Raw genomic sequence first — 72,089 nt, forward strand, 5'->3', positions numbered from 1 at the left:
ATTTGTCAGAATAAGCTGTTTGCATGAAACTATCATACTCTTGCTCAAATATTCTCCAGTTCTCTGCAATATTCTGATCAAACACAAGTGGATCTGGTGTGTGAAATGCCTCTGCTTATATTAACACATACAAGTGAACGCTTCTGCAAGTATGCACGAACACACACACACGCACACAGACACACACACACACACACACACACACACACACACACACACACACACACACGTCAGAAATTTATGCCGGTACTTATAACTATGCCCAATATCTCAATAAGCCTCTGAATAACTGAACGTTGTGAAATAAATCTCCTAGGCACAATAATACTCTTGAAATTACTGGACTCTGTGAAATCACATCTTATCGTTGTAAGAAATATTTCAAAATAACTGCACTGTACGAATAAACTGGGCAGAAGAAGCTCAGAGTAAGAAATATTTCAAAGTAACTGCACTTTGGGAATAAACAGTATGCAGCACACTGAAACTCTTACCAAAATGTCTATACTTTGCTAAATAACTCTTTACAGTGCAAGAACCACTCTGTAATGGTGGAAGTTTGTGAATAGACACACCCATCACAAGAAACTTTTTGAAATGGCTGTATGTTTGACTGCACTTCATGAAATAGTTGTGCTTTGCACATAGTAATCGCATCAGAATTAATGCACAATAATAAACATGCACTATAAGCACTTTTACACACTTTGAGATACTTTGAATAACTCTAGTTATGCCTTGAATAGGTTCAATGTGAGCTAGCAGCTTATACCAAGACACGGTAATCTGCCAAAAAACATGCAGTCACCTTGCTTTATTTATGCTTAATGTGTCCTGTTTTACCTTTATTATATCCGTTTTGCCCATTTAATCTCTTTTCTTGCCCATTATACCACTAGATTTATCTGTGAATGTGCACAGTTTTATTGGCACATGCATAACTCTTCTGGATAGCAGTAAAAAACAGTTAACAAGTATTTATCTTTTAAAAATAAATAAGAAGCTGGGCTAGGGGCGTGGCCAAGATGTGCTCTGGTTAGCAGCAGTTTTCTTTAGCTCTGCAGCTTTAAACATTTCTGACAGGAATTTTTATTTCTACACAATCTTAACCGAGTTACTTGTACATATTCTGATACTTCTAAGTGTCACTTTGGATTGTATCAAAATGATTTATTCATTTTATGATATTTTACTGTCAAACAATTACTTCATTATTTCTAGTCATCACTTTGACTGAAAGATGAGTTTCTCTAAGACTAATTGACAGGATTCCTTATTCAGAAATAGAGTTTCAGTCTTTCCTAGTGAATATACAGGAGTTGTCACTGAAGCTAGATAGAATGGACACTAAACTGGATAATTTTAAAGAGAAGTGTTCAAAACAGATGGAATAGATTCATGAGGATTTACAGCTGCAGAAAACCCAGATTTCGGGTATTGAACAATCACTCAATGGCATTGATGGAAGACAGTAACTGAGACCTGGTTCAAGGCTCCAGAGAGCACCACCACAAAACCAGGCAAAATCTTACCACACTTTTCAGCCACCAAACCAGGACCAAAACACTAAAGGTGGAGGAGTGTCCATATTCGCCACAGATATTCTCACCACCAGGCTCGTTGCCCAACACAATGCATCCGAAATTCTCCAGCTGCATCTAACACTAAGTAAGACTGCAATCCAAATTGTAGCTTGCTACAGATCCCCTACCATGCCCCATGATTCTCACAACACCTTTCTAAACATACTGGAAAATATTAAGATACAACCAAACACCCTAACACTGGGTGATTTCAACTACCCTGCCATTAACTGGGAAAACTACTCGTGTACCAACACCTTTGCCCAACAGTTCTTGGAATCTATAAATTTCAATGCCCTGGATAAACTAATCCATGGTCCCATCAGGGGCTCCAATATCCTGGACATGGCAATTACCAACATGGGAAATTGATATTCCACACCAGTGGTCACCCCCTCGTTGGTTAGGTCTGACCATAAGCTAATCACCTTTGACATCCACATCCCATCCCCACCCGCAGTAAGGAAACATCCGTAAAAAATTCTCCAAGGCCAACTACATGCTACTCATGTCAGAAGTGACAAACTTCATGACACCCATGCAGATGGGAACTGAAAGATCGACTGCCGAATCCTACACTAAAGCACTGCATGAGCACATCCACTCGTGCATGAATCATGCCATCCCAAATAGAACCAAGATGCTCTCCTTCAAAGAAAGGAAGCCAGTCTGGTGATCCCCTGTCATAAACAAACTATACAACAGAAGGAAGAAATTGTTGCCGAAAAGAGGAAAATCTCAGGATGCAAAAAACTCCCTTACCAGCCTCAGTAAGAAGATGAGATCCCTCATAAAATCCTCCAAAGCTAGTTACAAAAATTAAATTGCCAAAGATTCCAGACAATCACAAGGCATTATATAGCTAAGTCAAGAATCTAAATGGCAATGCTCAGATCTGCTCTGAGCTACAACAGAATGGCATTAAATATACTGATCCAAAGGACATTGTCAATTTCATGGCATTTTGATTCAGTGCCAACTTCACCCCCCCCCTCACCCCCTAAAGGGCGTATCTCAATACCAAACAATTGCCAAATTCTGGTAATCACAGCCACACAGGTAAAAAACGCACTCTCCAAAGCTATGAATATAGCATTCATGGGACCAGATAACATCCCAGGCTGTGTACTTCGTGGACTACAAAATGAACTGGCACTTCATCTAAGTGTCATGTTTAATCATAGCCTCACCTCAGGCTTCATGCCCACTGAGTGGCACACATCTACAGTTATCCCACTCCACAAGGGGGAATCCACCTTGCTTCCTGGGAACTGCCATTCAATCAGTCTGATGAGCCTGATCTGCAAGGAAATGGAACGTATTATCATGGAACTTATAAACAAAGACATTGGCAACCTTCAAACACTGGACCCCACCCAGTTTGGATTCGTGAAGGGACCATCATGTCTCCTGAATCTGATTGACTTCTTTGAATCAGTTTCCAGAGCTGTGGACTAGGGTAAGGTGGTCCGACCTTGCCAAGGCCTTCAACACCACCCCCTACTCCGGAATCATAGATAAACTTACTAAGCTGGGCATAAATCCCTACATCACTCGATGGGTTGCCAACTGGCTTACTGACAGACCCCACACTGTAAAAGCAGCAGACTTCAAATCCAGCTCCAGACAAGTGACAAGTGGAGTACCTCAGGGTTCAGTCCTGGGACCACTCTTGTTTGGCATCTACTTCTCTGAAGTACAGGCCAACACTAAGGGAATCTGGCTAACAAAGTTTGCAGATGACTGCAAACTGAGAGCTATTATTGGATCCCCAAAAAATATGTGGATATTCTACAAAAGGGCCTTATAAAATCAAATACTTGGTGCCAAAGCCATGGGCTCAAGCTCACTGCCAAGAAGTGTATAGTTATTTGTTTGGAAAAAAAACATGTACCCATGAATTACCACATAGGTGGCAGTACACTAAACACCAAAAGTGTGATAAGAGACTTAGGAACACAGGTGGACAGTGGTCTCCCCTTCGATAACCACATCGCCACAACAGTCAGGAAACTTTCCTTGTGCCACACCTCATCACTAAGTGCTTTTCATCCAGAAGAAAGGAGGTCATTGTCCCACTGTACTCATCCCTCATTAGACCCATCATAGAGTACAATGCCCCATTTGGTATGTACCTCACAAGACATCTGAAACAACTGGAAAATCCACAGAAACACCTAACTAAAAGAATCACAGGCCTAAAGCAGATGGCCTATGCTGACTGACTAAAAAATCTCCAGCTATACTCTGTCGCATATTGTCTACTCAGAGGTTAACTCTGCTTAACATACAAGGCCATGTCAAACCCAGAGCTGTTGGACATGCACACTTAAAGAAATCTCAATCCATCAGTACCATATGCTCCAGGGACCTAAACCTTATCACAATGAACAAAGCATGCTGTAGGGGTAGGTTCCTGACCCAGAGACTCCCCAGACTCTGGAATAAAACTGCCCATACATGTCAAGCAGAGTGCCTCCTTGGCCCTCTTCAAAAGGAAGCTTGACAACTGGATGGAAGATAGGAAATTTACCCCGGGGATCACATCAGTCACCCTGCTAGACAGGGGTCCAGGGAAGTAAATATTGTGGGAAGAAATATCCAGGGAATTGTTATGGCTAGGCTTGTATAGGCCCTATGGCTGATTGCCTAGTACCAACCTATGAACCCATGATTGAAGAAGAAAATTATGTTGAGTTTTTGTTGAAGCAGAATACTTTGTTGTTGAATAAACTCGATGACTTGCAAAACAGGTCCTGTAGAAATAACATCCACATCTTTGGACTAATGGACAACATAGAAGTTAATAATATGGTGAATTTCCTGACTTCTTGGCTACCTAAAGCCTTAAATCAACCAGAGGCACTGTCATATGGTATTGAAAGGGTGCATAGATCCCAACCTACATCTTCATCCAAAAATAATCTTTCCTATAAATCAACAATAGTAAGATTCTTTTCATTCCAAGATAAAGAACTGGTCCTTAAAACTGTGTGGTCTAAGTCACCACTCAAAATAAATGACAATATCATCCATGACTACTCAGCCACTGTTATTTCTAAAAGAAAACACTTTTTGTCCTTTATCAAAGAACTTAAAAAGAAAAAACAAAACTACATTTGTTACTTCCTGTCAGACTGAAAATATTTCTTGCTGATGGAATTAAAATAATTGAAGACCTGGATTCAGCTGTGACATACATAAGATGTAGTCAGATTCTAGAAAAAATAGAAGATATGGATTGGTCCATCATATCAATTAAAAGAGCATCAGAAAATAATAATTGGAAGTCAAATGACAAGTAAAAGAACTGAAGAATAAATGACTTTATAGCTGACTTTCATTTTTCTGTTTTTTTTCTTATTCATAGTAGTAAAATGTACCACTATTTTTTTTTCCAAAATATTTTTGATCCATACCTAATACTTGGTCCCTACATATTTCAGAAAATGATATAGGAACTGTTGATACCCTTTCTCAAAAGGTAACAAGTATGTTTTTAACTATTTCTCTCTGTTGACAATGTTGGTCTTTTAGTGCCTTTATTTCACATATATGTAAGTAGTGATTTCACTTGTATTTATTAAAATACTTTCTATATCCTTTTTGTCTTAATTGCTTTTCTAACTTTATTCACATATCTTCCATTGGATTACTTAACAGGATTTACAACTTATATTTTTTAGATCTGTGGTTTTCATATTAATGCTGCTTCTTTAATTACGTTAATATACACTGTGTGTTTATTATTTTATTTGAATTGTTTGGTTTGGCATGTGTATAGTCTGTGGTGTGTATCTTGTCCAGGGGCATGCACTCATTTATGTGTCCTGAATGAGATAAGCTTCAGCTGTTTGCTTGCGCGTGTGTTTGGAGTTGCAGTCATTTGTAATCTTTGGTGTATTTCCTGTGGGTTGGCTTGTTTGCCTTTTTTGTTGGATTGTGAATGTGGTTCTGCCTGAGAGTGTTTGGTGGGTCTAGGGTGAATGTACTGGATGAGAAGTGATAATTGCTGTTAAAGTATCTTGCAGTCAGAATTGCAAATATGGAGGGACTTCTTCCTTTCTACTTCTATTGTTGTTTTGTGTGCTTGGATGTCTCCTTTTTCTTTCTCGAGCCTTCTCTGCTTTTTGAAGCTTGATGTTTTCTCCTATGGCTCAAGTGGACTGGGTTTCCTGCTGAAAATTACATATTCGGATTTACTTCCAGCTAAGTGGCATAATTCATTGCTTCCTTGACCATTGTGTGTTATCATTAGTTGACTGTTTTTATATTTATTTAAAAGGGAAGTACATCTTTAATCACAGATCTCATTACTTAGGAAAAGTGTTTTTATTCTAGATCTTAAACACCTCCTATGGCTTTATTGTTTGTTTTATACTTGATGGTTGTCATACCTCTCAACTATGCAGATCTACATAGAGGGGCAGAGTTTATATTCTACATTTCAAATCTATTTTTACGTAGTTTACAGGTTAGTAACAAATCAGTAAAATCTGAAGTTTATACCTTTTAATGGGTTAGATTTCTGCAAAATAATCAGATTTTTTCCTATTAATTTTGAAATGTTATTAGTGAAACCACAGCTTTAGAGCAAGTAAGTAGTAAATTGTCTAGGACTGATGTCAAAGACTGACAGTAGGTATTTGATTTTCTGACTTTGCATCACTTTGAGAACTTGTGCTGATGCAAGTTTTGTTGTTTTATTTACCTATCTGAATTCAGAAATTATATTTGTGGATTGTCTTTATTTTTGGGCACTCTGGCTTGCTGTTATTTGTAATTTTGTCCTGATCTCTTGCTTCAGATGGTGAAAGGCATGCTATCAAAGTTGAGTGAAGATACTATTCTGATTTTGCATTTATGCTTTTTAGAGATTATAAGCTGCAGACTGCAGAAGTATTATTTGGAAATCATACTATTAGGGATTTTGGCATTGTTTGTGGTTTATTGAAATTATATGATCTGTCAGGTTGGGGGGCATGGTTGTCATTCTCCCATAACTAGTTGTATTTTTGAGGCTTGAGTATTTATTTTATTTTTGTTATTGCCACATTTATACTTTGTATTTAAAAAACAATACATTGTGTCTGCCATTTACCCTTATGTGGTATCTATGGGCTCTTGTCCATATTTTATAAGTAACTATTATCTAGATTTAAGATGAAACAGATTTAATAATGTAATCTAGTTGTAGTCATTGTCACATAGAACTTTAAAAAATGGGTACGGGTGTGTGGTTTAATATGTAATTACGCATTTTAAAGGATTTATACACGTGATTTATTAAGCATTGTTATTCATATGCCTACATTAATACGTATAAATATTATTATTACACTTTAAACTTTTGAAATGTTTAACCTTTATATTTTAATATAGTTAGTTTATAGGTGGTATTTATAAATCTGTTTTGCTTTGTGTATTCTTCATTCATTGACATATCATGACTCTCTTTTGTGTTAAGAATGTTATTATCCAAATCTTTCTGAAGATATTCTAACTAATCATTGATTGTTTTCATGTTCTAAATTTAGTAGCATTTACCTTGCATTTGGTCTTGCTTTTTATTTAACATTGTTATTTTCATCAAAGTAATATAAGATGTGCCTTAAAAGGGTCTATATCATAAGCATAAAATGGCTGAAAAGCAAACACGCAATGAGTGACGCATATTCATTGAAATACATTTAAGATATTTGATGAATATGTCACAGGGCAAGGAGGTAGTTGACCAACTACACCATATTGCCCTTTCCTTCACTGTACTATGATCTCAGAGTTGATATATTTAGTTAGTGGGGGTGTTAACAGCCCCCCGCATTGGGGTATGTGATGGTGAAGCCCCCTACCTGATTCAGGAGCATGAATTTTTTCACTAGGAAAAAATTAGAGGACGTGGCCGTTTGCTGTTTATATGTCGACGTATACATAGTCGCACATATGAAATTTCATGCTTATGATATAGCCCTGCCTTAAATAGGCATTTGTAAGAATGCATCTTACTTTACAAACTATATAGTAATGTAATCACAAAATCTTACATCTCTTTCAATTTCTGTTGAATATTCCTTCTCAAATATTAGATAAGTTTCCTTGAATGGTTCAATTTAGCTTTAAATGACTCTAAAATGTTCTATGAGAAGACTATATGAATGCTTTTCTAACAAATGGTGGGGGAAGTCAATTGTTGTTGTTTGTTACATGGTCTGCTTAGGCAGTGAATACTGTTCATACAAGGAGTATTTGACTCCATGGAGGGATTGTTGGGATATAGAACTTTAGGCTTATTTCACATATGAATTTTTTTGTTCTTTTTTGGTGTCTACTATTTATACCACTTTGATTCATATTAGTGTCTTAAATTATGATTGATCACATGTTTATTCATATTCATATCAGAGCTAATGGAGTGAAGACTTAAGTCTTTTTAAAAATCAAAATTAATGGTTATATTATATGTAAACATTTTAATATTCTCTATGTCATACCTAAAATGTATATCTGTTAATAGCAATGGTTTAAATAATGGTTGCAAGAGGAAAGGGGTACACAAATACTTTATTTTTTTAATTCACAAGTTATCTTCTTACAAGAAAAACATCTTTTGTTTGATGATATCGATAAACTCAATACTAAACTCTTTTGTGTGTTATTTAGTTCTCAAAATTCTCAAAAGAAAAGCAGAGTAGTTATATTTTGGTAAAGATTCTTCGCCTATACCTAAAGTTACTGATACATATAAAAACAACAAAGATATGGCTTGCTCAGTTACATTAGTGCTTAATATAAAATTATATACCTTAGTTAATATTTAATGGATTCCAGGAATTGGGATTAACATGGTGAAGCAACATCTAAAACAGATTGTTCAAATATCTAAAGGAAATATTATTCTTACAGGAGAATTTAATTGCATTTTGACAAATGTTCTAAAACTTCTGGTAAAAGGAAAAATGTACCTTCAGCTAAAGTCTTTAAAGATTTCACTGATACATTTCAAATTAGGGACATTAATGACTTTTCTGATACAGATTCTCTTTTTTCACTCATTTTTCACATAAGCATGGTACATATTCTAGGATTGATAGAGTATATATTTCAAATGAGTTCATTAACAAGTTGGGTAAGGTTAAAGTAATTTCATGTCCTCTGTTGGATCATAATGCTATTTCTTTTGAACTGATGCTTAGATAAAAATAGTTCTTCCTGATTACAAGAATTCCAGCTAATATAACCAACTTAAAAGCCAAACTTTAAAACTTTAAAAAACAACTTTAAAATCTTTAAAGATTTCCTTACATCAGAAATCCATCTTTTCATTAAGTCTAACTGTATCAGTGAAACTTCTGAAATATATATATATATATATATATATATATATATATATATATATATATGATGCATTAAACACATACTAATTGGTATATGAATAAAAAATGCAATGGGATAAAGCAATTAGTGAGATACAAAGAAAACTAGACAAATTAAAACTAGTTCACCAAAAAGTAAAGTCAGTAAAATAGAGGGAAATTAATGTTTTAAATAGCAAATATTTAGATATTTTAAATCATAAGAGTATGATTAACTTAGAGAGGCTCAAAGTTATAAACCTTTCTGTTTATCCAAAGTCCTTAAGTGGTTTAACAATTAGGACCAAACGTTTAACAAGCTTAGTCACATTAAAGAGATTTACTCACCTAAAAACAAAACAAAAAAAAAACTGCTACTGGAATAGGGGATATACTAATAGAATTTAGAGACCACTTTAATAAAATCCATCAGGAATCAAGACTATTGGATTCTAAAGTAGTAATTAGATAATTTATTAAAAACATACAAAAAATAAGTTATCAAATATTCAAATTGAAACACTGGGCAAGCCAATTTCATTGTTTGAAATTCAGTGTCAAATTAGTGCTTTAAAATGAAATGAGACCCCAGGAATTGATAGAATCATTGTTAAAATATATAAATTAATGACTAAATAAGCTTTAACCTTATTATAAATGTTTCTCCTTAAGTAAAGATTTGGCTAATGTCCCTCCTTCATGAAAAAAATACTCTTATCTCTCCCATACTAAAAGTTGATGAAGACCCTATTAAATGTTATTCTTGTAGGCTAATTTCTTTATTAAATGTTGATTATAAAATGTTCATGTCTAATCATGCTAATAGACTAAAGAAGTTTCTCCCATTTTTGACTGATGAAGACTGAGCAGGATTTATTTTAAATAGGAATACATAGTGCAATACTAAAATATTACTAACCTTAATTGACATTGCTAAAAATTCAAAGGAAAATCTGACTCTAATCAGTCTTGATATAAATCATGCTTTTGATTCTGTTAATTGGGATTATGTTTTCATTGTTCTGGAAGAACTGAACTTCTCTAGTAATTTCATACAACTTATTAATCAAGTTTATAAAGGACACCAGGCCTATGGTAAGATAGATACATACACCTCTCAATCCATTCAAATTCTTAAAGGAACTAAACAAGATTGTCCTCTATCTCCTTTGCTTTTCACTCTTGTCATTAAACTTCTAGTTAATATCATAAGGATGAAATCAGAAACTGAGGGTATTAAATTAAGCACTGATGTAACCTTAAAAATTCATCTGGTTGCAGACAACATCCTTCTTACTGTTAAAGGAAATAATGGTTCCCTTTCTGTTATCTTTGAGACTATGGAAAGCTTTCAAAGGAAATTTGGTCTTATATTTAAGGATGGTGAAAGAGAAATATTTCATATCAACTCTAATATTAATAATTTGAATATGAGATTTACCAACTATATTGTTCAAGAGAGTAAACTAACATATTTAGGAATAATATTAACTAACAAGTATTGCTCAGCCAAATAGAAAAAGTTTAAAAAATCATTTGCTTTAACACTAGTAAGACGTCTCATTCTGATAGAATGTTAGTATTAAATAATTCATTTATTTGGGTGTTAAAAGATTATTTCACAAGTAATAAGTTTCAAATAAACACTTCCCATTTTATGTCACTTCCACTAAAGACATTTAAAAATTTTATGTATAGAAATCCAGCTTATAAGGCTTGGATGTTTTGTATTTTTACTATTGCTTTTACACAAAGCAATATTCCTTCTCCAAACCCTTCTAAGATGATGTTATTTAAGGAAAACATCTCATTTACTGGTTTCACCTGTTAACTAATGATAATTTGAACCTGGTAGACTACTTAATTAGTAAATATGACTTAAGTAATGATGTGTGGATGGAAATACAATCTTGTAGACAGTTTGTAGATAGTAAAATTGGCTTAATGCCACCAAGAATAAGATTGTCCTTAAATTATTCATTTTTTGATAATATTCATACATCAGAATTTACCTAAAAAAACAATGTTTTCTAAGCTATATAAAGTGATTAGAAATGAAACAAAAAATGATATTGAAAGTGATTCGGATTAATGTGGGAGAAACCTACAGCCATTGCTCTCGTGCATGTAAGCACCAGCGAGATTCTTTATATGTATATACTTTACTCATTGCACAGTCTGTTACAGTGTATAACCCTTAATATCGGTACACCCCCCAAAAGCGTGCACACTCATTGGGACTACCCTTTCGTCCTTAACTGGTCTACTGCACCACCTGCACTTCCACAGTAGATGGCAGCAAAGCTCACTAATCCCCCCTGAATAGTACCCATCCCGTTAAGGTGCTTGCCTCCAAATAATCTTACTTAGCTTGTGTACTCTGATAAACATCCATTTCTATCTACCTATTTACATGCAACCCTGCTCCCCTAAACAAAGAATTTAACAACTTTATACCACCTACTACTATTGCCAGCTCCTAACTGCAGTCACTGATACTTTTTCGGCTCACCTCTGCTGGGGTGCAGTGAATTGTCTCCTCCTCTGTACTCTCCCTAGCCCTGCACCCAATCCCTCTAGATGTACAACTCCCAACCTGTTGCCTCTCCAGCCCTCCTCCCCCACCTTACCTAACAATTATTTAGATAGGCCATTTCTTGCGGCACCAGTCCTAAGGAACACACATTTCATGATAGTCCACTGTCCCTGTGTGTAGTGTTTTGTTTTTTCATCATACTTATTAAAGCATTTTTTTTATCATACTTATTAAGACGTTTTGTTTTTTCATCATACTTATTAAAGCATTTTTTTTATCATACTTATTAAGACGTTTTGTTTTTTCATCATACTTATTAAGACGTTTTGTTTTTTCATCATACTTATTAAGGTGTTTTGTTTTTCATCATACTTATTAAGGTGTTTTGTTTTTTCATCATATTTATTAAGGCGTTTTGTTTTTATCATACTTATTAAGGTGTTTTGTTTTTTCAACATGCTTATTAAGACATTTTTTCATCATACTTATTAAGGCATTTTGCTTTTTAATCATACTTTTATTAAGGCGTTTTGTTTTTTCATCATACTTATTAAGGCATTTTGATTTTTCATCATACTTATTAAGGCATTTTGTTTTTATCATACTTATTAAGGTGTTTTGTTTTTTCATCATACTTATTAAGGCGTTTTGTTTTTTCATCATACTTATTAAGGCATTTTGTTTTTTTATCGTACTTATTAAGGCGTTTTTTTTTATAATACTTATTAAGGCGTTTTGTTTTTTCATCATACTTATTACAACGTTTTGTTTTTTTCATCATACTTATTAAGGCGTTTTGTTTTTTCATCATACTTTTATTAAGGCATTTTGTTTTTTCATCATACTTTTACTAAGGTGTTTTGTTTTTTCATCATACTTATTAAGGCGTTTTGTTTTTTTCATCATACTTATTAAGGCGTCTTGCTTTTTCATCATACTTATTAAGGAGTTTTATTTTTTCATCATACTAAGGCGTTTTGTTTTTTCATCATACTTCTTAAGGCATTTTGTTTTTTTATCATACTTATTAAGGCATTTTGTTTTTTTCATCATACTTTTGCTTCTGATTGTACTCTCTACTGTTCAATATTGCATTTCTGAATGTTTATGTTGTTGAACTAGAATAGACAAACTGCAAAGTGCTTTAATTAGAGTCTAGTCATTTATGTTACTGAACTAGACTGGACATTCAAACTGCAAAGTGATTTAGTTGGTCTACACTCGATTGTGTGCTGTTTTTGTTTTCTTTCCTGCCACTGTACATGCTGGATGTGCTATAATTCTTTGGGTGCTGACCTAATCTGAGTATAACCTTGCCTCTGGCTTTTTATTCTTGATGCACTGCTTAATGATTGTTTTAGGTGTATGGAATACTGTAAATTATGTGATATACTTCTCATTTAATTAGCATAAATAGCTAAAAGCTATCTGATTCTGTGAAATGCTGTGCCCACTGTATTCAAAGCCTCTCTAAAGCATTGCTTACAGCAAGCTGCTTTAGCCCTTGTAGTTCGGTATCGCTGGCCGCATAATTACTGATCTTTTAACCATACAAGGAGCCACATTGTTATAGCACGTTTTACCTTGCACAAGCTGCATTCTATGTCAATATTTCGGCGCTAATAATAGTTCTAGTGAATCTGCTCCTGCTTGCTACCCAATTGGCTATATACAAAGTATTTTAACAAGAAAGCAGTTAACATGCCTAAACACATATAACAGAGTGGTTGAAGCAGCTAGGGGCCAGGTGTCCTCAGTACCTTGCAGTTGGGAACAGACCATGCTAGCTAATACCTGTATATTATGAATATTACATATCTATGCTGACACTAGGGCAGCCGTGGTGGTGCAGTGGTTAAAGTTGCCAGCTCACAGGAAGAGATTCTCCAGTTCTATCCTCGGCTGGAGTGCTTTCTGTGTGGAGTCTGCATGTCCTACTTGTAGTCATGTGGGTTTCCTCCAGGTGCTTCAGTTTCCTCACACATCCCAAGGACATGCTGTAGGTGGATTGGACACTCTAAATTGTCCCTAGGTGTGAGTGCGCGTGTTTGTGTGTGTGTGTGTGTGTGTGTGTGTGTGTGTGTGTGTGTGTGTGTGTGTGTGTGTGTGTGTGTGTGTGTGTGTGTGTGTGCGTGCCTTCTGTGGAAGGTTGGGCACGGGCTGGTAACTCAACACGATAAAAACTCTACTGCCACTCATGAGCAGACAGGTGATCTGCTGTGGCAACCCCTAACCAGGAAAAAGTTGAAAGAAGAAGAAGAAGACATATCTATGCATATACAGTTTTTTGTTCTGCTCTGCTCCCAAACCACATCACACACACATCATTCTCATCCTCAACCCTTGTTCCCTCGAAGTCCTTTCACTCCTCACCCTCATTCACACCCACACACTCCCTCTACAGTCTCCTCTCTCTCTTCCATAGTCAAACAAACTCAGGTACTAACTCAAACTCTCATTTCTGTTCTCTTCCTGCTCACATAGCCTCAGCTCCCTCCCATCCAAGAAACCCAAAAGGTCCACCAGCAGAAATGGACAGAATTCCATTTCCCAGGAGAAACTTATGGTCATTGCTCTAGTGCATGTAAGCACCATTGGGATCTTTATATGTACATACTTTACTCATTGCACAGTGTATAAGCCTTAATATCCGTACACTTCACCTGACAGCATGCACATTCACTGGGACTATCTCTCTGTCCTCAACTGGTTTGCTCCACCTCCTGCTCTTCCACAATAGGTGTCAGCAAAGCTCCACTAATCCTGTCTGAATAGTACCCATCCTCTGTTAAGGTGCTTGCTTCCAAATAATCATTCTTAGCTTGTGTACTCTGATAAAAATCCATTTTTATCCACCTATCTACATGCAACCCTGCTCCCCTAAACAGAGACTTTAACAACCATGTACCACCTACTACTATTACCAGCTCCTACCTGCAGTCACTGATACGTTTTCCACTCACCTCTGCTGGCAGTGCTCAGACTGCTCTGTTTGCCTTTTTGGCTCATTCCACTCCCCTACCCTGCCCCCTATTTCCCCCAACCCCACTACTCACAGATTTATCTATCCCCAACTCCTCCCACTGCTCTCATATCACAATTATCAAATACTCTTCCCTCCTCTCACATTACCATCCTATAGAAGCTACCACTCATCACCATGTTCCATCCCACAAACCAACTAGATCTAGCAATATTCTTGGCACTACTTACCACTCTAAGCTCCTTGTCACAACTCTTTAACCCCCCCCATCCCACCACCACACCACATATCCAACGTCCAATAGCCCATCCTGCAACTCTTCTCCTCTATACATCCTGAACTCTATCCTTCCAACACAACTCTATTCTATAAACCCAAAATACTACCCACACTTCCTACACCCAGCCTTCACCACCTCCTACACCCCCGCAAATGCACTAACTACCCATACCTAAAAGCTCCATCCACTCTAAATTACATAATCCACACACCTCACCAAATCTCTCTCTCTCTCTCTCTCATTCAGGTGAAGTACACCCCAACCCTGGCCTAGTCAATTCCCCCTCCATCAAACACTCAACTCCCTCACACCCTCATTACCCCAAATCCAGCTGCCTCATCACAATTAATGCTCAAAGCCTCTGTAATAAAATCCCTACCCTGCAGCCTGGTTCTCACATAATCACCCTGACACTGTTGCCATCACAGAAACTTGGCTAAAACCATTCATAAAAGACAATGAAATACTACCACCCAACTACCAAATTATCTGCAATGATAAACTCAGAAAGAAAGGTGGTAGCATAACGATAGTGTACTCCTCCTCATATACAGTTATCCCATTCACCAATCACATCCCTAATTTCAAAAACTCTGAACTAATTATTAACCACCTAAAAATCAACAATAACAAACTATTTGCATAGCCTCCCTATATATCCCCCCAGCAGCAACAACATTCCAATACTAGAAGGCATCCTTTCCTAGTTCTGCTCTAACATCAAAAATGAAGCAGTTATCCTAGGTGATGTAAACATAAACTGGGCCACTATCAACTCTCAAACCCCATTTCAAACTATAATACTCCCAACTAATTAACTCTCTTACCACAACAAAGATGGAACCTCTGGCTCCATCCTTGACTGGATTTTAGTATTTCACTCTAACTTAATCTCAAACTCTGGTATCCTTCCAGACCCCATTAGCGACCACCTTCCTGCCATTGCTGACCAACACAATTCCCCACTCCAAAAGCATCACCACTATATTCAGACCCGCAACCTTTCTAATTTCAATCTGCATATTTTATCAGACTGTCTAAAACTAATTGACTGGACCCCCTAAAAGATTCTATCCTTAGATGATGCTACCAGCCACTTTAACAATACTTTCTTGAACCTACTTAATCAACATGCAACCCCCTAGAACCAAATGGATCAGATCCAAAATCTCTACTTGGCTATCAAAAGAAACCAAGCTAACCATGCTCCTAAGACACAAAAAGTTGAAGCAATGCCAGAACAACAAATTACCCAGTACAAAATAAAAAATAAATTGCAGTATCTGTAGGATTACTGGCACCTTATTAACAAGACAATGACTTCATTTAGCGCTTTCATCTGCCTTCACTCTCAGAGACTTCTTCAGACTAAAATTCATTGTTCATTACATACATTAAATACCCATTCTTGAGATACATCACCCAACAACATCCAATCTAAGTTAAGAAGCCTAGTCACATGATAAAATAGGCTAAATTGAAGAAAAATAAAACTTCTACAAGAATTCTAAAAAGTCATTGTTTTAACTCTTTTATTTGTAAGTACATAACAAATTCCATTCTATTATTAAGAACAGGGAAAAACATGCATTTAATTTAACTTGCCAACAGTACTCTAGCCATCCCAGTTCTTCCTCTATGTTAATAATATTCTTGGTGTTACTCAATGCTTCTAATACTAAACATTTAAAATTAACTTTGCATTTACTTTCTTTATAGTGTTTACACATAGCATTCTTTTCATCTCCATTGGCAATAGCATACTTTTGCTCATAAATACTTCTATTAAGCTCCCTGGTAGTTCTTCACATAAAAAAGTATGACAATTCATGTACATTGTTAAATAAACTATATTTTTACTCTTACATGAAAGGATTCCTGGTATTCAGACTACATAGTTCAACCAACCTGATAACACCCCTATTCTATCTCAGCTCTTACTCCCTTAACAATATTACCTCTCCCTCCCCTCTCTTCTAAAACTTTTGAAACCCCAAAAAAGCTCACAAGCAGGTGGTGACTCTTTATATAAACTAATACTGTAATATGAATTGGAATTTGCTTACCTAGTTTAACTACATAGTTACCCGCTTCAATTTGACTAGAGTCAGTATACAAATAATTGCACATGTTACAATTGAAACACTTATTCATTCCTTTTTTACCTTCAACTTGCATTTTTCTGTTCAGTTTAGTTTGAAATAAATCTTTGTAATTTTTAGCTCTCTTTTGTGCAAACCTGGGCCCTGTACCTATCTTTTTAATAATTTCATTATTAGCTTTAAAAATACCCCAATTTCTACTAATAATATTTTTTATAGCTTTAGATCTAACACTACTTTGCACTTCTAGTGTTGTTTTATGCGTATATTGTATTCTTTTTATATTATCACATTTAGATACTTTTCTTTCATCTATTTCTTTTTCTAACAACTTGTTCATATCCTTGTTAGGATACCCTTTAAATTCCATTCTTTTGCAGAAATGTTCAGCTTCTTATACGAAAACATTATCATCTTTAGTAAGCTTGCTTATCCTTTTTAACTGGCCCTTAACAATGTTAGATTTTGTTTTCTTGGGATGGAGACTAGAATAATGTAAATACATGTTGTTCTGAAAATGTTTCTTATAAATCTTAGATATTAACCTATTGTCTTCCTTATAAATAGTGAAGTCTAGATAGTTAATTCTGTGCATGTCATAATTATGAGTAAATTTAAGATATGAGCATACATTATTAATATATTTCAGGAAATCATTCAAGATATCAATAGGCCCTCTCCAAATTAAAAAGACATCATCAATAAAGAGAACTATCTTTAATATATATTCATTATATTCACTATTGATGATATTAGCTTTCTCCCAACTTGCATAAATACATTGGCATAACTGGGAGCTAAAGCTGCTCCCATATTTAAGGCTGATAAAGGAGGATCTTTGGTAATACTGGATAGGGGAGAATAGCATAAAATGAGACAGTTGTTAAAAGATAAAACATTCTATAAAAAGTAACATTTTCAGATGTAAAAAAGGGATATGCTGTTATAGATTCTTGCATAGAAGAATTATTCTGTACTGGCAGAATAGATGAAAAAACAAGAAACAATCTAACTAGTACTAACCCAAAAGTAAGTAGGATCTTTGGTATACCAAGAATCCACAAAAACTTAGAAGACCACACATTAAGGCCTATTGTTGCAAGTGCTAAAAGTATGACTGAAGAGCTATCTGTTTTTGTGGACAAATTGTTACAAGAAGTGGTACCTAAAAACATTACATATATGAGACAGATTTTGATTTTCTGAGTAAAATAGAGACTGTAGTTGTGCATGAAACTGATGTGTTAGTTACACTGGATATTAATTCCCTCTATACTATGATTCCAAATATAGATGGTATGGAAACAGTCAGAATTGAACTTTTAAGATCTAGAATGTTCTCTTCGGACACGGTAAGATTGCTCATGGAAATGATTGATCTGGTATTAAGTTATAACTATTTGGAGTTATATGAACAATTGTATGTTCAAATCAAAGGAGTGGCTATGGGAGCAGCTTTAGCTTCCAGATATGCCAATGTATTTATGCAAGGTTGGGAGACAGCTAACATCATCAATAGTGAATATAATGAATATATATTAAAGATGGTTCTCTTTATTGATGATGTATTTTTAATTTGGAGAGGGCCTATTGATATCTTGAATGATTTCCTGAAATATATTAATAATGTATGCTCATATCTTAAATTTACTCATAATTATGACGTGCACAGAATTAATTATCTAGACTTCACTATTTATAAGGAAGACAATAGGTTAATATCTAAGATTTATAAGAAAGATTTTCAGAACAATGTGTATTTACATTATTCTAGTCTCCATCCCAAGAAAACAAAATCTAACATTGTTAAGGGCCAGTTAAAAAGGATAAGCAATCTTACTAAAGATGATAATGTTTTCATACAAGAAGCTGAACATTTCTGTAAAAGAATGGAATGTAGAGGGTATCCTAACAAGGATATGAACAAGTTGTTAGAAAAAGAAATAGATGAAAGAAAAGTATCTAATTGTGATTGAGCCAAAAGAATAGAATATATGCATAAGACAACACTAGAAGTGCAAAGTAGTGTTGGTTCTAAAGCTATAAAAATATTATTAGCAGAAATTGGGGTATTTTTAAAGCTAATAATGAAATTATTAAAAAGATAGGTACAGGGCCCAGGTTTGCACAAAAGAGAGCTAAAAATTACAAAGATTTCTTTCAAACTAAACTGAACAGAAAAATACAAGTTGAAGGTAAAAAAGGAATGAATAAGTGTTTCAACTGTAACGTGCAATTATTTGTATACTGACTCTAGTCAAATTGAAGCGGGTAACTATGTAGTCTGAATACCAGGAATCCTTTCATGTAAGAGTAAAAATATAGTTTATTTAACAATGTACATGAATTGTCATACTTTTTTATGTGAAGAACTACCAGGGAGCTCAACAGAAGAATTTATGAGCATAAGTATGCTATTGCCAATGGAGATGAAAAGAATGCTATGTGTAAACACTATAAAGAAAGTAAATGCAAAGTTAATTTTAAATGTTTAGTATTAGAAGCATTGAGTAACACCAAGAATATTAACATAGAGGAAGAACTGGGATGGCTAGAGTACTGTTGGCAAGCTAAATTAAATGCATATTTCCCTGTTCTTAATAATAGAGAGGAATTTGTTATGTACTTAAAATGAAAAGTGTTAAAACGCTGACTTTTTTAGAATTTTTGTAGAAGTTTTATTTTTCTTCAATTTAACCTATTTTATCATGTGACTAGTGTTCTTAACTTAGATTGGATGTTGCTGGGTGATGTATCCCAAGAATGGATATTTAATGTATGTAATAAACAATGAATTGTAGTCTGAAGAAGTCTCTGAGAGTGAAGGGAGACAAAAGTGCTAACTGAAGTCATTGTCTTGTTAATAAAGTACTGGTAATCCTACAGATACTGCAATTTATTTTTTATTCTGTTTTCTGACAGTTATTTGCTTTTGCCAAAAATTACCCAGAGCACTACTTGAATACCAACAACTCTACAACACCATAAAAAAATTAATAACTAGAGGCCGCAAAACTCATTACACCAAGCTTCAGTTTGAACACTCTGCCAACCCCAAAAAGTTCTGAAGTACTATCTCCTGCCTCCTCCATCCCGGCAACAAAGACAACCCCTGTCCCAACCCTAACCTTTTAAACCTAGAAACTGCCACATCATTCAACTTCTTCTTTGCGAACTGTATATCCAAACTAACCTCCAGCTTCCCACCCCACCCCAGTACATCCCCCACATCCACCTCTCTCTTTTCAGACAATACACCCTATTCCTCCACTTTCAGCTTCAACCCCATCCCCACTAGCACTATTAAAAAAAAATTACTCCTACAGTTGAAACCCTGTCATAATGTACCAGATAATTTACCCCATCCTTCCTCAAATTAGGAGCTGATAGCATAGCCCTGACAATCTCCACCTTAATAAACATATCTATAAATGAATCATATGTCCCTTTAATCTGGAAACACACTTTCATTATTCCTCTCCATAAGGGAGGCAAAAATAATGACATTCCCAACTTCAGACCCATTGTCATCCTTTCCCCACTCTCAAATATCTCTGTGAAATGTATTCATATACAACTAATGCCATACCTAACTCACAATAACCTGCTCTCCCCTACCCAACATGGCTTCCGCCCAGGCCACACTACCATCACTGCCCTTCTCTCCATCCTGGAATGCATAAACCAAGCTTGTGACTCTGGCAAACTAATATCTACCCTTTTCCTAGACCTGTCCAAAGCCTTTGGCACCATCTCTCAACCTATACTCCTGTCCCACCTCTCACATCTTAGCCTATCCCCCTCTACAACATCATGATTCTCCAGCTACCTCTCCAAGAGGCAACAAGCTGTAAAATGGAAATCATCAACCTCCTCTTTCCTACACACCCCAACCAGTGCTCCACAAGGTTCCTCCACAAGGTTCAGTCCTCTACCCCTTACTATTCAATATATTCATTAATAACGTTCACCACTCCATCCCCGAGTCCTCTCTGATCCAGTACGCAGATGACTCAACTATCATCTGCTCTGCAGATACCCCCTCCAACTTGCTATTAAAAACCCAGTCTACTTTCACTAAAACAGAAACTTGGCTGCAGAACAACCATCTTGTCCTAAATGCAAATAAAACAAAATTAATGATCTTTACTCCCTCCAGAAACTTTTCCATTGACTATACCGCCTTTTCTATAATTAGCCAAAATAACACCCACATTGAAACTGTTCCACACACTAAACTGCTTGGTATCATCATTGACAAGCACCTAAAAATTGACATCCACATTCAAGCAGCCATAAAAAAAATAATCATCAAAAACTATACAGACTCAACTGATTATTAACCCCCTCCATCAGAAAGACCTTAGCCTCCTCCTACCTACTTCTCTGTTAATATACAGAGACCCCCTGCTCACCAACCTCCAACTAGGCTTACAATCCAAACTAGAATCATAGGTTCATAGGTAGGTACTAGGCTATCGGCCCGAGGGCCTATGTAAGCCTAGCCAACAAGGTTCCCTGGCTTATGCCACCCAAGAAAGTTATTTTCCTGTGCCACTGTCGAGCAGAGACACAGAGGTGAACCCCAGAGTGTATTTCCTATTTCCCATCCATTCATCATGATTTTGCTTGAAGAGTGCTAATGAGGAGCTCTGTTTGACATAGATAGGTAGTCTGTTCCAGAGTATGGGAAGTCTCTGAGACAGGAATCTATCCCTCCAGCATATCCTGTTTATTGTGGTGACAAGGTTTAGGTCCCTAGAGTGTGTAGCTCAGAGGAATTGGGATTTCATTAGATGTAGCATGTCCAACAGCTCAGGGTTTGACATAGCTTTATATGTTAGGCAGAGATCACCTCAGAGTAGGCCATATGCTATGGAGTAAAGCTGGAGTTGTTTGAGACGGTCAGTGTAGGACATCTGTTTGAGGCCAGTAATCCTCTTTGTGAGGTACTTCTGTGGCCTTTCCAGCTGCTGCAGATGTCTTGTGAGGTACATTCCAAAAGGGGCATTGTACTCTATAATGGGTCTAATGAGTGCCGAGTAGAGGAGAACAATGACCTCTTTTATCCTTGATGAGAACCCTTTTATGATGAGGTGTGCCACACAGAAGGACTTCCTGACTACTGTGGTGATGTGACTATCAATGGACAGACTACTGTCCACCTGGGTCCCAAGGTCTCTTATCACACATTTGGTGTTAAGTAGACTGCTGTCTATGTAGTAGTTCATGGGTACAGAGTTTTTACCAAAGGGGATGACAATACACTTCTTGGCATTGAGCTTGAGGCCATGGGGCTCTGACACCAGGCATCTGTCTCAGTGAGGCTCTTCTGTAGGATTTCCACATCATTTGGGGACTTGACTATGGCTACTAGTCTCCATGCTACAATAAAATCTGAAAATTTGCCAACAACTCCAAAAACTCATCTCCCCACTGCAACTCACTACAATCACTATTATAGCTAGATCTACCTAACTACCTGAACTTTCTTAAACTCATCACAGCCCATAAACTAGTCTTCAAACCTGCCAGCTGCCTTGCTCTCTCCAACTCCTTAACCCCCTACATTCCAACCCGCTCAGTCCGATCAGAAAATTAAAACCTCCTACTAATCCATAAACCTTCCCAACCCCCTGGGTAACTTCTGCTAGCATACTCCATAGCTAAACTGTGGAACCCCCCCCCCCCTTGAAATTCCCCAAACCACAGCAACTTCAAATCCCTTCTACACTCTTACCTATCCTCTAAATGGATATGCCCTTGCTGGTCTCCTACTTGAGCCCCTCCACTGACATCCTTATTAAGCAAGCCAATCTGTACTACCCACCAACAACCTGCCACCCTTCTAAATTAGTAACTCCACTGCTTAACCACTATTCTGCCCCCATACTCCACTTCACTAAAAGTTTGTACTTCTGAAATAGTTATACTGTCACCTGACTGTTAATGTTCTCCTTAATAGCTAGCCTGAATCTCATTCTGAATGTGTATCTACAGCTACTCAGTACTCATTGGCATTTCTTCCCACATGCTGCCTACTCTCTACTATATACACTTGCTTTCTGTCAGTGTATTCCTGGCTTCATTTACTCCTTATATATAGAAACCCACAATTCTCCAAATGCTTAAATTAGTTACAGACTCAATGTAGAATGTTTTATTTTGTTCCGCTGAAATGACTATTACACTGTATTCAAATGCATTCCATTAATTGTACTCTATACTAGTCTCTGAATAATGCATATATTATGATTGTTATCCATGTTTATAATTGTCTATGAACTTTGCATACTTGTGCTGTATTGTCTATAGAGCTTTTCTTCCAGGGCCTCCACTGAAAGTGGGCTCTTCTTGGCCCAGTGGACTTCCATGGTTATCAAAATGAAATAAATAAATAATACTTTACATGAGTTAATAGTAGCCCATGTATTGAAAATGATAAAAGAACAACTCTGGTATCATATAAATTGACTACTTATTTCCTTAAATGGAGATTGTTCTCCTAGAAACAAATATATAGGTCCTCTTTTACACCACATAACATTGAGCTAATCAGTAAGAAAAAGGTGGTTTGTTGGAGGTGTAAATTGAAGACTAAGACCAATTGGTCATATATGTTTTTGTCTGTGTAGCTCATATATCCTGCTGGTACAATATTAATCTTTACTTACAGGCATTATTTTCTTTTTTTTTAAAACAAGTTTATTGTTTTTAACATACAAAATAAATATCATAACAATCTTATACAAGCAGTTAAAATGTAAATAGTTATAACATTTGATAAAACAACCAAAATATTTACAGAGACATCCACTACAAATCAAATCAATTGATTAAACTGTAATGTCTTACTAATGAAACTAAGACTTTTTTAACAGGTTTTGTAAAGTATCCCATATAATATAGTAAGACGTTTTTCTAGTGGTTCTTGACTTTATTGTCATTCGTTCCATATGACACACTTCAGTCATAACATTTTTAAATTCATTAAATGAAGGAAGAGTATCTGAAATCCAATTTCTGGTTATTATTTTTCTAGCCACTGCTAGAATAGACCATAATAAGGGAAGTTTAACTTTTTTAACATTTTTAGGAACAGGGGTGTTAAATAATATAAGTGATTTAGAGACAATGAAATTATCTGTGAAAAGAGCCTGCAAAAAATCCTTGATTAACATTCAATATTCCTTCAATTTTATACAGTCATAAAACATATGTGCCCAATCAGCATTTATTTCTACATTACATCTCTTACATAAGTTGTCTTTATTGTTTATTTTATTCATCATTAAAGGTGTATAGAAAGATCTATGTAAAAATTTCCAAGTAAAAAGTCTCCAATTAATGGAAGAAGTAGTTTTATAAGCAGATTCCAATATGTATTGTTTATCGTGTTGTTTTGGTGATTCACCATTAATGGAAATGAAATTATTCCAATAAGTATCTGAACTGTAATGTGTTTCTTCTCTAATAATTTTATGTATGTGTGAGAGCTTACCTTTATCAGAAACCCTATGTTGTAAATTTAATATCAAGTAATCAATCAGAATTGGGACAGATTCTTTAACTGTTAAAGACATTAAATCAAGTTTATTAATAAGATGTTGTCTAAAAGTCTGAATCTCTAACCAACATGTTTCTCTCAAATCAAATTCTTGCTTTAAGAAGTCTAAATTTTTTACTTTATTGTCAGACAACAACTGATACCAATACTTTAAATCATTCTCTGTGACTAGAAGAATTCTTTCAGAGGTGGATGATAAAAGAATACCTTGTGTATACATTATAGGGAATAGGATAAAATTCCATTCCTTATATTTAGGATGCATAAATATAAAGTTACGATATCTAATAATAATATTTAATGGGTAACTAGCTATATATTTTGGTGTAATAGATGAGGTACAAAATTCTTTTAGTAACCATAACATGGGGTTATTTACAATATTATTTTTGTGTATTAATTATATTTTCATGAAGTGAATGCTAATTAGTTCCCAATATTCCTTCCATTTTGCAACATATGACTGATCTATTAACAAAGTAATAACTTTTATAATAGAAGAGATAGCATATAAATTAAAGTCTGGAAATGAAATGCCCCCTTGAGACCAACTATTAGTATGTTTCTTTAATGCAATCCTAGGTCTATTAGGTGCCCATAAGAAATTTAACATTTGTGAATTCAATTTCTTAATAATTATTTTTGTAGGTGGGAGTATTATTGATTGTATTAAGTATAATATCTTAGGGAATATTATCATTTTAATAATTGTGAGTCTCTCTTCCATGGTAAAAACATATTGTTCCAGCTATTGAAAAGATTTTGTATATTATGAAGACAGTTACTATAATTATTATGTATAATGGATTTAATATCTTTAGTTAATATTATGCCTAAGTAAGTTATCTGACCTGAGTTGGGTATATATTTGTGAAAATCATTAGTGAGGACATTTTTTCGTATATTGGTAATATTTTAGTTTTTCTTCATTAAATATCAAACCAGAGATATTTTTAAAATCTGTCATTTTATCAAATAATGACTGCATAGAACAGTTAGTTCCTGCTGACGTAATTAGAACATCATCTGCAAAAAGTTGAATTTTAGATATTGTATTTTCATCTATATCAAATCCTTCTATATCAGTGCTGTTTCTAATCAAATTAGCCCAAGGCTCCATTATTAAATTAAATAATAGTGGTGAAAGTGGACACCCTTGTTTTGTACCTTTTAATATGGGTATTTTTTGTGAGACATATGTTCCTATCTTAATGTAAGCCAATGCTCCTTTATATAGATGTTCAATTAAATTCACAAATGCATCAGAGAAATTTGTACACTTCAATAAGATAAACAAGTAGTCCCAACTTACTGAGTCAAATGCCGAACTTATATCAAGACTGATAAGTGTTAAGTCTTTCTTTTTCCTGTTTGCATAATCAATTAGCGTTAAAGTTCTCCTTATATTATCAAAAGTATTTCTATTTATAATAAAGCCTGTCTGATCTATATCTATTATACCTGGAATGATTGTCTTTAATCTGTCAGCAAAAATATTCATGAACATTTTATAGTCAACATTAAGTAATGAAATAGGTCTATATGAAGTGCATCTGGTTGGGTCTTTATTGGGTTTTAAAATTGGTGAAATAAATGTGTATTGCCAAGATGGGGGAGTTGATAACTCATTTTGAGCTGAAATGAAAACCCTATGTATTAATGAGTAGGTACTCTTAGGAAGAATTTTATAAATCTCTGGTATAATACCATCATTACCAGGTGCTTTGTTTGATTTAAGTTTGTTTATTTGTGTAATAACCTCTGTATATGAAATATCTTTATCTATTTAGTCTGTTGTTTATTAAGTTTTTTGTTCATGTTTGTAGTTATAAATTTCTTTATTTTATCTTTAGAATCCATATTAATGTTATTGTGGTTAATTTTATGAAAGTGATTTCTAAATTCATCTAATATTTCTGGTAAACTAGAAACATTCTTCTTTTCCTGGGAGAAAATTTCTTTGATGTGATTTTGTTTATTCAGCCTTTTTGTTTTATTTTTAAGTCTATGTAAGTATTTGGGACTTATTGAGTAAGACAAAAACTTATATTTCTCTAATGTTATTTTGACTTTATGGCTTAAAATTTATTTGTATTTCTCATTTAATTTGTTTATTTCCTCAATGACTTTTTTGTCCATAATATTTTCTTTATTATTATGTTTATATGAGTCTAAATTGCTTTGAATATCTATTAATTCCTTGTCCCAAGATTTCCTTTTATTATTATACCATCTGATACTTTGTCCATATAAATATGATTTTAGAGCATCCCAAATGTGAATAATGGAGACATCAGGTGTAGTGTTTAAGTCTAAGAAATGTTGCACCTCTGTAAGTATATAATCTTTATAGTCCTTTAGTTGAGTTAAGTATGCTGGTATTCTTTTGATCTGAACATTATCAGAACTCTTTACCATAAATTCAAAGACAATTGAATTATGATCTGATATAGGACATGAAATGATCTTGGAATTAATTAAGTCTGTTACCAGTTGGTTAGAAATAAAGACTCTATCTATTCTTGAATAAGTTTTATATCTGTTAGAAAAAAAAGTGTATGTTAATGATTTAGAATCTATCTGATTATTAATATCATTCAAATGATATAAATTAATAAAATCCTTTAAATGTTTTGCATTAGATGTAATTTTCCTTTTTCCTGTAGTAGTAGTATCTTTTTCATGCAGGATACAATTAAAATCACCTGCTAAAATAATATCTCCTATAGAAAATGATATAATCTTATTGAGATGATGTTTCACTGTATTAATGCCAATTCCTGGTATCCAATATACATTGATTAATGTATATATTTTCCCATTAATCTGTATTGTAACCATACAGAACATTCCTTTATCATCTCTATAAGACTTAATAGTTTTAGGTATGGGCATATTTTGTTCCATAAGATAGCCACTCCTCTTTTTCTGTGTGTGTTCTGAGCTAACCAAGACTGTATATTTATTAGTGGCTAATTTATCTATATCCTTTTTCAGGAGATGTGTTTCTTGAAGGAATATTAAATTGGCTCTATGCAAATTAATATATCTCATTAAACTTGCCCTTTTACATGGGTTATTCAATCCATTAATGTTTAAAGAAATTCCTTTTAGAGATACCATTTAACTTTTATAAACATATAAAACATATAATCAGAATAACATTTACTAAAATAAGTATTATTATGTCTCCTCCTTTAGGTGTTCTATTAATTATAGCTGTATTTAATGAAAATCTTATGAAATTTTGTGTAATTTTCACTTTTATTTGTAGTGACAATGAGTTTATAAAATGTGATGTGGATGTCAAAACTATATACACACGACAATAATCAGGTGAAAATAATGTTTGGATTAAACAGTGCACCCAGCCTGGAGTTGAAAACTCCAACTTAAATACCACTCAAGTTATCCCCCTATCCTAAGCAGCAGTACTTCAGCTGCCACCAAATTAATTCAATACTAATTATTATTAATTAAAGTTAACCTCATTTAATTTGAATATCTACTATAACAAGGCTAAACAATGTATATAACAGCTTCATATAAACATATAAAACATTTAGAAACAACTAATATTGCTATGTACATCTATTCTATATAATAAACTCATAATCAAAATAGCATTCTAACAATCTTGGTAATGGGAGCAAAGAAGAGAGAGAGAGAGAGAGAGAGAAAAAAAAAAAAAAAAAAAAAAAAGGGAATATCCATATGGTAGTTTAATAAAAGTTTGTAAGAATAAGTTCTTATTATATGTTTATGCTCATTTGAATTCAATAACATTTATTATCTTAGGCAATTATGACTTAGACATTACTTATATTAGGGTATTCCCACTTTCTGCCATAGCAATACAGTTAAAAGCTTTAAAACTTTAAATTACTTGCACCAGAAGCTTCCTTCTCATATTTATTATTGCCAATTAAATAAAATAATTATTCCCATGTATAAGTTAAAAGAACATACTGCACAGCAATGTTGATCCCTAGTTATACATAAATCATTGTGATGAAAGCCATCTGTATTTTATATATCTGAACTGCAGCTTTAAAATATGTCACATGACAATTTCTTCTGAAATATAATCATGATACATATACATGTCTGTTAGTCAAGGCAAATGATTTATAACATTACATATCTTTAAATCATAAGCATCTATATACATTAAGGTGGAGCAGTCACATAAGCTTTCAAAACAAGTGTGCATGAGTTTTACCTTCTATGCCTTCTAAAATATCTCTACTATGGCATATTAAGTCACTTAAAATCATTATAACTTTTATATTTTATAAGTTACATCTTAAATAAGTAAGTTATTATAAAGAAAAACTCACATTTAGATGTTATAAAGTTCGTTTTTTCATCACAAAACCACATTTACAGCAGTTCTACTTCCTGAAACAGTTTACTTCTTGAATTTGCGATGTGTCAGTGTGAAATCAGGGGTCAAAGTTCAAAATGGCTGCTTTCAGCTTCTCTGCATGTTTTCTGAGTGTTGAAGCTTTTAAAACGACTCGAGGACACTATTCATGAGGAAACCCACATCCCAGATTGTCTCCCATAACATTCTGGTGGGAATTTTAACAAAAGTAAGTGACTGACATTCATTTTGTAATACAAATGGATCTAAACAGTGCAAAACCTTCTCGAAGCACTTTACAAGTCATTACAGTCTCTATGACAGTGAAACCAAGCCTTCAGTTACTTAACATAAACACAACTTATTTTTATATGCCCCATTTCATTTTCTCATTCAGAGCTTATTACATATACATATCATTATTATCAGAAGCATATAACTTTATAAATGAGAGAGAGAGAGAGAAAAAAAAGGACCTACAAAGAGTATCTACAAAGATATTTTACTTGCTGTTTGTTTTAATAAAGTAGAACATGAGACATATTACTTTCAACTACTTTAGTTCTAGTTAACTGCAATTATATCATGACATATTATTTGAAATCATATATTAAGCAATTAAGTCATGGTATAATATATAGCAACAGTATTTAAACAGCATAAATAATTTTAAAGAAATAATAAATTATTTTTCCCCTTATTTCCTATTTTTCATCTAACCCCTCTCCCTGCCCTCCCCCACCCTTCACTAAATGTTTGGTTTAAAGAGAATGCCATTATTTAAAACAAGAAGAGAAAGGACATGTATCAAATTACTAACCTTAGGTCTCTTTATCACAAAGAGAAACAAGTTGATTCATATCAGGTTATTTGTTCCTCAGGAAGTTTGATTATTTATAAAACAAAAATCAGTTCTTTGCACACAAAAAAATAACTTTGAATAAATCCTTAAGATATTTGTGGCTTTCTTGAAAATGTAGTAACTGTAATTAAAGAGTTCAAAGAAATATAAAACATGTCATTTGTTTTTTAGTCTTTTTTGCTTCTCTGAAGTCTTCCAAGAAGTTCCTGTTGCCATCCTCTTAAGCGAAGGACTTGCCCATTCCATATCTTCTATTTTATCTAATATTTTATTTTTTTTAATATACAGCAAAGCAGAGTCCAAGTCTTCAAAAATTCTAGGGCCATCCGGTAAAAAGATTTTTAGTTTGGAAGGAAATAAAAGATGAGTTTTGAACTGTGCTTTCTTAAGCTCTCTTATTAATGGCAGAAAAACTTTTCTTTTTGTTATTACCAAGGAAGAATAGTCATTGTCAAAATGCACAGTTGCCTCATTAATTTTTATAGGTGCTTTAGCCCATGCAGACTTTAATACCATCTCCTTGTCATAAGATGATAAAAATCTTACAATAACTGATCTAGGATACTTTTTATTTATATTAGAATTAGATAAAGACCTATGGGCTCTTTCAATACCAAAAGAAAATGCTTCTGACAGATCTAAAGTTTTGGGAAGCCAAGTATTTAAACAGGATGTAATGTTGTTACCTTCTATATTTTCTGGCAGTCCAAAAATCCTTATATTATTGCGTCTGGATCTGTTTTCCAAGTCATCTAGTTTGGATTGAAGGTGTGTGTTCTGTTTCAATAAGAACTCAATGTTAATTTCTTCTTCCTGAATTCTGTTGTCCATATCTTTAAGTGTCTCTTCTATACCTGTAATCTGAGCTTTCTGATGTTGTAAATCTTGATGTAACAAATCCATTTGTTTTGTGTTTTTTTTCTATAAAGTTATCAATTTTAACATCCAGTCTGTCCATTTTAGTTGTTAGTTGCTAAATAGTTGATAGTAAAGACTGAAGCTCTTTCTTGATGCTGGAATCCTGACTGTTAGCCTTACTGGAACTCATTCTGAACAGAGGTGATGAGAGAGAAATTTCCAAGAAGATTTCTGACAGGAAAATTATTTAAATTTTCTTTCTTTTTTAGATATTATTCAAGATACTGATATTCCAAACGTTTTTAGAAAGAAAATTATTACATTAGTTGAATTTTGAAGTAATTATTTCCTGTCAGTGTAGTTATGTTGGTGGAGCTGAAGAAATCTGCTGCTATCCTGTGTTCATCCTTGGCCACGCCCCCCCAGGCATTATTTTCTGATAATTTTGTTATAACCAAATTGTTGATCTAGTTTAGCACACCAATTCCTGGCTGTTTTAAAAAATAAAACAAAATAAAATATATTTTTTTGTGATTCATTTTGGCTGTTGCCAGGAAAGTTGCAACTAGAAATTGGAAGAGTAAGACTTTGCCTTATTTTCTAGAATTCAAGAGCATTGCAAATGAACTTTGTCATTTAGAATTGATTACCATTCAATCAAGATCCATTAGAATTACTTCATCTTACAACCTGTGGACTAAGCTCAAAGTACTATTAGACAACAGTTACCAAACATTCCAAGAGTAATTGATATATATATATATATATATATATATATATATATATATATATATATATATATATAGGACTTTTATAATTCTTCATTATTAGACACTTTTGTAAATACTTTAGTTGTTAATTATTTTTTCTCCTTTGTATTGTTATGTAAATTTCTCTATTGCAGTTTTCTTGTTGACATTGATTATTAGCTTGTTAAAATTCAATGAAAAGTCTTTATAAAATAAGTAAGAGACTATATCACAGATCATATGTATCCCAAGTTTTCTAGAGGTCTGATGAAGCCCTACATCCCCAGCTATATACGTAGATTTTGACACAGGCTTATGGTGGGTATCTCTTCATACCTCTGTCTAGGCCTCACCTAGTCTAAAGTTGACCCTGCTCAAAGGTGTGCACAGAAGGTTTTTATAGCATTTTTCCAATATGTTTTTACTTAGAATTTACAAAATTATATAGGGCACCAAACTGGTTAAATAAAACAAGAGTCGAAATCACAACAGCAATTTGAAGGAATCAAAAAAGAAGAAAAGATAGAAAAGGCAATAAGTATTATATACAGCTTTGTGCAAAATATGTTGTATGCCTAAGAAACAATAAATAGTACATTATTACTGTATTTGTCAAAAAAACTTAATTATGCAATTTATTTCCCAGATTAGTATGATAGTTATTACTAAGTTTAACACAGAGAATTAATATTATTTACAAAAGACAATCAAGATTTTTTTCCCCACTAACCCTTGTAAAATGTTTGCTTATTTTGCTTAATTACTATTAGTTTACCTGCCTTTACATATTTTTGAGCCAACTCCTTGAATTCATCCTACAAAAACTTGGACTTGTCAACATAGTTCTCAACCTCTTAGCACAAAAAAATCTGGATAAAGCCAAAAATAATGAGGGGACAAAGCCCCAAAAATAGGGACACATTTTAAATATTTCTCTTATAAACTTAGAAAGTTGCTAGAATGAAAGGCATTGTTTTGCCAATCACTTTGGAAGGACATGAAGTCATAAACTCAAATGCTTATCATCATATAAGTGAATTCAGTCCTCACGGATTTGCCAGAAAAATTCAGAAAAACACAAATTTTATGAGGATCAGAAGAAAAACGTGAGTCAAAAATCTGGACAGTTGAGAGGTATGCTTGCCTTCCTTGTTCTAAGTAAAATATGATATGAAGATGGTGATAAGGAGGCATGCAGTGTATATATGTCTCACAGTGTTAAGTTAAATTATGTTACTATGGCATTTTGTTTGTTTACTTTTCTCAGTTTGACATAAAAGGTATACATAGAAGATGGCTGCATACTTTGGAGATAGGAGTGAGGAGGCCTACTGTGTATTTGTATGATAGCAACAACTTTAAAAAATATGCTTGCGACTATTTGCTGTTTCACTGTAATCCTAGTTGAACACCATAAGGATGTATAGAAAGTGTTTATTATCTTGTGGAGTAGACAGGAACATAGGATATCTAGGTATGCTTTATGATACCTCAAAGGCCTTTGTCTTCTGAGTTGTTTAGGAAATGCTATTTTTATCAGCCTTGAACATCAAGCCTTGGACACAACTTATTTCTCCCTTGAAAAATAATAAGACTCTCATTAGTGAAGATTTTTTCTATCATGCTCACAGTCTCTCTTTTAAGCATTTTTATGACATTATCATTTAAGACATTGGCAAGCATAAATTAAAATAAAAGAAAACAAACCATATTAAAACTTCTTACATTTACATACATTATTCATCACACATCCTTCCTTTCCTCGTAATTATCGTCAGTCCAGCATTACATAACTTGCTGATTTCCTGTCTTTTCATACACATTACTCCTCCTTTCAAATATTATTATGCATGTTTTGTTCCCACAATTTCCACCATACCTCTCAAACTCTTAGAACAAGAAATCTGGACAAAGCCAAAAATAATGGGGGGACAAAGGTCCAAAAAATAGGAACAATTTTGATTTTGACTTTCAAGTAATTACTTTTTTGGCAGCCAACATAATTAAATGGAATAAGACCTTACTACATCTCGGTAATTTAGATCCTGTATCCCAGCTCAAAATAATAATTTCTTTAGTTACAATCATGTGTGCACACAATATTTCTGACAGAGTTCTCTTTCAGGAATTTTTTAAATCTGTCAACCCATTACACCCCCAAAACATATGTTCCCAGTTACCTCTTTCTTCCATATCATACCTCCAACATTTGCCATCTACCTGAGGAAAAATTATTTGAAGTCTGCTTAGGGTATAAAAATACCGATGCAAACACCATCAAGTAAAGCTCCTAAACCTTCAAGACTTTGTTGCATACTTGGGAGCCAAACGTGTTCCCCACCATAGTTCTCTTGTAAATTGCTTTCCAGTCTCTCTTTGCAGTAATTTCTAACCTCCTCTAATTGATTCATATAGTTATCATGCAATATTTTATATGCCCAACTAATTATCCCTTTATTAACAGCAGCTCCTAATCTGCATTCAACTAAAAACTCTTCCAGAGTAGGTCTTTCACTTAAGATTCCCCTACTTTTTTATCTTTCCCTATAGTTGGTATCAATTCCTGGTAGGGAAGACAGTCTTTAGCTGGCAGTCCAAACATCTTATTTGCCTCATCCCACTCTATTACCTTTCCCTATCTAGTTACTTGTTCTGAATATCTTGGTTTCTTTGACAGTTTTCTCCAGAAAATTGCAGCCCCCTTTTACCTTAGCAGACAGGAACCCCCCCCCCCCCAATTTAACTCTAGCAGTCATTCCCATTGTCAAAATCTTCCTTCTGCATTATTGTGCCATCTAATTTGTTAGAATACTTTCTGATACTTTATGAATATAATATTTTGATGGTTGTTTTTATTCTGCATAAGGATCTGCATCCCAAATCTCTCTCTCTCTCTCTCTCTCTCTCTCATAGGTTCATAGGTTCATAGGTTCATACTAGGCTATCTGCCCGAGGGCATTTACAAGCCTAGCCCATAGCCCCTTTAGTATGGGGAACTATACCCATTATTTTGCTGTGCCTCTGTCGAGCAGTGACACTGAGGTAATCCCTGGGGTATATCTGTGATCTCCCATCCATTGGTCAAGATTTCTCTTGAACAAGGCCAGGTGCTCTGCCTCACATGTACCGATTTTGTTCCACAGCATAGGGAGTCTTTGGGTGATGAATCTATCCCTCCAGCACGTCCTATCAATAGCCGTGTCAAGGTTTAAGTCTCCCGCCCTTGTGGCTCTGATGGATCTAGATTTTTGAGGTGAAGCATATTCATCAAATCTGGGTTTGACATGGCCTTGTATGTTAGGCAAAGGTCACCTCTGAGCAAGCGATGGCGACTGAATAGAGCTGGAGTTCTTTCAGTCGGGCAGCATAGGACAGATTTTTGAGACCCTTTATCCTTTTGGTGAGGAACTTTTGTGGCCTCTCCAGCTGCTGCAAGTGTCGGGTCAGATACATTCCGAATGGGGCATTGTACTCAATCATTGGTCTGATGAGTGATGAGTAAAGGGAGACTATGACCTCCCTTGATCTAGATGAGAATCCCTTCATGATAAGGTGGGCAATGTAGAAGGTCTTCCTAACTACTTTAGCTACATGGGTGTCAAATGACAGACTACTATCAACCTGGGTCCCCAGGTCCCTGATAACTTCTTCTGTGCTCAGTGGATTGCCACCTATTTGGTAGCTAGGGGTAACCTTGTTTTTCCAAGGGTATGACTATGCATTTTTGGCATTTAACTTTAGGCCGTGGCTCTGGCACCAGTTATCCATTTCTGTGAGACCCTTCTGAAGGATATCTGTGTCAGATGTGTTGCAGTCATCTGCAAACTTTGTCAGCCATAACCCTCCTGTGTTTGCTTGTAAAGTAGATGCCAAACAAGAGTGGGCCCAGGACTGAGCCCTGTGGGACACCACTTGTGACAGGCTTTGAGTCTGACATGGCGCCAGCAACTCTGACCCTGTGGGTTTTGTCACTCAGCCAGTTTGCAACCCATCTTGTGATGTATGGGTTGACATTTAAGCTGATGAGTTTTTCAATGATACCGCCTTAGCCAGATCGAGGTAGGCTGTATGGACTGCCTTTCCTCATCAATGGCTTTGGTGACTGTTTCAAAAGTCAACCAAGTTTAATAGGCATGATCTGCCTTTGACAAAGCCAAACTGGGTTGGATCCAAAGTCTGCAAATTCCTATGTCTTTATTTATGAGGTCCATTATGATCCTCTCCATGGCTTTGCAGATAAGGCTTGTCAAGCTAATGGGCGGTAATTTCCAGGGTCGGTGGAGGCACCGCCTTTGTGAAGTGGTACCACAGTTGCAGTGCGCCACTCCTGGGTAATGATCCAGAGGTAAGACTTTGATTAAACAGCTGTCCTAGCTGTGGGTTTAATTCCTCATTGAGTTCATGGAGCACACAGCCGGGGACACCATCAGGTCCCATGGATGCTGTGTTTTTGCTTTTCACTTGGGCGCTGGAGATGTTTGGGGGCTGCAATTGCACTGAACCTGTCAGCCAGTATGTTGGCGTTTCTAACATAGCTAAAGAAGGCCTTATGATTGTCTTTTGAGTCTTTAGCTATTTTTCTCTCGAAATTTGCTTTGGATGATTTTATGAGAGCTCTTAGTTTTTACTTATAGTGATCAAGGGTGTCTTACCTTTTAAGGATTTTGCTCTATCTTGTAGTAGCTTCCTCCTTTTGTTGTAGAGTTTGTTTATGGCTGGGGTCCACCAGACTTGCCTTTGGTACAAAGAGTCTTTGTTTTGCTTGGGATTGCCTTATCCATGCAGTCCTGCAGGTGCTGGTAGAAGGCATTTGTAAGTGATTCAAAGGAGACCACACTAGTCTTTGAGAAGTTCTTTACTGTGGTCTTTTTATTTCAGGTGTCTGATCTCACCAGTGAGGGGTACACCTCCGTGTTGAACATTGTGCTCCCATGTTCGTGATGATGAGATCGTGGTGACTAGTTGTTCCATGGCATTTGAGTTTATGAATTCCAGGAACTTTTGGGCTAGGGTGTTTGGGCTTGAGTAGTGTTCCCAGTCTATATTAGGGTAATTGAAGTCACCTAGTATGATGGTGTTTGGTGATACATTTATCCCCTCTAGTGTTTTCAGGAAGGCCGGTTCCTGAGTTTGTGAGGGTGGCCTGTAACATGCTACAATTTGCAGAGCAGTCTTGCCTATGGTTAATTGCACCTGGATGGTCTCCGATGCATCGTGCGTTGCCACCAGTCTTGAGGTGTGGGTGTCCTTGATGAATATGGATAATGATATGAGGTAAAACCTGATAGCGCTGGGGTGCTCTCAGTCTCTCTCTTTATTTCTTGAAACCCTCCATACTTCATTATCCCTTTCCATTTTGAATTATTGCTTTATGCTTGTGTTATGTATATAAGCCTTAAATATACATCTCTTAAATATCTGTTTACATCAGATAATCTTAAACCACCTTGCTGTAGTGGAAGAATTAACTTGTCCCACTTGACCCCTTGCCCTCTTCCCCTCCCAGATAAATGACTTCACAACTCTTTATAATTATTATCCACAGCGTCTCCTCTGGTTGACAAAAAATATGCCTGATGCTTATATAAAGCTAAAGGGAGTATTTGTATCCATAAATAAGAGCTTCTAGTTCCTCAGTGTTTGTATTGTTCTTTGTTTAGTCTCTTCTCACATATCCTTAGCTGCCATAACAGAAACATTTTTAATCCATACTCCTGAATACTTCATTTTATCATGTCCCCATAAATATGGGTATTGCTAAACCAATTAATGCATGGGTCCAATATTTGCAGCTATAGCCTTTGTTTTACCTTCATTCATTTCAAAAGACTTGAAACATTCTCAGACTGTTCCACAACACTGAAATGTCCTTTTCTGGATTTCTCAGGTACAAAATGATATCATCTACAAATAAGTTGGATGGTGCAGTGGTGCAGTGGTAGTGTTGTCATCTCACAGCAAGAGGTTTTCAGGTTTGATTCTTGGCTGGGGTGTCTTATGTGCGGACTCTACATGTCCTCCATGCATTTGTGTCAGTTTCCTCCCACGTTACAAAGACATCCATTTATAGCACTTCTCCCTGGGCGTCTGCTGAAAATTGGCTTCATTCCAAGTCAGACTTACCAGTAAACAAATGATAAATACATAAAGTCAACCTTTCTTGATTACAAGCCAGTTGTATCTTTGCATTTCTGAGTCCATTATTTTCTTTGGTTTTATATTCTAAATATAAATCAAATAACTAACAGGAAAGAGGGTACCCTTACCTGGTTCCTCTGTTCAAACACAACTTGTCAGAGAGGAACCCTCACACTGTCATTTTTGCTTCTGATCCTTTATATATCCTATTTATTATGCTTACTATTATATCAGGGCATTCAAATGCTCCCAATGACTTACTCACAAAATCCCAAAATACTCTAGTGAATGCTTTCACTGCAACAAGCCTTACTAATAACAGCAATATTGTCTTACATGCTGTTTCCCTCTGGATTGCCATTGTTCTATTAATGTTGTCAAATGTTTGCCTCCCTTCCACAAAAATTGCATCGGTCCATATCTATCAATTTTGGTAACAGATTTGCCATACATTTAGCTAGTATAAATATAGACACGTTATAATCCTGGTTTAAAATTGAAACGGGTGAATATGAACCTGGGTCTGATGGGTCTTTGCCATCTTTAGTAATGCAGCCACCACATCTTTCTTCCAAGATATTGTTACTTCTCTTCCTTTGAAAATGCTTTTAAACAAGTATTTCCAGTTCTTTATCACTTCCTTCCCTCCTAATTTCCAACCTTCCACAGGAATATCATCTGTTCCTGGAGACTCTTCTGATGATTAACTCTGTATCACTGATTTTGTCTCATCTCATCCTGTGTTAAGTGTTAGTTGTTGAGCCTCATCTACCTCTAACCTTGGCATAATTAAGTCTTCCCTAAATATTTCCACTTGTGCTTATATTTTATTTCCATATTTCCCAGCTTTATACAAATTTTCATAACATTTCTAAAATATCTCTAATACCTCCAGGGATCTCTGGTTATTTTTCTTGTTAAAGGCTCACTAAGATTGGTGACAACCTATTCTACTTTCTGTCACCTAAGTTATCGTGCTAAACGTTTTTGTGCTCTGGAGTTGTCATAAAGAAATGGTTGCTTAACATCAATCTCTCTGAAGTCATATATATTTTCTAGATACTCCATTATTTTCTCTTTAGCACTCTGGATTTGTGCCTCCAACTATATTGTGAAATGTTCCTTATTCTGCAATAATTTAACCTTTGTCAGCCCCTCAGTAATTCCTATTGCTTTTTAACCATCTCTCCTTTTTTCTACCCTAATTTTTAAACTCCATTTTCATTTTTTTAAATAAGAAACATCGTTATTAAATTATCATGTATGACATAGGCCATGTTACATTTATATAAATGATAATAAACCATAGTGACACAATCTCAGTTGCAAACATTATACATTCCAAACTGTGCTGACACAACCATAGCTGAAACATAATACAGCACTTATAACATATCCATTGTTAGTCAACTGTTACATAGCTCATTCAAATCCTGCCTTCTTTTAAACTTTATTCTTCCTCTGCATGTATTGATCCCACATTTCCCATTTTTCATATGTAATTTGCTCCTGCCCTTTTCGAAAGATCCCAGTACCAGTTGTTTTAACTCCATTACTATCTTCACTACTCATTTGAGCTCACTCACACGAGTTATAATTTCTAAAGCTATTTCTGTCTCCTGCAAAAACTATCACATAATTTCCACTACAAACTGTCCTCCCTTTTTAACTAGTAGCTGGGAAATTGCCAGTGTATCATATTTGCTTCATTACTCTGCATTTTTATCTTTGCTTTTATTGGAGCATGATCTGAAATAGTTATTAGATGTGTGTCAAAACATTGCATTAAATGCACAAGTTCCTGTGAAATATAATTTCTATCTAGTCTAGCCCAGTTATTATATCTTGGGGTATAATATGTAAATTCTCTCCGAGCTCCTACTACTAAATTCACATCTTTTATACCAAATATTTTCATGAATTTCTTCAGAAAGCTACCCTATTTTTTATATGTTTCCTTCAAAGTCCCATGATACTTCTTTACTATTGCAAGTCATGTTTTATTCCTCACCTATAAGTAATATCCCCTGCTGAAAGTGAATTATTTCTGCCAAAGTTTTCTTAAGCTCTATAATAGCAGTTATTGGTGGAATATAAATACCCCCCCGGGGTAATTTTCCTCTCTTACTAACAGACATCTTACTGCCATACATTTACCATTAAATTCTAAATAGCATGAAACATGACATATCAGTCCTCCTGGAATTGCTATGCAACTGTAGCCTCAAAACATGCTTTGTGCCTTATGAATGGAGAACAGCAACAGTCATCCCTATGAAAAAAGGTGGGCCATCAATTAGACCCTGAAAACTATAGATCCATAATTATCATTAGTCTCATATGCAAAGGCATGGAAAAATGATCATGGAAATTATTAATAATGATATAGGAAACCTCCAGACACTGGAAGCAATCCAATTTGGTTTCATTGAGGGCAGGTCACCCCTACTCAACCTAGTGGACTTTTTTGACAAGGTCACCAGAGCAATAGATGAGGGCAAAATGGTTTACACTGCCTACTTTGCCCTGGCCAAGATATTTGACACAATACCCGACTCGGGCATTGTTGATAAACTGAAGAAGTAAGGTATAAACCTATATGTCAGCCAGTGGATAGCCAGCTGGCTCCAAGATTGGACCCAGGATGTTTAAAATTGGGGAGTCCACCTATAGAAATAGGTCAATTATAATCAGGTTCCCAAGGGTTCAGTTCTGTGACTGTTCATTTTTTGCATTTACTTCTCTGAAGTCATAGTGTATTTCATGGTGGTACAGTGGTAGCGTTGTTACCTCACAGCAACAGATTCTCCCATTCGATTCTCGGCATGGGAGTGCCTTCTGTGTGGAGTCTGCATGTCCTCCCCATGGTTAGGTAGTGTTCGAAAGACATGCATGTGTAAATGGGCATGCCTTCGTTGAAGGTTCATAGGTTCATAGGTTTATACCAGGCTATCTGCCCTAGGGGATTTATAAGCCTAGCCAGAGTGTGTTTGGCTTTCACCACCCATTTTAAATTAATTTTGCTATGCCCTTTTTCGAGGTTAGTATACTGTGCCTCTGTCTAACAGTGATGCAGAAGTGATACCCGGGGTAAACCTACGATCTCCCATCCACTCATCAAGATTCCTCTTGAAGAGAGTCAGTGAGGGACTCTGCCTAACCTGGACTGGGACTTTATTCCAGAGTGAAGGGAGCCTCTGGGTTATGAATCTGTCCCTCCAGCATGTCCTATTTATTTCAGTGCTGAGGTTCAAGTCTCTCGAGCACGTAGCTCGATGGGATTTGGATTTTCTGAGGTGCAGCATGTCCATTAATTCCAGGTAGGACATGGCTTTATATGTCAGGCACAGATCACCTCTGAGCAGGCGGTATGCCACTGAGTAGAGCTGGAGTTTTTTTAACCTGGCAGCATACGGCATCTGTTTGAGCCCTTTGATCCTTTTGGTGAGGTACTTTTGGGGTCTTTCCAGTTGCTGCAGGTGTCTGGTAAGGTACATCCCAAAAGGGGCATTGTACTCAATTATGGGCCTGATGAGTGATGAGTAAAGAGGCACGATGACCTCCCTTGATCTAGATGTGAACCCCTTCATGATTAGGTGGGCTATATAAAATGTTTTTCTAACCACTTTGGCCACGTGGTTGTCAAATGAGAGATTGCTATCAACTTGGGTCCCCAGGTCCCTAATTACTTCTTCTGTACTTAATGGAGTACCACCTATGTGGTAATTTGTGGGCACTTTGTTTTTGCCAAAGGGGATGACTATACTCTTTTTGGCATTTAGCTTGAGGCCATGGCTCTGGTACCAGTTGTCTGTTTCTATGAGGCCCTTTTGGAGGATGCTTGTGTTGGCTGGAGAGTCGATTATGGTGCCCAGTTTGCAGTCATCTGCGAACTTGGTCAGCCACAGTCCTTCCATGTTGGCCTGTACCTCCGAGAAATATATACCGAACAAGAGAGGTCCCAGGACTGAGCCTTGTGGGACACCACTTGTAACTGCTTTGGAGTCTGACATGGCTCCAGCAATTCTAACCATGTGGGTTCTGTCTTTGAGCCAGCTTGCAACCCATCTAGTGACATAGGGGTTTATATTTAAGCTGGTGAACTTCTCTATAATGCCTGAGTGGGGTATTGTATCGAAGGCTTTTGCGAGGTCCAGATAGGCTGTGTGGACCACCTTCCCCAAGTCAATGGCCTTGGTGACTGTTTCAAAGAAATCAACCAGGTTTAAGAGGCAGGATCTGCCCTTAACAAAGCCGAACTGGGTAGGATCCAGTGTCTGTAGGTCCCCAATATCTTTATTTATGAGGTCCATGATAATCCTTTCCATAGCTTTGCAGACCAAGCTAGTCAGGCTTATGGGGCAATAGTTTCCAGGATCTGTTGAGGCACCACCTTTGGGGAGAGGGACCACTGTTGCTGTACTCCACTCTTTGGGTACATATCCTGTAGTAAGGCTGAGATTGAATAGTAGTTTTATGTTTGGGTTTAGCTCTTCTTGGAGTTCATGTAGGATGCAGCCCGGGACACCGTCTGGTCCCATTGATGCTGTGTTTTTTTGCTTTGGAGAGGGCAGCTCTTACCTGAGCATTTGAGATGTCAGGGGGGCAGCACACTGCTGGGATAGATATTTGCCCTTTTGGTGGGGAGGGGGGGAGAAGTTTGTGCTGAACCTGTCAGCTAGGATGTTGGCAATGTCTGTGGGTTTGGTGTATTTTTTGTCATTTTGGACTAATTCTGAGCATATCTGGGAATTCCCACCCAGGTTCCTGATATAACTAAAGAAAGCCTTGTGATTATCCTTAGTGTCCTGTGCAATTTTTCTCTCTAAGCTGGCCTTAGACGATTTTATGAGTGCCTGTAGTACTGATCAGAGATGCCTTCCCTTTTTGGGATTTTGCTCTGTCATGTAGTAGCTTCCTCCTTCTATTGTATAGTTTGTTTATGGCTGGGGTCCACCAGACAGGACGTCTGCCTTTGGAGGATTGGGTCTTGGTTTTATTTGGGATTGCATGATCCATGCATTCCTGAAGGTGTTCATAGAATGCATTTATAAAGGATTCTGCAGTCTGGGCTGTATTTTCCACAGGCCCGGGGGCTTTGAAGGATTCCACCTCGGTTTTGAGGAGTGTGAAATTTGCTTTTGAGAAGTTTTTCACTGTGGTTTTCTGGGCAGGTAGTGGGGTTGGGATGTGAATATCCACTGAGATTAGTTTATGGTCTGATCTTACCAGTGAGGGATACACTTCTGGTCTGAAGCATAGAGTCCCCATGTTGGTGATGATCAGGTCCAGTATGTTTTCCCCTCTTGTGGGAGTGGTAACAAGTTGTTCCATAGCATTTGAGTTTATAAATTCTAGAAACCTTTGGGCTAGGGTGTTGGAGCTAGAGTAATTTTCCCAGTCTATGTTTGGGTAGTTGAAGTCGCCCAATATAATGGTGTTTGGAGAGACCTTCATATTTTCCAGTGTTCTCAGGAAGGCCGAGTGGGGTTCCTGGGTTTCGGAGGGTGGTCTGTAGCAGGCTATAAACTGGAAGGTAGTTTTACCCACTGTTAGTTGCACATGGATAGTCTCTGATGCTTTGTGCTGTGACACCAACCTGGAGGTGTGGGTATATTTGACGAATATTGATACTCCCCCTCCTTTTGTGGTTCGGTCCATGTTTTGGGGCCAAAAAGCATGGTATGAGGTATAACCTGGTTGTGCTGGGGTGCTCTTGGGAGCCTTGAACCAGGTTTCTATTACTTCACAGATATCGATGTTCTCCATGCTAAGGAGAGTTTCGAGTACGTTCATCTTGAGGTTTAGACTTCTGGCATTGAGTAGCATTACTCTTAGTTTCTTATCCCTTGTGATACCTATGGAGGTGGGTTTGTCTTTTGAACCTTGCCTAAAAAAGGCACTATGGGGGGGTGGCAAGAGCCTTTGCCAATATCCGAAAGCTCAGGGGTGACAGGTGCAAGCCATCCCTAGCGAAGCATAGTGGCTTGTCGAGCAAGTCATCCCAGGCTGAGAGGCATTGGATTCCCTTTGAATGACACCAATACTTAAGCCAATTGTTGAAATTGATCATCTTGTCTTCATATTGTGGCATCATTCTTGGTGAGGGTAAGATGCTACTCAAGGTCAGGGTCATACCGGCCTGGGCTACATGCTCAGAGAGCTCCTGTATGTCTCTTTTCATGTAGTCCAGGGAGGTACGTCTCAGGTCATTCACACAAGCATGGACAATGTCTGAGTCATATTTGTACTTGCCTTGGAGTGACCTGAGTGCTTGTGTTATGTGGCGGATCCTACCGCCCGAAAGGCAGCTCACTGTGACCTTCTCCTTGTTCAGCCTGGTGAGTGGGACGTCAGTGTGCCTGACAATAGATTCACCTATTACAATTGCATCAGGTGTGTTGTTTAGCCTTAAGAGCTGTGACTGTTTGGCACACTGGCATTGAGAGCTATGTGTTGCACATGTTTTGTTTTGGGGTAGCGGTTGCCTGGTTGTCTGCTTTGGAGGTCTCTGCTGCTTAGGCAGATTTTTATTTAGAACCTCCGAGTATGTTTTTGTGTGTTTATGTGTTTGGTTTGCTGTCGTGGTAGGTCTATGTGAGACTGGAATTGTAGCGAGTGTGGTTTCCTTCTCCTCCTGACTGGTTACACCAGTGCTGAGTTGAGAGAGCTTAGCCTACATTTTGGCTATATGGTTGCATCTCTCACATGTGTTGGAATTTGTTGGGAGGAGGAGAGGGTTGTCTGTGCACATGAGGCAGTTGTAACATTGCTTCAAGATTCCCAGATTCACCAGCTGGACTGGAAAAGAGATTGGCAACTGACCTTTGGACATGCTAGAATAGTATTGGGAATTCCTTTATAATTAAAAAAAGGGGCCAATGGGGAACAAGGTACTCAAGGGGAGTTTGTGAGGGTGTAGTGCTTTCAAGTTTTTTAGTGCTGAATTAATTATATAATTGCTTTAGTGAGCAAGTGCCAGGCTTTAGAGTAGAAATAGGGTGTTTATTATGAGAACTAGATCAGTTCTAAGGGAAAAAGTGAAGAGCAGACTTTATGGAGCCGAGAATGGTTTAAACTCAATTAAGCGGTGCCCAATGCTGGGCTATGGGCAAAATCGTGCAAAGCCGAGCTAAAGCAGGTTTTATACAGTGGGACTTGAAAGAGCTAGAAATTGGCCCAAAACAGCCAATAGAATACCAGATTCTTGTGCTGGGAACACTCCTCCAGGGATAGATAGGCTGCTCTAAGCTCCCCACTGCCACTGGTGAACAAAGAAGCCTCCCTTTATCCAAGAAAGGAAATGGGCAACACAGGAACTTTCCAAAAGTCCAGAATACAGCAAAGCCTGTTTTGGGGTAGCGGTTGCCTGGGTGTCTGCTTTGGAGGTCTCTGCTGCTTAGGCAGATTTTTATTTAGAACCTCCGAGTATGTTTTTGTGTGTTTATGTGTTTGGTTTGCTGTCGTGGTAGGTCTATGTGAGACTGAAATTGTAGCGAGTGTGGTTTCCTTCTCCTCCTGACTGGTTACACCAGTACTGAGTTGAGAGAGCTTAGCCTACATTTTGGCTATATGGTTGCATCTCTCACATGTGCTGGAATTTATTGGGAGGAGGAGAGGGTTGTCTGTGCACATGAGGCAGTTGTAACATTGCCTCAAGATTCCCAGATTCACAAGCTGGACCGGAAAGGAGATTGGCAACTGACCAATGGACATGCTACAATAGTATTGGGAATTCCTTTATAATTAAAAAAAGGGGCCAATGGGGAACAAGGTACTCAAGGGGAGTTTGTGAGGGTGTAGTGCTTTCAAGTTTTTTAGTGCTGAATTAATTATATAATTGCTTTAGTGAGCAAGTGCCAGGCTTTAGAGTAGAAATAGGGTGTTTATTATGAGAACTAGATCAGTTCTAAGGGAAAAAGTGAAGAGCAGACTTTATGGAGCCGAGAATGGTTTAAACTCAATTAAGCAGTGCTGCCCAATGCTGGGCTATGCGCAAAATCGGGCAAAGCCGAGCTAAAGCAGGTTTTATACAGTGGGACTTGAAAGAGCTAGAAGTTGGCCCAAAACGGCCAATAGAATACCAGATTCTTGTGCTAGGAACACTCCTCCAGGGATAGATAGGCTGCTCTAAGCTCCCCACTGCCACTGGTGAACAAAGAAGCCTCCCTTTATCCAAGAAAGGAAATGGGCAACACAGGAACTTTCCAAAAGTCCAGAATACAGCAAAGCCTGTTTTGGGGTAGCGGTTGCCTGGGTGTCTGCTTTGGAGGTCTCTGCTGCTTAGGCAGATTTTTATTTAGAACCTCCGAGTATGTTTTTGTGTGTTTATGTGTTTGGTTTGCTGTCGTGGTAGGTCTATGTGAGACTGGAATTGTAGCGAGTGTGGTTTCCTTCTCCTCCTGACTGGTTACACCAGTACTGAGTTGAGAGAGCTTAGCCTACATTTTGGCTATATGGTTGCATCTCTCACATGTGTTGGAATTTGTTGGGAGGAGGAGAGGGTTGTCTGTGCACATGAGGCAGTTGTAACATTGCCTCAAGATTCCCAGATTCACCAGCTGGACCGGAAAGGAGATTGGCAACTGACCTTTGGACATGCTAGAATAGTATTGGGAATTCCTTTATAACTAAAAAAAGGGGCCAATGGGGAACAAGGTACTCAAGGGGAGTTTGTGAGGGTGTAGTGCTTTCAAGTTTTTTAGTGCTGAATTAATTATATAATTGCTTTAGTGAGCAAGTGCCAGGCTTTAGAGTAGAAATAGGGTGTTTATTATGAGAACTAGATCAGTTCTAAGGGAAAAAGTGAAGAGCAGACTTTATGGAGCCGAGAATGGTTTAAACTCAATTAAGCGGTGCTGCCCAATGCTGGGCTATGGGCAAAATCGTGCAAAGCCGAGCTAAAGCAGGTTTTATACAGTGGGACTTGAAAGAGCTAGAAATTGGCCCAAAACAGCCAATAGAATACCAGATTCTTGTGCTGGGAACACTCCTCCAGGGATAGATAGGCTGCTCTAAGCTCCCCACTGCCACTGGTGAACAAAGAAGCCTCCCTTTATCCAAGAAAGGAAATGGGCAACACAGGAACTTTCCAAAAGTCCAGAATACAGCAAAGCCTGTTTTGGGGTAGCGGTTGCCTGGGTGTCTGCTTTGGAGGTCTCTGCTGCTTAGGCAGATTTTTATTTAGAACCTCCGAGTATGTTTTTGTGTGTTTATGTGTTTGGTTTGCTGTCGTGGTAGGTCTATGTGAGACTGGAATTGTAGCGAGTGTGGTTTCCTTCTCCTCCTGACTGGTTACACCAGTACTGAGTTGAGAGAGCTTAGCCTACATTTTGGCTATATGGTTGCATCTCTCACATGTGTTGGAATTTGTTGGGAGGAGGAGAGGGTTGTCTGTGCACATGAGGCAGTTGTAACATTGCCTCAAGATTCCCAGATTCACCAGCTGGACCGGAAAGGAGATTGGCAACTGACCTTTGGACATGCTAGAATAGTATTGGGAATTCCTTTATAATTAAAAAAAGGGGCCAATGGGGAACAAGGTACTCAAGGGGAGTTTGTGAGGGTGTAGTGCTTTCAAGTTTTTTAGTGCTGAATTAATTATATAATTGCTTTAGTGAGCAAGTGCCAGGCTTTAGAGTAGAAATAGGGTGTTTATTATGAGAACTAGATCAGTTCTAAGAGAAAAAGTGAAGAGCAGACTTTATGGAGCCGAGAATGGTTTAAACTCAATTAAGCGGTGCTGCCCAATGCTGGGCTATGCGCAAAATTGTGCAAAGCCGAGCTAAAGCAGGTTTTATACAGTGGGACTTGAAAGAGCTAGATATTGGCCCAAAACAGCCAATAGAATACCAGATTCTTGTGCTGGGAACACTCCTCCAGGGATAGATAGGCTGCTCTAAGCTCCCCACTGCCACTGGTGAACAAAGAAGCCTCCCTTTATCCAAGAAAGGAAATGGGCAACACAGGAACTTTCCAAAAGTCCAGAATACAGCAGAGCCTGTATTTGGACTACTCTAGGTCAGGAAAGATGGGAAACAAGGATATTTTTTTGTTTTTTTTTTCTTTTTTTGCAACACACAGCAGGAAAATGCAATAAATATGTAACACAGGGTAGTGCACTTGAGTGTGTAGCCTCAACAGGTAAATGCTACAAACAGGACAAACTTTAAAAGTGCAGGTGCAAAAACAACTTTAAACAGTTTAAAACAGTTCAAGGAACAGAAATACTTGCAGTTTAGCGAGACTGGACAGTCGCCCAGGTAGTAGCAGGAAAAAAACTCTTTTATCAGGTTAGCAGTCACTCTTTTAGCCTCTCTGCTGCTAGCACCACTCTGCAGGACCACAAGGAGTTTGGCTGAGTAGTAACAAATGCAAAAACTGCACCAAAGTGGGTTTTATACAGGGGGACATGAAAGAGCTAGAAATTGGCCCAAAACGGCCAATAGACTACCAGATTCTTGTGCTGGGAACAGTCCTCCAGGGATAGATAGGCAGCTCTAAGTTCCCCACTGCCACTGGTGAACAAAAAAGCCTCCCTTTATCCAAGAAAGGATATGGGCAACACAGGAACTTTCCAAAAGTCCTGAATATAGCAAAGCCTGCATTTGGAGTACTCTAGGTCAGGAAAGATGGGAAACAAGGATAATTTTTTTTTGTTTTTTTTCTTTTTTTGAAACAAACAGCAGGAAAATGCAATAAATATGTAACACAGGCTAGCACACTTGAGTGTGTAGCCTCAACAGGTAAATGCAACAAACAGGACAAACTTTAAAAGTGCAGGTGCAAAAACAACTTTAAACAGTTTAAAACAGTTCAAGAAGCAGAAATACTTGCAGTTTAGCTAGATTGGACAGTTGCCCAGGTAGTAGCAGGAAAAAAAATACCTTTATCAGATTAGCAGTTGCTCTTTTAGCCTCTCTGCTGCTAGCACCACTCTGTAGGACCACGAGGAGCTTGGCTGAGTAGTAACAAGCGCAAAAATCACGCCAAAGTGGGCTTTATACAGGGGGACTTGAAAGAGCTAGAAATTGGCCCAAAACGGCCAATAGACTACCAGATTTTTGTGCTGGGAACACTCCTCCAGCGATAGATAGGCTGCTCTAAGCTCCCCACTGCCACTGGTGAACAAAGAAGCCTCCCTTTATCCAAGAAAGGAAATGGGCAACACAGGAATTTTCCAAAAGTCCAGAATACAGCAAAGCCTGTATTTGGACTACTCTAGGTCAGGAAAGGCGGGAAACAAGGATAATTTTTTGTTTTCTTTCTTTTTTTGCAACAAACAGCAGGAAATTGCAATAAATATGTAACACAGGCTAGCGCACTTGAGTGTGTAGCTTCAACAGGTAAATGCAACAAACAGGATAAACTTTAAATTACAGGTGAAAAAGCATGCTAAAGCTGGCTTTAAAGCAGGGGGTTAGAAAGAGATAGGAAATGGCCCAAAACGGCCAATAAGCTACAAGTTACTGGGCTGGAACCACTCTTCAAGGGACAGATAAGCTGCTCAGAGCTCCCCACTCTCACTGGTGAACAAAGACCCACCCCCGTATTAAATAATGAGATTTCCCAGGATGATATAAGCAGGATTGATGAGGTTACTAGTGAATATAAAAATTTTAAAATATTCAATTATAGTAACATTAATTTAGAAAAGGCTCATTTCAGCCTCCTTTCAAAAGGTTTAAAATTTATACCAACACCCAACTTTCGGGTAGTGGACAGTATATTTGAACTTAAGAGATATACACGGAAATTGAATTTAGCAGCTATGTTTAATAAAAAGGAGAACTGTGATGTTGATTCTGACAAAAGAGTATTAAAGAAAAAAAGCACATTTATTCCAATAAGTAACCCGGTGGTGATGTCTTTTGAACAAGGGGTTACTAAGGAATTATACAATATTAGTAAGAATAGCATGAAACATCGACAACAGGCTAACCTTTCCGAGGAAGAAATAGGAATTTTGAACAACTTAAAGCAAGATAAGACTGTTAGGGTTATGAAACCCGATAAAGGTGGAGGCATTGTCATCTATGACGCCACCACCTATAGTACTAATATACATAACATTTTATATAATACAGGTAATTATTCTGTAGCATCTATTAATGAAGTTAATACGGCTTATAGGAGAATAGACATGTACCTGAATGAATATTTATTAGAAAGCAGAATTAATAAAGAACTCTTTGAATATCTTAGTGTGGAGTTTCCAATTTAACCCACTATAGTGGGCATACCTAAAGTACATAAGGACTATAGGAATCCACCTTTTCGCCCAATCATTTCAGGAAGTAATTCAAAAACCTTTCCCATGGGAGTTTATATAGATACAACATTAAAACATATTTATAAAGATTTAGGACATCTTGTTAAAGACTCATGGGATTTTTTACGGAATTACCCTGTTAATAGTTATAGTACAAAAATGGTGTTCAGTTCAATTGATGTAATAGATCTGTTCAGTTGTATCCCCATGGATGAGGGCATAGAGGCATTCAGCCGAAGTCTACGTAAACACACTAACTTCAGTTGGGATAAAATTTCCCTGTTAGTGGAATTAATGAGTTTAATTTTGGAGAACAATTTTATTTTCTATGAAGGGGAAATCTTTAGGCAAACCAGAGGAGTGGCCATGGGGGCAGCATGTGCCCCCATGTTCGCAAATATGGTTATGCTTGATTGGGAGGAACATTTCATATTTACATGTGACTATTATAAATACATCAGTTATTACTCCCGGTACCTAGATGATATATATATTTTGTGGAAGGGAGATGATATATCATATCAGAATTTTTTAGTCTATATAAACACCTGCAGTAATTTTTTAAAGTTCACTTCTATCACAAGTAATCAAGGTGTACCCTACTTAGATACATATGTTTCTCATGATATGGAAGGCTTCAAATCTACAATTTACAGAAAATTAACATTCAGTAATACATATTTGGACTACAGTAGTTGTCACCCAGTTAGAATGAAAAGGAATATATTTAAAGGACAGGTCATAAGAGCTGTCAGGATGACTTCCAGATACGCTGATATGTTAAAGGAGGTTGAACATATATCCACCTTATTTGAGGTTAGAGGGTATGACCCCAAGCTTATGGAAGATATTATAAGCTATGTTACAAAACAATGGGGGAAAAAGTATAGTCCACTTTTAGGCTATAATACACTTAACCCATCTGGGCACCAGCAAAATATAAATGTGTCCAAAGAAATTATTGACCAACATCAAGTAACTGGGAAGAAATCGTATAGTAGAGCCCTTATTATAGAATATGGAATGTATAGTAAGACTATTAAGGACATTGTGTGTAAGAATTGGTATATTTTAACTAATTCACAGGAGTTAGTGGACATAGTAGGTAAGAGCCCTAAATTTGTATATAAGATGGGTAGTGATATTAAGAGCATATTAGAGAGAAGTAATGCTATAAGTAATAAAAAGGGACAAACTAAGCTGACACACACTACAAAATGTGGGAATTGTAATCAGTGCTATGTGATTAATGAAAATTCTAGTTTAATTTTAAACAACTATAAGCACTTAAAAATACACTCTGTCAAGGGTAATTGCAGAACCACTATGTTAGTGTATATTGCAGTATGTTCAGTCTGTGATGCGTACTATATAGGAAAAACGGAAAGGCAGTTGAGGCAGCGAATATATTCGCATCTTTACTGTATAAAAAAGAGAGATATAAAAAATGCCTTGTCAAAGCATATTATACAAAATGGAAGTGAACACACATTTAGTTTTATGATATTGGAGTCTATTACCCAAAATCCAAGAGGGGGTGATTATAAAAATTTACTATCATACAGAGAACTTTGGTGGCAAGTTTATACAGATGCCACCTCACCCCCTGGAATAAATGATTACGTTTCCATAAAACCTCTTTTGTATATAAACTAATATAATATTAATTAATATTGAGAGGGAAGCAGTTAGAATAGTTTAAATTATTTAGTAAGAACATGCTATTTATTATGTAGAAAGAGTATTATAATATGAACGCATATGTGTATTTTTTAATATTTTTCAATATTAGTAATATGTGCTCTGTTGCTTTTAAAGTTAATTGATGAATTATGTGTATTTGGCGCCAAAATATCTTATTAAAGGAGTATTTGTATTTTTGTATGTTGTTCTGAGGAAGCTCGGTTATCGAGTGAAAGCGCTAAACGTTATTAAACATTTGGTTTTAATTTTTGTTTTGGCATTCATCTTTAGTGCTGAATTAACTGTGTGAAAAGGCAGTGTGCTTGCTTGGATTGCTGCCGTACTGTGTTCTGTATACTATTTGGTCCAGCTTGCAGGCTTTGGCTTTAGTATGTACCTACCTAGGCATATACAACAATTTGAATAGCTACAGAGGGCCCTCACAAAAAAAATACAGAGTGTGAGTAACATGTCTTATGCAGACTGCCTCAAACTCCTGTCCATGTATTCTGCCCCCTACAGGTTGTCAAGGGGAGATCTATGCCTGGTATACAAGGCATTGTCAAACCCCACCCTGCTGGACCTCCTGCATATCCAAAAAATAAACAGCACCAGAATGGCCTGTTCTAAAGACTTAAACCTTGCTTATGATATAAATCAGACCTGCTGGAAAGACAAGTATGTATCCCTGAGGCTAAACCATCTCTGGAACAGGCTCCCCATCCATGTGAAGTAGAGTCCCTCCCTAACCCAATTCAAGTCTACCTTGGACAACTGGATGGGGAACATGAAATTCATCCCTAGTTTGACACCTGTGTCTCTAATGGACACAGTAAATGGTTCCTCTCCCAGGCCCCTGATTGTAAATGTTTCATCTTCCAAGCCCCTGCTTACACTTATCAAGCATACCAGAACTTGTCAGACATTTGGGATGCGTGACTAGGCTTACAAATGCCCTGATCATTAGCCTAGTCCACACCTATCAGCCTATGAACTTATGCAGTTGACTGTATGTTTTTATTTTCTTTGTATTCATATTTATGGGTGCATTTGATTTGGGTGAAGCACACGTATGTGATACTAGTAAGATAATGTTGTTATTCATTAATGAGAGTTTGAGCTAATGCTGATGTGGATGACTTTTGCTTGGTCATTTCTTTGTCAAATACACATGTCCATTTCCTTCCAAATGTGTCTTGCATTTCATTGATATTTGCACCCTGCATTCCATAATATAATCCAATACTCATTCCTTTTTGCCTGTACCTGTATGGCCATTAACATTCAAAGACAATATGGACACTGCAGCCATTATGGTAAAAACCTATTGTTCCCATCTATTATACATGCCAGTTTTTTTTGAATGTGTATTTCCAACATTCATGTTACATGTACACACTTTTGTTTGACAGGCTGATTATTTACACAGTTCTTTCTTCTTATCTTCCTTTGAATGAATGTTACATTTTCCAAGACTTCTTGTTTTAAAGAAAATCCTCAAACAAAAACATAAATACATATTAAACATACCCCAAGCCCCTATTAATTTTGAACACACAGACATATATACATCTTCAAAAAATGATGTTTAACTCTCCGTATATGAACAATTGCCCAGAACTGACAGCTGTATCCATAAGCATTAACTAACCTAAAATTAAGCTTAGCCATGCTAAAGCACACACAACAAACTGTGTTCCCACTTACACTAACTGTTGTCTGTCCTTTTCTTATTTCTATTCCCTTCAAGATGAGAAGAAAAACAACGTATATGCTTTCAGAAAACATTAAGTCTGAGCCTTAAAAAACATTCACTGGCTATCTTTAAAGAAAACCAAATTGTACACTGTTCTATTGAATGTATTAAAGCATTAAGTGTGCTAGAGAGGGTGCTATGACTTATTCATATCCCATAATTTCAAACTTTATTTTTCACTAAACTTCTTGCCATTGCACCTTTAAATTTTGCATTTCCCACAACAAAGAATGCTCAGAAATATTAGGATTAATTGCTTGCACCTGCAGTCAGCTCATCTTCATTTTAAGTAGACAGCAATTAATCTTTGTAAATTTCACTTAGAACAGCAAGTGCAGCTGCCTTAGGAGAAGACTTCTTGACTCCCTCTGAATATTTGGTAGTGGAAACAAAACAAGCTAATTTCTTTGCAGATGTAAGAAGCTTAGCATTTTTCATGACTTTCATAATTTTGTCTTATTTTGCAACACTACTTGCTTACAAAAAACACTTAAGCCAAGGGCTTTAATCTAGAGAGTCGCACTTGAAAAAATAAGAGAAAATAATTCTACATATCATATAATCAGTGTTATATACCCCACCCCACCTCAACAGCCCAAGATAACAGCATATTAACATTAAGCCTGTTTTTTTTCTGCCTTTCTTCTCTTGTTATACTCTAAAACCTATATATTTTACATCTAAAAAGTACTTGTTTACTTTAATATCTTGAAAAATGCAACAGTCACTGTAAAATCACTTCCTCTTAATGAAGCAGTATCATTCTTTAACTCAACTTTCCTTTCCATTTTGGATAAACATGCTCTATTAGAATGAAGTCTAATACAGCCCCATGGCTCTCTAAGGAAACAAAGAAACTAATTCACAGTAAAAATAAAATTTGGGCCAAATGGAGACACCACAGAACCACCTCTGATTTTCATCATTTTTGCAAACTTAGAAATCTCACAAAAAAAGCAATAATCTCTGACAAAAAGAACTATTACTGTGATCTTCAAACAACCCAGTTATACAAACCAAAACAATTCTGGTCTTCAATCAACAAACTCCTTTCTCCTGGTTCAGCTAAAACTCCCTATAAACGCAAAACCCAGACAACCCTAGCCATACTGCTAACACCTTTTTATTGAAACCATTCAATCTCTTGCTAGACAACTGAACGCTCCTCCAAATAATCTTATGGATTCATCCCAAAACTTCACTCTTCATCCTATCTCTACCTCCTTCATCTATAAGCTTATTCTTAAACTGAAACCCTGCACCCCTCTGCTGACAAACTCCGTCTCTCTTTCTTCAAAAGGCTGCTAAACAGATTGCATACCCTATATCTTTACTCATTAATAGGACTATCCAAGAAGGAACCATACCAGATATATGGAAAATCTCTCATATCATCCCACTACACAAAGGTGGAAACTCTATTGACTTTACTAACTTTAGACCTATTGCTCTTCTCTCTCCTCTTGTTAAGATTATGGAGAAATGCATTCATCACCCACCATAGCACCTCCACTGCCCTCCTTTCTTTCATAGATACTATCAACAACTATCGAAACTCCAATATCTTCTCCTCTGCTCTATTTATTGACCTCTCCAAAGCTTTTGACATGGTGAACCACTCTTCCCTTATTAATATACTTAAATCCCTCTCATTTGATAACCTGGCTTTAAAATGGTTTACCTCCTATCTTAACAACAGACATCTTGGGACAATCATATCTCTTCTCTATTGCCTGTTTCAATTGGAGTTCCACAGGGCTCTATCCTAGGTCCACTTCTTCTCCTATACATATAAGATCTCAACACAGTCATCCCTCAAGCTACCTGCATCCAATATGCTGACGACTCAACAATCATTTGCTCAGCATCCACCCACACAGAACTACTGTCTCTAACTCAAACTACCTTTAACACTGTAGAAACTTGGTTTACTAGACGATACCTCCTCCTCAATGCTAAAAAAACAAAACTTCTCCTTTTCACTCCTACCACTGAGCCTCAGCCCCCATTAAACTTCAACATTTTGTCTAATGACACTACTGTTATTTCTCCTGACACAACAACTAAACTGCTAGGAATTACCATCGACAACAATCTGACTTTTGATCAACACATCAATAACACCATCAAAACTGTTAATAAAAAAATAGGATCATTATACCGTATCAAACCTTTTCTCACACCTTCTACCAGAGCTACTATTGCCCACTCCCATCTTATATCTACTCTCTTCTATGCCTCACCAATCTTCACTAACCTTAAGAAGGCCAACCTAAATAAACTTGCAACTTGTTACAATAGCATTGCCCGATTTGCCACCAGCAACCCTTTCAAAACACACCACTGTCACAACCTAAAACTCCTAGGCTGGCTTGAGCTACAAAACTGTCTTTTGATCTCACAACTTACCATTGCTCACAAGATACTCTACCAACCTTATAACACCCCTATACTTTCTCAACTTTTAATCCCTTACAATAATCTTACCTCTCTTCGATCTTCTTCCAAACTCATGACTAAATCAGTAAAGTCCCATAACCTAGCTGGTGACTCTCTGTTCACTAATACTATAGGAAGGATATGGAATCAGCTACCCACTGATATCACTCTAACTTCCTCCTTACCTCTGTTCAAACAAAAATCAAACTGTATTTCCAAAATCACTGGCTCTGTTCCTGTAGGACTCTTGACTAATTTCTTCTTTCCCTCCACCACTAGAACTCTACACTTTACTTAGTAAATATACTTATTCCTACTTCTTATTGCCCTGTTACTATCCTCTAATGCTCTAACCTACTCCTCCTTTCTCTCCCCTGTCCTCTTATACACATTCTTACCCTTCTCCTCTCCAGACTATTTCTTCTTTCCCTCTTCCTCCTTTGTATTCCCTTCTTATCTCCTGTTCTTCTTCTCTTCTTCATTTTTCTTTTGAAACCTTCTTGCTAATCCTGAATTTTTGTAATGCTTTTTACTGAACAACAATTTTGTAATGCTTTTACTGAACAACAATTTTTTTTATAGTATGTTCCTTAGATACTTCATGTATATTTATTTTTTGTTTATTCATGTTACTAAATGATAATTCACTTTGTACTTAATTATGTACTCTGTAAATTGTCCCATTGAAATTTAGTATGTGTGGAGCTTTTCTCCTCGGGCCTCTACTGAAAATGGACATATATCCAGCTAGACTAGCCCGGTTAACAAATGTAAAATAAAATAAATAAATAAAAATAGAGAGTCCCCCCACATTTAAAAGATTCATGACTAGATACCATAGCAAACTGCTTCACTATATATAACATGCAGTTTATATCATGAAATGTGTATAAAGATACTAATAAGAGCAAAAATTGTTTTACTTATAATTATTTCCCTCCTTTTAGTGTCTCTCTAAACATTAATGACATTAAGTGGGATATATGCTTTACAGTCTACCCACAAGTTTAACATAGTCAATAGAAGTCCAATCTTTCTCAGCCACATTTTCTTGTAAAGCCATATTTCAGAAATGTGATTGATACGTTATAGTCCCAATTTATTCACTAATTTCAGTGTTGCTGGTCTTCTTGTCTATCTTCATCTCCCAACACCAGACTGTGGTTCAAGTCCAAATTAGTCCTGATTCTTCTAGTCAACTCCTATGCTTTTTTCTGTCTCTCAAGCAATTTCCTTTGAAACATTGGAAACGGTTTAACTGGCAAAGTCTCTCTATTAGCTTTATTGTCAGAAGAATGAGAAGCAGAGTCCCCTTCTGTATGCTGGCTCACTTTTTGTGAATAAACCTTTTTTTTATTTCTGCCTTAGCCTGTTCTACATCAAAAAATGTATTTGATCTTCCAGGAAAAAATATTCTAATGATAGCTGTATACAGCAGCTTGAATCTCACACCTGCCTCCCAATATTCTCTGATTGCTGGGATACATTTGCTTTTCTTCTGCCTGGTGTACAGTGAATAATCATTTTCCACAAATACCCTGTTTTCTCCAGTTTTTATACTTTTCCCTTCTTCCATAGTGTTGTCAGGCTCAACTCTTTCTGTGGTGTGATTGCATCTTTACTAACATAGTTATTGGGCTGCTTTGTCATGGCCACATTTGGAGCATACACTCAGTGAGCCCTTTCAATTAACATATCCTGCTATGAAAGACCAGTTATCATCATCTTCTTTCAGCTGTTCCCATTAGGGGGTCGCCACAGCAGATCACCTGTTTTCATTTCTTCCTGTCCTCTGCATCTTGCTCTGTCACACCAACCACCTGCATGTCCTCTCACACCACATCCATAAACCTTATCTTAGGCCTTCCTCTTTTCCTGTTACCTGGTAGCTTCATCCTTAGCATCTTTTTCCCAATATACTCAGCATCCCTCCTCAGCACATGTCCAAACCAACATAATCATGCCTCTCTGGCTTTGTCTCCAAACCTTCCAACCTGGGCTGACCCTCTAATATACTTATTCCTAATCCTGTCCACTCTCGTCACACCCAGTGCAAATCTTAACATCTTTAATTCTGCCACATCCAGCTCAAACTCCTGCCTTTTTGTCAATGCCACTGTCTCCAACCCATATAACATAGCTGGTCTCACTACCCTCTTGTAGGCCTTCCCTTTCACTCTTACAGGTACTTGTCTGTCACAAATCACTCCTGACACTCTTCTCCACCCACTCCATCCTGCCTGTACTCTCTTCTTCACCTCTCTTCCACACTCACCATTATTCTGAACTATTGACCCCAAGTATTTAAACTCATCCACCTTTGCCACCTCTACTCCTTGTATCCTCACCATTCTTCTATCCTCCCTCTCATTCACACACATATATTCTGTCTTAGTCCTGCTGACCTTCATTCCTCTTCTCTCTAGAGCATATCTCCATCTCTCCAGGGTCTCCTCCACCTGTTCCCTACTCTCACTACAGATCACAATGTCATCTGCAAACATCATAGTCCACAGGGACTCCTGTCTGATCTCGTCTGTCAACCTGTCTATCACCACTGCAAATAAGAAAGGGCTCAGAGCTGATCCTTGATGTAACCCCTCCTCCACCTTAAACACATCCATCACTCCCACCGCAGACCTCACCGCTGTTACACTACCCTCGTACATATCCTGTACCACTCTTACATACTTTTCTGACACTCCTGACTTCCTCATACAATACCACAACTCCTCTCTAGGCACCCTGTCATGCTTTCTCTAAGTCTACAAAAACACAATGCAACTACTTCCGACATTCTCTGTACTTCTCCATCAACACTGTCAGAGCAAATATTGCATCTGTAGTGCTCTTTCCCAGCATGAAACCATACTGCTGATCACTAATCATCACCTCCCTTCTTAACCTTGCTTCCACTACTCTTTCCCATAACTTCATGCTGTGACTGATCAATTTTATCCCTCTGTAGTTACAGCAGCTCTGCACATCACCCTTATTCTTAAAGATAGGTACCAAAACACTTTTTCTCCATTCCTCAGGCATCCTCTCACTTTCCAAGATTTCATTAAACAATCTGGTTAAAAACTCCACTGCTATTTCACCTAAACACCTCCATGCTTCCACAGGTATGTCATCTGGGCCAACAGCCTTTCCATTCTTCATTCTCTTCATAGCTATCCTTACTTCCTCCTTGCTAATCCATTGTACTTCATGATTCACTATCACTGCATCATCCAACCTTCTCTCCCTCTCATTCTCTTCATTCATCAACCCCTCAAAGTACTCTTTCCATCTCCTCAACACACTCTCCTCACTTGTGAGTATGTTTCCCTCATTATCCTTTATCACCTTTACCTGCTACACATCTTTCCTAGCTCGGTCCCTCTGTCTAGCCAATCGGTACAGTTCCTTTTCTCCCTCCTTAGTGTCCAAACTTTCATACAACTCTTCATATGCCTTATCCTTAGCCTTCGCCACCTCTCTCTTTGCCATGCACCTCATCTCCTTATACTCCTGTCTACTTTCTTCATCTCTCTGACAATCCCACTTCTTCTTTGCCAACCTCTTTCTCTGTATACTCTGCTGTACTTCCTCATTCCACCACCATGTCTCCTTGTTGTCCTTCCTCTGTCCAGATGTGATACCAAAAGACCAGTGCATTTGCTTATTTGTGCTTTTCATTAAATTTATGCAGTCTGTTTCTTCCAGTTTCTCTGGTTCAACAGAAAATCTCAAGTTTTATCTGCTTTTTCTGTCTCTAACTCTACCATTTTTGAAAAATGCTCTTCTTAAAAGCTTCAAACTCATCAGCCTTTTTCATTTCATCCTCTGATTTTGCACTTTCATCAGTTCATCTGAATAGCTAGTTAAAGTTCTTCTGTTTTTTCCAGCCTTTTATTTGACTCAGTCTAGTCATTCAATGTTTCATTTATTTCTGTCACCTCTGAGTACATTCAATTTACTTTTTTCTCTAAATTATTGGAAGCCATCTTTTCTATTAAAGGAGAAACTTGAACTTTTTTTGCTGAGCCGTTACAGGATACTTCTCATCCAGTGTTTTTTCTTAACTTTTTCTGCTTGATTGTCTTTCAGGTTCTGTAATTTTCTTCTTTCTTGACATCCAGGCAGTGTACCTATAGCCAGTAACTGAATTTTAATCAAGCTGACATTATCACTGGCTCTTATTTCTTGGTTTCTTTTCTCATACTGGGAGACTTGAAATTAACTTGCTGATTAGTGTGCATCCTTATTTTAAGTCATTGATTACTGTTGTTCCAGTCATAACTGAATCAAAACATTAGAGGAAAACTCTAAAATGCATTGTAGAGTATCTAGAACTCTATTGCTACTGGGTAGCTGGCATACCCCAGACCTCCAGCTTAATTCAGTTATTTCAGTACAGTCTTGGCCAGTTTTGCTTTTCAGCTTTAGACAAGGTATGAAAACACAGGAAGGAAATCATGCAGGTGGTATGTGGAACTGGTGGGAGGGTGGCAAGTAAGACAAGAAAGCATAATTACCTTGTATTAACACGAGTAGTCTTATAGTTTCATATGTAAATGTTAAATATGCAGAACATGAAAGGAAATGAGCGGAGATTGTAACAAAAAGTGGTAATGCATAGTATGACTATTGGCACTCATATCTGGTAAGCACTAGCAGCCTCATCTGTATCTGATCTTTATCCATCAATGTTACATAACTACATAATACACACATATTTGTGAGATGGTGCTAATGTTTAATAATATGTTCTGCAGCTTGTGTAACTTGATAAGTAGGGGTTATAATCCAAGAGTAGACAACTTGAGTGTGTGTGTGTGTGTGTGTGTGTGTGTGTGTGTGTGTGTGTGTGTGTGTGTGTGTGTGTGTGTGTGTGTGTGTGTGTGTGTGTGTGTGTCTGTGTGTGTATATGTGTTCATAGCCAGCTGTTTCACAGACAGGGTCCAGGAAGTTAGAATTGGGAAATACACCTCTACAAAGAGGCCAGCCACAAGTGGAGTCCCTCGGGCATCAGCCCTGGGACTGCTCCTTTTTGGCATTTAATTCTCTGAAGTCAAGATCAATATCATGGTCACTGGCTGACTATCTTTGCAGATGATTACAAATTAGGAGCTGTTATCAAATCCCACACTGACACAAATGTTCTCCAGGAAGGGCTGACAGACAAACAACTGGTGTCAGAGCAATGGACTAAAATTAAATGCCAAGAAATGTACAATAGTATCCTCCAGGAAGTCATCCACTCTTGGTAATTATCATATTGACAGCACACTTCTAAGAGCTGACCCAGTAGTCAGGGACTTGAAGACACACATAGAAAGCAATCTAGCTTTTGGCCATCACATTTCTACAGTAGTGAGGAACCCATTCTATGTTGTGCAACTTATAAACAGAGGTATGGCATCCAGATGTAAGGAAGCCATTGTTCCACTGTATTCAGCATTGATCAGAACTACCATTTAGCACAATGTCCCCTTTGGTATGCACCTAACCAGGCATACCAACAATTGGAATATTCACAGGTGTTCCTCACTAAAAGATTACAGGGTATAAATACCATGTCCTATGCAGACCACCTCAAGGCCCTATCCCTGCATTCTGTCTCCTCCAGTCTGTGGAAGAGAGATCTATGCCTGGCATACAAGGCATTGTCAAACACCACTCTGATAGACCACCTAAATATCCGCAAAAGAAACAGCACAAGAATTAACAATTCTAAAGACTTAAACCTTGCCTGTGATATAAATAGGACCTGCTGGAGAGATACTGTATGTGTGTATCCCAGAGACTATCCCTTGTTGGGAACAGGGTCCCCATCCATGTAAAGTGGAGTTCCTCTCTAATCCAACTGAAGTGTAACTTGGACAATTGGAAAGGGAACAGGAAATTCATCCCTGGTTTGGCTCCTATGGCTCTAATAGACTCAGGCAGCCTGAAAACGGTTCATCTCCCAGACCCCTGCTTGCAAATGCTTCATCTCTCAAGACCCTGCTTACACTTATCAAGGGTATCAGAACTTGTTAGAGATTTGGGATTCTTGGGTAGGCTTAAAAAGGCAATTGTGGTTGTTAACCTGACAAATGTCTATGAATCTATGATGCTATGAACCTATGAACATACACAAACACACACATACAAACACACACATGCACACACACACACACACACACACACACACACACACACACACACACACACACACACACACACACACATACACAAGCATGCATGCATACACTCACACATATGCATGTGTACACACACACACACACACACACACACACACACACACACACATACATAAACACATGCACACATACATAGGTTATCCTGGTTTGCTCAAAATCAGGATAAACTATATCCCTAAATGTGAACAAGTCACCTTTCTTTCTAGGCACCGGGCTGGCAACTCAACACCGTAAAACTCCACTGCCAATCATGAGCGGACAGGTGATCCGCTATGGTGACCCCTAACTGGGAAAAAGCCTGGTTAGGTGCATACCAAAGGGGTTATTGTACTAAATGGTAGTTCTGATCAGTGCTGAATACAGTGGAACAATGGCTTCCTTCCTTTCTTCTAAATTTACCATAAGCCTGTTTTTCCCCTCACTTCACTTTGCAACTCCTGTTTGTATTATACCAATTTACATTTAATTTCTCTACGAACTGTCTAAAATTAGTCTAAATATTAAATGATTGTCATATATCTTATATTGATTCTTAACAAATGCTTTTATGTTATGTCTAATTTGTTATAGTTATTTAACCTGCAGATGCTTTTGTTTTATTTTTGAAGATTTTAAAATTATTGTCCTTAAAATGTTTTGTAATCATTTGGAGCTTTTCTCCCCATACATACACTGAAAATGGGCTTCTACCCAGATAGATTTTCCTGGTAATGAAATGCCAGTAAATAGTCTTTCGGCTTTTCCTAGTTAGGGGTTGCCAAAGTGGAACTTTAGTCTGCTAATGATTGGCAGTGGATTTTTACAGTGCCGAGCTGCCAGCCCGACTCCCAACATTCAAAGAAGGAACACCCATTCACGCATGCACCTACCTGCATGTCTTTATGTGGGTAAGTTACTTATTAATTTGAAAGTATACACTAGGCAATTAAATCTGAGGTTATACTTTGGTAACAAATCCTCAATTGACAGAGATAGACAGAGATTTAGTGCCAAAAGAAGTAGCCTTTTCATACCACCATGTAAACCCCTGATTTCAATTTTTGAACGTTTATGTACAACACAAATTAGAAGAGTGATGGAAAAAACACCACTACATAATAATAAAAACTTAACATCTGCTGAAGAATTTTATTTGAAAGAACTTTCACAAAATAAACATTACAGGGTTATGAAACCCGACAAGGGGGGTGGTGTTGCTATTATGTCTAATACTGATTATATTTGGAAAAAGCAAAACATTTTGCATGATACTGACACATATGAGCTGGTATCTAAATTTGAAGTGCAGAGGGCTTATACAAAAATAGATTGAATTCCTGTGTGAAGGGATTATTACTAATGAAGAGTACAGTTACTTACTAGTGGAACATCCTATTATGCCCAATATCTTTGGTATTCCAAAGGCACACAAAGATATCAAAAATTCTCCACATTACTAGCAAAAACATTTTGGACAAGTTGCCGCATATATTGAAGGATTCGTGGCATTGTCTTGATTGACTTAGGTCATTGGCTAACATCAATGTGGATGAATTCTGGTTTGTTACTGTAGATGTAGTGAATTTATTTTCAGTAATTCCACATGGGACTGGCCTCGATTGGTTTGCAAACAGTCTAGCCTAACAAAGCGGTTTACATCAGGTAAAGAGAAGCCTTCTTCTTGACCTTATGGAAATGGTATTGGATAATAATTACATCAGTTTTGAGGGTGAGTTTTACAAGAATCTACTGAAGTAGCTGTGGGTGCCAGATGAGCACCCATTTATGCCAACTTGGTTTTGGCAGAGTGGGAGGAACAATTTGTTTTGACATCTAGGTTTAAGTCTAATATGATTATATATTTTAGGTTTTTGGACGATATATTTTTTCTATGGAAGGGCACATGAGATGAGCTTGATGATTTTCTTTTATACCTCAACCAAACCACTACTTTCCTGAAATTTACCAGTAAGGCTGATAGAGATTTTTTGGATATACAGCTCTATAGGTCATATGGGGTTATACATTCCAATATATTTAGGAAAAAGACATATAGCAATTCATTTCTCCATTATGAGAGTTGCCACCCCCAATACGTGAAAAGGAATGTGGTGAAAGGCCAGCTGATATGCATTTTATGTATAATTAGTGAAAAAAGGCAGATTCCTGGCCAAGTTAGATAATTTAATTAATTTGTTTGTCCAACGAGGATATCCAATGGAGTTGTTACACTCAATTAAACAGGAACTAATAGGTAGAAGAGAGAGAGATTTTGGACCTATTTTACTTGAAGGAACAAACAACATCACCATAAAGGGTAATGAACAAGTAGGACCTGAATTTAATGGTGCTATGGTGGTTGAATATAATTTGACAACAAATATGGTTAAGAATACTATTCAGTTAGTATGGGATAGTGTGTTTCCACGCGACTTGAAAGATATACTTGGAGATGGCCCCAAATTTATTAACAGTAGGGGTTCAAACTTAAAGGAGGCCCTTGAAAGACCATCCAGGGTAACAGACCAAAGGCCAGCTCAGATGAACTTGCAAATACATTAATGATGGTCCTTATGTTCAAGTGAGTAGTTACAAGAGGTCATTGCAATTGCAATGCAAGCATGGTGGTATATGTGGCAACCTGTTTATCTTGCCCTGCGTTCTACATAGGTATGACTATGAGGAAGCTGAGACAGAGAATCCTTGAACACAACAGGGACATCAAAAACAAAACATCTACCAGTGCATTATTTAACCACAGTAAAGAATGTACTAATTTTAGGAAATTTATATTTTTTATTGACAGACTATTTAAAAGTGATTTTGGTGGTGATTACAAAACACTGTAAGATGTGAAGGAATGTCTGTGGCAGTTGCGGCTAGATGCCAGTACACTGCCAGGCATTAATGACACTTTATATTTAGCTTGTATTTTGAAATACAAATCACTGTTTATATAGAAATAGATTTTTATACACTGATATTTAATGAATTAATTTTCTTACTATTTATTTTACTTTGATATTCAATTGGTTAGTAATTGGTCCTTGGTCAGACACACACACACACACACACACACATATATATATATATATATATATATATATATTATACATATATATATATATATATATATATATATATATATATATATATATATATATATATATATACAAATATTAATTACTTTTACATTTAGACACGGGCATCATTGTTATTATTTTGTATTTTTAATTATGTTACCAGGATTATCAATTTTATTTTCACATTTATCTTGATGAGTTGAATTTAAGGTATGAAATACTGTTTTTATTTATGAAATGTAAATTACGTGAGTTATGCTAACAACTGGCTTTTATTGTAAGAAGTTTCAAAAAATATTAACCAAATAGATAGAGAAGGGTTAACATAAAAGTCAATTAGAATGAATTATTAAGTAGGACTACTGATTGGTTTATGTGACTTTGAAGTTTGTATTTAAATTACATGTTGTGCTGTTTTAACTGACTCTGAATATGCCCTATATGGGTGAAAGTGCTTATTCGTTACTGAGAATAAAGTCGAATGGGAGAACCTCTTGCTGTGAGGCGACAATGCTAACCGCTGCACCACCACAATGCCAGTAAATAAATAAATAAAAACATTCTCAAGAGAAATTGTTTTAGTTACAACTCCAAGAGCTAAGAAAATATGTAAGCAGTAATGCTTTCATGCCCCCATTGGTGCCTTTAGTTTTCTAAGATGACTGTATGCTTGTTGCCTTTATTTTTGCATTTCTATGATAATCTTTATGTCTGCTTTATTTCTATTTTAATATGCATATTATATTCATACTGTGTTTACTTCTCTGTACTGTAACTTCAGATGTACCTCTTGGGTCAAGGAATGCCTGCCAGATTCTACTGCATTTCTCTGTGTGGGAAATGTAGCTCATAGGTTACAGTGGCTGCTTTCTGTTGCTATGGTAACCTCTTTATTTTGGTTTCAACTTATTTTCTTCCTAACTCTTTCTACACTGCTTCATTTTCAAAGCAAATCAATAAAACAAGACCTCTTAAGATTCCTCAGTCCTACAGCAAAAATTGCCATGTTAAAGCTACCCCTCATGTTTTAATCATATTTATAACGTGCAGTGTTACTCACTGATGGGTAGGTAACAGTGAGTTGTTATTTGGAAAAAACAAGTGTACTGCTCATCTTCCTAAGTATACAATCACCGATTACTAAAACATCTTTGGGTTTCTAGGCCTGCAGTCCCTATCAGTTTACAAAGCCAGTTTGATTTTAAACTAATTGTCATCATTATTTACATTTTCAACATAGGGTCGGGGTGTGGCATGAGCTGTTACCACCTGTCCCGATTCAGTGCCAATCTCATACATTCTTCAGCAGCCATGTCTGATTGGTCTTCCCTCATATAATCCATCCATCTCTCTGCTGGATGTCCTCATTTTCTCTTGCCTTCTTCCTGTCTCTCCCACATTTTCTTCATCAGACTGTGTTCTGCTTCCCTACACATGCAAACTAATGTAATCTCTTCCCTTGGACCTTCTCTGTACTTACAGCTACTTTGGCTTCTGCTCTGATGTCATCACTTCTTCATCTGTCCTACAATGTCCATTCTACCACACATCTCAGGTACTTTATCTGTATCACCTCCAGCTTCCTCACCTGCGCTGCCTTCACTGCACAGGCTTCTATACAATACAACAGTACTGATAACACCATTGTTTTATACAACAAATCATTTAGTTTCTTTGGCATTATTTTGTCATATCGCACCCCTGACACTTTGTACCAGTTAGCTGAAGCCCTTCTAGCTTTGACTTCTTCATTCAAACATCTCATCTCCTCAACTACCTCTCCCAGATGTTTGAAGCTATTAACCTCTTCCACTATTCCCTTCTATCTCAGTTTTCAGCTTCACCTGATTATCCCAGATTGCTGTTATCTCAGCTGTCTTGTCTGTACTCATTTTCATCCCATGTGCTTTCAGTTTTGCTTTCCATTCCCCTAACATTAGTCGAAGTTCATATCAGAGTCTTTGCATGCAGTGGCTCATCCTCTGCATGCAGCAGCTTTTCTGATAGTTTTTGTATAACCTGTTTGCTGAAGCAGAATTCCTGTAAGCGATGTCTATGGAAGGAGTTTCAGCAGTACAAGTAGCACACTTGCCTTTAGTGACAAAGGTTGCTGGTTATAGTCCCTTATCAAGTAGTTGTTTTACATTTCCCATTACCGACACTGTGGTGCATCATAAGGGGGATGCTGCATTCCTGGTTACACTATCCCTCGGTTGAGACATCAAACTGGTGCCCCATCTTCCTGAGCTAGTGGTGGTTCAGATGGGTGTAAAAGTCCCTATGACACTTATCAAAAAAGAAAGGCAAGTTCCATGTTGTCTTGGCCAAATCTTCCTAGTCGGTATGAACACCACTTCAGGTACCTCTGAAATGTAGCCATTGACCTAGCAGAACTAACCTGGTGAACAAAGTTTAACTAAATAAATAAATAATGTAGTCTATTTATGTACAAACAGCAGTGGCACAGACCTGAACTTTGATGCACACTCATTCCCACTGGGAACCCCTCTCTGAGTCCAAACTCTGATCATACTTCTATCATTAAACCCTTATACATAGTCTGCACTAACTCTACCAGTATTTCCAGAACTTCAAACCATTACACGGTTGCCTAAATCAGCTTTATCCAAGTCTATGAATGCACAGTTGGACTCTTTGGTTATTTCCAGCTTTTAATCCACTACCTGTCTCAGTGCAAACTTCTGGTTATTTATGATGCATCCTGATCTAAATCCAAACTGTACATCTCCCATCTTACTTTCTATTACTCTGCATATTTATTTAGTAGTCATCTTGTCCAGTAATTTCACGCAATGTGATAGGCATTTGATATGTCTGTATTGCCCAAAATTGTGAGTATTGTGATAAACCCTACTTGTACCCAGGGCAGTAACTAAGGAGACTCAATCCTCACCATTGTTTCTGGTAAGGGAGTGTCACTGAAAGCAGGGATAGAACACACAATTTCCCCTAAGGATACACTGGGGATAGGCTCCAAACCTGGGACTGAACTATTTGCTTCAATCCAGATCCCCAAAGGAGTCTTAACACTACTCATTGCAGAGCACTGTGTCCCAGTTCTAGGTATTTGACACTGTGTCTCAGTTCTAGGTATTTGACACACTCACTCTTAAATTTTTGACAATCACATATACAGACACTCTTGGGAAAGACTGCCATAAATTTGCCTTCTGTGTCCAAATTACATGGCAACACTGCCACCAGTCAAAATGTCATGATACCCTTCAAAAGGGGTGTTCAATTATACCGGGTAAAATAAATCTTAATAAGAAAGATAGCATGTAATTCAAGAAATCAGGCTTTTAAGAGTGGCCTTGGTGTTATGACAGTAAGCATAAACCCTCTAATGTTGCTTAAAGTACTTTCTCAATAACCAGCCACAGTAAAGAGTAGTAAAATATGTAATAAGTTTCATACAAAGGAATTAAGAAAATAACACCATAGGATAGGTTTCACACTGATTAAGAAAAACTCTAACTATCCAAGTGTAACTCCCTAACTGTCTAAAGATTAACTGTCCCTTTCTAATCTAATCAAATCAGCAAAGAAAGATGATATTCTTACTTCTGCAAGCAAAATAAGAATATATGCCCACTCTTCAGGCTGTTGTCCTGTCCTTAGTGACTGGAATTTCAAATCCTATTATTTCTGATGAGTAGCTCTGACAAACTTTGATTGATAAATACTGATCTGGAAAACAACCACTGACTACTACCACAACTGCTGAGACTCAAATGAACATAACTGCAACTGAACTTTGACTCAATGTCTGCTTTTTATAGCAGAATCTTTTAAAAGTCACAGAAAGTGTTATTAGAATTCTACTCTCTCATTTCAGACTTTGAAATGTAAATGTAAACAGCTGCTGTGGAGATTCCATTCCTTTCAGCTCTGGCACATGATGGCATTACTCTAGGTCAGCTGACAGGCACAACCTGGATTCAGAATTCTTTTTAAAAGTCATGTACATTTGGTCAGCCAGAAGAACACTGTTTGATTCAAACATCTTACACAAATGAAAGAAACAATCAAAAAAACATAAACTTATTTACAAAATTATAGCTAGCCATACTATTATTTATAACAAAGGGTAAGTTATAATTATTTACAAGTACTTACAAAACTGTTGTCAGACATGTTAGCGCAGGTAACAATATCTGATATCCTCACATTTCTTCCCCCTTTAAAGACTCAGGTTAAATTTTCAAGTGACCCTAGAAATATGTCCCTTGAGAAAAATGTGTCTGACTGAAAATGTATCAACCAATACCCTGTGTTAAAAATCCTTCTATATTGGCATTGCTGAAATCTGGACTGGCTAATGCAGGAAGCCCTCCCAAAGCTTTCTTTAGCTTATGTAATGCCTGCTAATAGTCAGTGGTCCACACTACCTTATCAGGCTTGCTTTTCCCTCTTAAGTCAGCAAGGGGCACAGCTACTGCACTATAGTTTGGCACAAATTTCCCAAAGCACTCCCTTGTCCCTAAGAAAGTCCTATCCTGCATTTTGGTAACAGGGACAGGCCATGCCTAGATAGCTTCCACTTTGGCAGGTTCTGGCCCAATTCTACCACTCCCTACTCTATGTCATTCTCTTCCCCATTACCTTTATGACCCTGGCAAAAGGTGAGAAGTCCCTTTTCATACTGTCTCTGCCTCTCATTTTCTTCAGCTTCCATCTCTAGATGTTTATCTTCCATCTCCAAACCCTGCAGTTCATACTGACGGTGTCTCTCCTCAACCTCCAATCCATGTTGATGGCACTTCTCCTCCTCCCTCTCCTCAGCCTCCAAATATCACAGTTCATACAGGTGATGTTGCTCTTCAGCCTCCAGTTCAAGTCTCCTCAACTCCAAATGAATTTTTAATTCCTCTGAGGAAAAGGTACACTGACTTGTCTCGGAAGACTGCTTATCCCCATTGCCATAGTGGATATTAATTAATTAATTTATTTATTTTTAATTTATTAGTTATTTATTTATTTATTTATTTATTTACATTTGTTTACCAGGTAATGTCCAGCTGGACAAAATGTCCTTTTTCAGTGGATACCTGGGGTAAAAAGCTCCAGAAACATAGTCATACAAAATAATTTACCAGAAAGTAGCATAAAAAAGGTTACAAATTGCACACAGATACAGCTAGATGTTAATGAAACAGTAAAAGCAAAGTAAATAGCATAAAATGAGGTAATAGATCAGTAAAGGCATTACTACAATATATTCAAATAACAATTTAGAGTATCTTTTTTTGTGTACATTTAATTGTGTGGAGGGACTGCCCTCATCAAAAGTTATGAGAGTTGCAGCCGGAGTAATAGACTGTGGAAAGGATATAGGTTAGTCTGGAGCAGATCACGGGCATAGCCAGTGGCATGTGAGGTATTATCTTAGTGCCTGTTTAATGTTATGAGTATGATCAATATATAGAATTTCTTGTGGAAGAGAGTTCCAGACTTTTGCAATCTTGTAGTAGTATAAGGAGTCACCATGAGAGTTGTGAGACTTATTTACTTTTATTAAGACTTTGTCAGCTGAGCTAAGAGAATTAAGGTTTTTGTAGGGTTGAACAAGGTTAGTTAGGGCTGGGCAGTGATCAAGTTTATACATCACTGAGTGGGTGATTAATAATTGGTTTAGTGTGAGTACGTTTGGGAGTTCTAACCAATTTAGTTGTTGAAGGGCAGTACAATGATGCATTTTTTGGGGGTAGGTTAGTTGCAGATTTGGCTATCTTGCTATAGCAAGATTCAAGGTTGTTCATTTCTGTTTTACAGAGGTTTGTGAATATTTGAGAAGAATAGAGTATTGAAGATAATAGGTGGGTTCTTGCTGTTGGCAGCCTAGCATGATCTGTAAGATAGCGTTTTGCTCTGTAGAGTGTGTCGAGTTTTATATCGTCTTTTTTAATTGTCTGTACTATATGTTTGTCAAATTTCAAGGCATTATTTATGGTAATCCCAAGAGGTTTAGTGTGTTCAACTTGTTCTATTTTAGTAAAATAACTGAAATACCATCCTTGTAGAAAATGCACTCAGGAAGTAAAAATAAAAATCCAGTAATTTATTAGTATTAAGCGCTTTCAACTCCTGTAAGAGACTACATTCATAAAGGAGATGAAAGCGCTTAATACTAATAAATTACTGGATTTTTATTTTTACTTCCTGAGTGCATTTTCTACATGGATGGTATTTCAGTTATTTTAGTGACATTTGTGTGTGTTTTACTTGGTTCTATTTTAGTGCCATTGGAAGAAAAAAAAAGAAAGAGGTGGAAGAGGTATCTTCTGAGCTGAAAAAAAAAAACCATTTTTTCTTATACATACATTATATTTGGTTTGCTATGCTGAAATTATTGTTGCCTACTTAGTTGCTTTGTTTGTAGAACTTGTATTACCATTGTTTATGTCTGTTTTATACTTGTAATCTTACCCTTGGAGCTTTTCTCCCCGGGCCTCTACTGAAAATGGACATATATCCAGCTAGACTAGCCCGGTCAACAAATGTAAAATAAAAATAAATAAATTGTCTGCTCTGCTACTGCAACTAAGGCTGATGTCATTGCTCCGTTAGTCAGGTTGGCATGCCCCAGTCCTTTGGCTTCACACACCTTTGCCTACTGGTTTCTGGTCAGCTTCCCATAATCCTCTGCCTACATCTTTGTCTGCTCCCCCTGACAAAACTGACTAAAAAATAATTAGAACTGTTGTGAAATGAAGCTCTGCATGTTTATCTTGTGGATGTTGAGAGTCCACACTTCAGTGGTAACTAACCACAGTCTACTAAATCTGAATTAAAATATCCAGCTGCAGACACCAAATAATGTGAAGACCCCCTACTTAAACCCAGGTCAGTAACTAAGGAGCCTCAATCCTCACTACTGTCTCCAGTAAGAAAGTGTCACTGAAAACAGGGATAAAACACGCAATTTCCCTTATGGGTACACTGAAAGGCTCCAAATCTGGGACTGAACTATTTGCTTCAATCCAGATCCCCAAAGGAGCCTTAATACTACCTGCTGCAGAGCAATGTATCCTAGTTCTAGGTATTTGACACACTCATTCCTAAGTATTTGATAATCACATATATGAATACTTGTGGGAAAGACTGGCATGGTAGGTGGGTGGACAGAAATGACATAGCACATACAGATAGGAGTGAAACTACTCACTGTGTGTCTGAAAAAAATAAGTGAAATAACTTAAAATTATTTACTTTTTTTGTAACCTGTGCATGTTTGTGACTCACTGCAGTGTGCAAACATGCCATATAAAAAAAAATGGAAAAAGAAAA

Source organism: Protopterus annectens, chromosome 1.part1 (genome assembly GCF_019279795.1).
Source record: "Protopterus annectens isolate FY-2018-M chromosome 1.part1, PAN1.0, whole genome shotgun sequence".
NCBI lineage: Eukaryota > Metazoa > Chordata > Ceratodontiformes > Protopteridae > Protopterus > Protopterus annectens.